The following is a 72,089-nucleotide window of genomic DNA, read 5'->3' on the forward strand; positions in this document are numbered from 1 at the left end:
ATTTGATATGTCATCATAACGTATCGGTATAAGTAATTATGCAAAATTATGCAATCAATAAAAATAATTAAGTATAATTAAAATTATCATTATTAAAACTCGAAGATAAGTAAACTCAAATATAAAATAGATCAATTCTAAATAAATATTATTTAGAATTGATCTATTTTATATTTGAGTTTACTTATCCAATGCTGGCCAATGAAGCCAGCATTGGATTTTATTAATGCAGTAGTCCATCTGTCGAGCCAATGGTAAAACAATGAATTTATAATGTCATTACGTTCAAATCGATAAAATTATGCAATATTATGCAATCAATATTTGTTTAAAAATTAAGATTATTATTATAATTAAAACTCGAAGATTAGTAAACTTAAATATGAAATAGATTAATTCTAATTAAAACTAGAAAACGTTACACTCCTGCCATTGCTGAATACTTTTAATGCTTATAAAAACTTAATAAATATTATTTTATAATACAAAAAATATTTATACATACTTACTTACTTAATGCTGGCCAATGAAACAAGCATTGGATTTCATTCATGCAGTAGCAATGAATTTATTATGTCATCATTACGTTTTACTCGATAAAATTATGCAATATTATGCCATCAATAAAAATAATCTAAATTAAAGCTACTATTATTGAAATTCGAAGATAATTAAACTCAAATATGAAATATATTAATTCTAATTAAAAACTAGAAAACGTTACACTCCTGCCATGGCCGAATACTTTTAATGCTTGTAAAAACATATTTAATAAATATTTTTTATAATAAGTACTTAAGTAAGTAAAAGAATTATTTATACAATCCACTGCTGGCCAATGAGGCCAGCATAGATTTTATTAATGCAGTAGTCCATCTGTCGAGCAAATGGAAAAGCAGATTAATTTATTATGTCATCATTACGTTTTACTCGATAAAATTATGCAATATTGTGAAATCAATAAAAACGCTTTTCATTAAAATTATTAAAAAAAATAAGATAAGTAAACCCAAATATGAAATAGATTATTCTAATTTAAAACTAGAAAATTTTACACTCCTGCCATCTGTGTTCCGATATAGGATTCAACGTTATTAGTGTCAGGTACCGAATTCTGTTAATGCTATTTTATAGCATAAGTATTTAATATTTTCTAGCATATTTAATAAATAAGCTTTTATAATACAAATATTATTTATACATTTAATACAATTAATGCAGCAATTGCTATTAATACAAAAAATCGTGATCATTTGATATTGATTGATTGTTACCAAATAAGTAAGTAAGTAAGTAAGTATATCTTGATTTCTAACTTCTAATTGAAAAAATAGTATTGAATCTTACCTTTGCTGCATCTTCGATTTAAATTCAATAAAAAAATCTTGTAATACTTGCACACCATAAAAAATAAACACGAATGTCCTGCGAATACACATACTTATGTCTTTAATTACACTTTCACTGATAATTATTGAAAATACGCAATTAAATGAAACAAAACACAATTTTAACTTAACTAAGATGAGCAATTTTTTCGGTAAGAATTAGTGACATGCAGCAAAATCCACGTAACAATGTCGCAATAAAAACACATAATATTTTACGAATATGGAAAAGTATTGGTTTGTTAATTTTAGAATCTTTTCAACGAGTAAAACACAATATTATAAAGGTTTGATAAAGATCGCACTGATAAAAGTTTCAAACTGAGAGTGGTAAGGCTGGTGCATAAATTATATACTAAGGCAAGCATTACAGATTATTACATAATTATAAATATTGGTGGTGAAACCAAATTTGCTGAAATTACCACAGAGAATGGGGGAATAACATAAACCTTACTTACCAAAGTGAAGTGACTTTTTTAAATATAATTATCGAATTCGGAATAGGGTATTTTCACCGAGAAAAAATATCGGATTTTACATAACGAATATTTTTTTTAAATTAAGATTATCCTTTTTTTTATATATTTCTGAAAAATCTAAATTTAGGTTCGTCATTTTATTTATTTGGCTATCCGCTTCTGTAGTGTAATGGTTAGCGTGTTCAACTACCGTGCTGGAGGACACGGTTTAAATTCCCAGGGGGGGGTGAAAATAAATATGAATGATTTTACACTGTAATATTTATTAAATATTACCCTGGACTAGTCCCAGAAGCGCAGGAGTGATCACATTTTCCTTCATATGAGTAACGATTAAGATAACACTGCGTGCCCTATGCACCATTAGGTGCGGGTAAGGGTTAGAATAACCTAACCTAACCCTTATCCGCACCCCAATGGTGCATAGGGCACTGCTTAATATAAACGCAGTGTTATCTTGATCGTTAACACATGAAGGAAAGGTGATCAGCCCTCCGTTTCAGGTACCAGTCCAGGGTAATATTGAATAAATATAGGAGTGAAAAAATCACTTATATTTATTAGACCCCCCCTGGGAATCGAACCCGGGACCTCCAGAACGGTAGCCAAGCGTGCTGACCATTACACTACGGAGGTGGAGAGGGTTAGAATAGGATTTATTTATCTTCTTTTTGGTTTAGAATTGTTAGTTTGATATGTCTCCTGTTACTGGCATTTCTGATGCTTTTATATCTCTTAATGGGTGTCTACGGATTTGAGATGCATCATGGATTCTTCAAGCGTTTCATATCCTATTCTTTCTACGTGTGCACGTCAGTTTCTTCTTGACCGAGATGGATCTGTACATTTTCATCTTAAAAACTCCAAGAAGTGTTTAGTTCTGTATGCATTTACTCGTTCTTCAATTTCATTGGAAATAAAAAAGTTGGAAAGAAGAAAATTTACAGTCTTGTCAATTTATCATTTTGTTTTGGGCTGTTATGAAGTTGGTTTTACAAATATTATTATTTAAATATTTCGAAATATCTGCAGCTTTCTTTACGGCCTTAGATTTTAATTTTGCAAAACTCATTTACATTATTTAAGTATACGCCTTAAATGTTAGTTTGTGATGTATTTATTAATTGTTGGATAAATTCATTTGATTTGATTTATCGAAAAACTTTGTTGTGTATCCTTACCAACATATAAGATAATAAATACAGAGGAAGCTCTTATAACGAGTTTAATTCGTCTTACTCGTTAAGCGAAACTCTCGCTATACGAAACATTTTTTTCCCATAGAAATCAGTGTAAAATGCGATAATGCGTTCCATGCCGAAGGAATATTAGTTTGAATACTTTTTTATTAACGTTTGTTCAAATAAAGTTACTTTTAAATTGTTATGGAGTATAATTTCTTGGAATATAATTTAGATTAAAAAAACGTATATATATATATATATATATATATATATATATATATATATATATATATATATATATATATATATATATATATATATATATATATATATATATATCTATATATATATATATATATATATATATATATATATATAAATATATATAGATATATATATATATATATATATATATATATATATATATATATATATATATATATATATATATATATATATATATATATATATATGACGCGACGCTTTACAATTTGGCAAAAATGTGTTACAGCATTACGATTTAATAATTTTGTATTACGAATAGCCACCTCCTTATTAGGACTCCTATTCGTGATACAAATTCTTCCTTCCAAACCGATTCTCTGCTACTTCCTCTTCCTCCATTAATAAGTTCTCCTCCATTATTTCTTGCTATGAAACATAAGCTCTTCTGTGGTCAGCTCTTGACTGTGTGCTTTCACCAGCTCTTCAACATCGTTAGTATCCACCTCGAGTCCTATGATATTGGCAAATGACACAATCGAGCTTCGGAAGTACCGGTTCATAAGTGAATGTCGTGAACTTGCCATTTCTCTGTAACTCGCTTGTTAAGGGAACAACTTTTTCACATATATTTGCTTGTTATGCGAATTACTCTTTATGAGGGGTTCCACTATACTTTATACTGTACGAATCAAATCGATCGGGAAATATTCAGAATTTGGGATTCCGAGAAGAAAATGGGTCGTCCCAGCAGTTTTGTATATATTTCTTCCAAAGTATAAAAAAATATGTACTATGTTTAGAGTACTGTAATTTTTTATTTATTATTATTAGGAAAAAAAGAAAAGACCAAATTGCTCTACATTTGGATAAATAGATAATGCTGAATTTTTCAAATTCCCACGTTGGTAGCACACATTCTCATTTTTGTCAAGTTGGCAGCACTCAGTCTGGCAGTAGCCGCTTGCACTGACAGTTGACAGAAAATATGAAAGGTTGATCTTTTGCGCTATTTTTGTGTATTAAATGACACCAGGAAACGAAACTATGGGGTATGTGCAAGTTTCATAAATTTACCTATTTTTAAAGAATGTCGCAGCCCGCGCAAGCATCCATACAGTCGACTTACGGCCGTGTTGGTTATAATGACTTTATTTTAGGGAGGGGAATGTTGTATTTTTTTAAAAACCAATATGGACAAGTTATTTTGATTCGAGTCTTGTTTTGTAGCGGACGCTATTGTACACGTAAAAGGTGCATGCTACGCTACAATTTTATTCCGAAAATGTAAAGAAATGGCAAATGTAGCGCCGATTGAACGCCTCCAGTGACACCTCTATTTAGTTGGCGTGTGAAATGAAATAGAAAAGTAATTGTTTCCGCTAGACTGATAGTTTGTTTTGATTGAATCGTTTCAGCGAGCATGAGAGAGTTTCATGAATATGCTCGCACGACTTGTAATAAATCTTATTTAACTAATATTCCCTACAATATTAATGGCTTTACCTTGATATATTGCATTTTCTCTCATGTTTTTAACTGATAACATTTTCTAGAAGTAAACATCGATTAATGAATTTGTAGGGTTAATGAAATATTAGAATAACAGATTCTTTAGGTGCTACATTAAACATAATTTGTAATTAGCAGTTAAAATAAATGGTTTTCATTAATTAATCCTGATAGTGGAATAAATAAATAAAAAAAACTTATTTATTGTAACTGCAGACAGTTGGTAGAATTCCGTGTTAAATTGTTGGGTAATATATCCAAAATTAAACAAGGTTTATTGGACTGAATTCTACATTTATTTATGTATATGTTATTACGTGACGCGTTTTGTCTTAGTGTTTGATAATGTCTTAAAAAGACAAAACGCGTCACGTATTAACATATACATAAATAAATTTAGAATTCAATCCAAAAAAACCTTGTTTTTGGATATATTACCCAACAAAAAAAAGCTTTTCATTCTAAACCTTCAATTAAATGTTTGAATGTGTCTTCGCTTTATTTATGTCACTTAATCCAATTTAAAATAAGAATACCATCACATTAGGGATATTTGGTTTGCAGGGAGCAGCCAATCTTCACATGCAAAGCGCATGTGTTCCACATCGACCCCAAGACCAAGCGCTCGTGGATGTCGGCCTCCACCACCGCCGTATCTGTCTCTTTCTTCTATGACTCCTCTCGCTCGCTCTACAGGATCATCAGCGTGGAAGGATCCAAGGTAAGCTCGCTGCCTAATTCTGCGATCTTATTCTTCACATGGTCAGGTCCCCCCGACGTTGCCGATTACTATGGCAAAGTGGTCCTGCGTCTTCCAGAACAACTCCACCCCTCTCATCCCGGTCCAGCCGTGAATGTTGCAAAGTCCCAATGTTTGTTTTCTGCCAGCTCCTGGCATCCTTCTATCTTTCCCATCATCATTCTGTGATAACCATTTTTATTAATATACATAAATACTACAATAATTCCGATGTTAAAATATAAACCATTATAATATTCTCAATATTATTATTATTTTAAGCATTTACACTGTGGTTAGTCATTTTTACTTATTTATTTTGTTACAAAAATGCTAATAATATTAGTATATAACCACTCACCGAGATTTTTATGTCTACTGGTTTCGAGACGTACCCATTAATATGTTTAACCCTAGTGCATGTTTAACCTCGGCTCGTAACGCATGTCTGTGCTGAAAACTTTAGTGCATGTTGGTCTTCGGGTCGACCAAAAATCACATGTGTTAAACATTTTGTGTAGTTTTAAGTGTGTAAATGGTGCTAAGGTGGTGAAGCGTGGTATTGTTTGCATGCTGTAGTAGTGATTGTCCTGACGAAAAGACAGGTACGTCTCGAAACCGGTAGACATAAAAATCTCGGTGTGTGGTTATATAGTAATATTATTAACATTTTTGTAAAAAAATAAATTAGTATAAACTGTTATTTGTTATGTAAAACTCCTAAGCATATGATGGTCCACCGACAATATTGGTACTCGCACACTGCAAGGATTGGTAAAATTACACTCTCCGGATGATGTTCCCACACTGCCCCCGAGCTATTGAACAAAGTAGCATAAATAATATATCGTACAAAGTTAAATCCCTACTTAATTCATAATCTGCAAAACCTATTAGTTTTTTTTACAAAAAAATTAAAATTAAGTTAAATTAAAAAATCTGAAACTAAACTATGTCTAAAATATAAGAAGAATTATTATATTTTCAATATAACAATCAAGACTTTGATTTGAGTCTACTAAGTTGTATATTTTATATAAAAAAAAGTCTTTTAAATATTGATTTGGAGTTTAATTTGTAAAACTATATACAACATTTTGAGTGTGTCCAAATACTTGTTCACAAAATCTGGATTATCTCCAATTACAGGAGTTATTTTCATAAAGTTTATGAAAATAACTCCTGTAATAGGAGATAATCCAGATTTTGTGAACAAGTATTTGGACACACTCAAAATGTTGTAAATAAATTATCTGGTAAAATTATAAGCTTAATAATAAAAATGAAAATGGTATTTTCTGGCGTTTCTCATGTGTGTGATTATAATCCAGGATTCGGATCTCACATACTAATATTAGAGTTTCTGCTTAATAAAAAAGCTTCTTTACATCTCACCAATAGATGTCTCTAGTGAAGTTCTAGTGATTCAAGAACAAAGTTTCTAAATTGGTTCATATATATAGAACTTCCAAGAATTTGAGTAGTGTGGTTGTCAATAATGGGTAGAATTGGTGAATGTTACACGTGTGTAAAGTGATCACTCAAACCAGCCTATGACGGTCGTAAGCCCCGTAAATGCCCAGACTTCCATATTCTTCTTCATCTTTGATGAGATGTCAAAAAATAATATGTAAAACTATAGTTTAAATATTACAATCAAATGCTGATTTGAGTCTAAGTTGTATATATACGATTGGATCCGATGCCAGACATAGGTCTGTGACGTGGTAGAGCGAATTGCTCGGCTGAAGTGGAAATGGGCCGGTCACATAGCCAGAATGAGCGACGACAGATGGAGGAAACGCGTTTTGGTGTGGAGACCGAGGAACCAGAGGCCTCAAGGACGTCCACCGATGAGATGGGTGGACGACATCAGGAAGTTTGCTGGAAGACAGTGGATGGGGACGGCGCAGGATCGGAAGGAGTGGAGGCGGAAGGGGGAGGCCTATGTCCAGCAGTGGACCTCAACGGGCTGATATAATGATGATGTATATTTTATTTAAAAAAATAAAATCAGCTCAAATCAGCGTTTGATTGTAATATTTAAACTATAGTTTTACAAATTAAACTCCAAATCAATATTTAAAAGACTTTTTTTTAGGCCTTCAATCATTTACAAGTAATTTTATAAATCACTTGTAAACAAAAAAGACTCATACTAAATATTTTCATAATATGAATGAATAAGTCAAAGAATTTTGATAAAAAAAATGGTTCCCAACAATGGAACCCCATACATTGAAAACTAGTTTGAATTACAAATTTGATTAAAAATCAATGTTCAAATATATGATTTTGGAATTTATTACAATGGTTTGTTGTGTGCTGTATAAGTAATGTTTACAATATACACCAGTTGGTTTGTTTGCTTTTGATAAAACCAGGTCACAAGTTTTCTGCGTTTTGTTTATTCAACACTTCAAAACATGTCTTATCTTATCATCCTTCTTACTGTTCTTCTTCGAGAATTTCAATCTTTCTTTCATCTTTTTCAATTCCAAAATATTTAAAAAAAATTCTTTACATATATATATATTTTTTGATACACTGGTGTGTTATTTAATAAGACGTTAATTTTGACATATATAACATATAAATATGAAAGCGATGACCCTCCCTTCCCGGTGTTGTGTACCTTGTACACATTGCTTCTAATAACCAAAATATCTCTATAAATAAAATAAATACAAGGCTAAGATTTTAGGTATTCTTCTGTAGCATATTTACGCATTGATTTAAAAAATAATATTATTAATAATTAGAATTTATCGTGTACATCAGAGGTATTTTGTGAATATCGGAAACAAATTTGCGTATAAACAGCGCGTAAAGAGTGTGCGGGAACCGCAACACTATATTCGCATCTCACTCTTGCAACTTGCACTGTGCACGCGTGAGTAGCTCAAAGCTCAATGTTCTATGGCTAGCTAGCGGGTTAGCGGCAGTAGCTCTTGAGCTTTCGACAAGAGTGGACCTATGCTTGTTCCGTGAGCGTTGCGAGATGGTTTTTTAATGTTTTCAGATAACAAATCTAAATTATTATAATTTTTGACATAATTTATAATTAATTAAGGGGATAAGCTATGAATATCCACATTTTTCCGATTTAAATCGCTAATTTTTTATTGTGTAGTGACTACCCAACACCGGGACGCGTGTTTTATTTTAGAACGGGAAGGGAAAGGTTAAAAAAAAAATGACAAAGTTTTTTTTTGTATTCACTAGATGAGTGTCAAAAGTTATTCCATAAAATGATTTAGATTGTGTTTTGGATGAGAGAATCTTTTACTTAATCAAATATTATTACAAGTTTAGTAAGTTCTCAGTAATGAATTTATGAGCAGATGTACCAATGGCCTACTTGTGTATTTGTTTCTTAACTGTCATTTGAAGATTGATGAACCCCAATTTCCTTACCGCTGTATTCAATTTGTTTTACAATGAAATAATGATTTTGGCGTGTTTCTAATTTAGGATCCATTCAATACTAAAAACTCAAATTCTTAGTTTCAAAATGAACGAATAGTATTATAAAACACTTATTTTTGAGATTTCAATTTTTCCTTTTGAATATTATGAAAGTAGTATCTCTAGACGCCTAATACGCATGTTGCCTTGTACCATTTTCATTATCACCAGCTCACATGTGAACTACTCTCTTAATTGTTAGGAATTAACATGAGGTTAAATGCTTGACTAATGTAGTTAATTAACTAAAGTGGATTTAATTTCTTATTTGGAAAAAGGGCAATTTGAAGATTGTAAAATAATCTCAAATGTATATTCTGCGAATTAAAATGTATGCTAATTACATAGTATAACTTTAATGGAATCTACAAAATTGAGATTTGTGAACATCTGTTTTTGTAATGTTTAGAAACCCTTCTAAAAAATATTAATGACTTGATTTGAATTTCTTCTTATTATAATTTAATGACATTTCACTCTTTCGATTTTATTCCTATAGGGATCAATATAAAAATATATTTTTTACTCTAATATTTATTAAATATCACCCTGGACTGATGCCTGAACCACAAAATGATCATCTTGCCTTCATGTAATTAACAATCAATATTTACTGCCTCTGTACCATGCCGTTTCCTGTACACGCAGTTTTATTTTAGCAATTCATCTTAATTTTATAATATTATAATTTATCTCATGTACCTTTGGGACCTTATATTAATTAAGATTTAATAGATTATCGAAGTGCTTCGCAATCCTTTATCTTCCACAATACAAGGTTTTTTCAGGTCACCACAAAGGTTGACTTTGCATCGTAATGATATTTTTTCCTTCATAATTTGTTTTTTTTATTCGCCACGAAAAATTCTATGGCACACGCAACATTATCTCACTGAGCGCAGCAATAGCAGAGCACCGAATTAAACTGTTGAGCCAAATTAATTATTCATTGTTTTTCATTATAAGCCCTCTGACCTCCACTGCAGGATATAGGCCTCTTCCCCTTCTTTCCATTTCCTCCGGTTGGTTGCTGCGTGCTACCAGTTTTTACCCCCCATAGCGACTATGTCGTCAGACCATCTCTTCTTATCATAGAATTATCTTAGAATTGTTGGTTTGCTAGCCAAATGAATTATTGTGTGATAACTATTTATTCCAGGCGGTGATAAACAGTACGATAACTCCCAACATGACGTTCACCAAGACGTCGCAGAAGTTTGGGCAGTGGTCGGACGTGAGGGCTAACACAGTGTACGGACTCGGATTCTCTTCTGAGGCTGAATTGGGCAAGGTAAGCCTTCGGTTTGTACGCTCGTGAACTCGTGGACCAGTTCACCCACGATATGTTATATTGTCGAGATTAGACTTAGGAATTTGTATGTGTAAACCTCCAAAATAAACATTTCCTCCTTCTTTGAACGCTACTCCGAGACGACCAACTTTGTTGTATTCGTACAGTCTTGTACGGGACCAAGATGCGTTGCACACCCAATTTGATCCTCTACTCTGTTATTCTATTTTCAAACACAATACACTCTACCTGAAAATAGCCGGGAACAAATATTTATGTTCATCATAACAGTATACGTGCATCAAAGTACATACGAGGCGTTGGGAGCCAGAGCAGCTTAAGCCACATTTTGTTTGACAATATTTATGACTTTCTTTTTATAATAAAAGATAAATATTTGTGTTTTTATTATTTGCAAAAATACTTCAATTTCATACTATTTCTGTGAACCTAAAAGGCTCATTCTCAGAAACTCTGACTCAAGAGTCCGTGACGCTAACCACGGGATCACAACCTTACACGCAAAGTATGTATGACGGATGTGCCTGCACGCATCCGTGCAGGCACATATATTCGCATGTATGCACCCATGCACACACAGCCACTTAAAAAAAATTAATTTTATTAATATAATTTGCACCTACACTGGTAACTTATTTATGTATAATACATACATATATATATATATATATATATATATATATATATATATATATATATATATATATATATATATATATATATATATGTATATATATATATATATATGTATATATATATATATATATGTATATATATATATATATATATATATATATATATATATATATATATATATATATATATATATATATATATATATTTTTTTTTTTTTTTTTTTTTTTTCTTCCTCCATAGGGTAGTGGTCAGCGCATTAAGCTACTGTGCTGGAGGTCCCGGGTTCGATTCCCATGGGGGGGGGGTGAAAATACAAATTAGTGATTTACACACTAATTATTATTTAATTTTTTAATATTAGCCCGGACTGGTTACTGAAGCGCAGGAGTGATCACCTTGCCTTCATGTAAGTAACGATCAATATAACAGTGCGTGAATACGATGCAGTGCTCTATGCACCATTGGATGCGGATATGGGTTGGAGATATATATTTTTATCACTTGGCATTATTAGAAAGTTACTGCATACGACAAGCCAGCGTTATATTACATCTTGACATATTGCGGCTAGTATACATATTTTCCCCTGTAATCTTCATAAATAAAAAGTCTTCTTTCTCCCCTTTTCAGTTCATCGAGAAGTTCCAGGAGGTGAAGGAAGCGATCCAGCAGTCGGGCATGGGGGCGGGCGGCGGGGGCAAGGGGGGCGCGGGGGGGACGCACAACAACGGCTCGTGCGCCGTCACGCCCGTGACCAGCGCCACGGCCAGCCCGCTCTCGCACCGCGCCTCGGGCGACGAGCACCTGCTGGAGCCGCCCAACGGGAACACGCAGGTAGCTGAGCACTCGAGAGCTTGTATTCGGAAGAATGCATCCATGCATCCATCACGGTTCATTGTTTATTTAGTAAACCCTCCAATGAAAATGATGAGATGACACTCGTATACATTTTAGACTAGTATACTGATCCGAAGAAAGGAACCGAATCGTCTGGAAATATTAAGTTTATTTTGCATAGTAAATACCACTATTTTTTAAAATCTACTGTGAAACATTTTTCCATGTATTCCGCATCTTTTCAAACACGAAAGTGATGCTGAATGCATCGAAACACGTGTCACAATAGATTTAAAGAAATATTGGTATTTACTAAGTAAAACATAAATTAAAAATGGATTGATTTTTACCGCAAAGTGACTGCCGAATCGATGAATGAAAATATTTAGTTACAACGAAGAATGCGAGAGTGTTCACATCTCGTTACATAGCCAGCCTTAACAGAAGGCTTTTGCTGGAGGATGAGATTTTACCAATTCATCATAATTGGTGTTTTTATGCAGGTTGCGGTGGCATGGCACTGATCCCTAGTAAAAATAACAATAAAAGTCCACCCAATCCAGGTTAAAGGCTGTGTTTAAGTAGGACCCTATTAACACCTTATTTGGTCTCTCTATCTTGTAGCGTCCTGTTGTTTGCTTTTCCCATTACTACTAGAAACTAATAAAATAGCATTTGTATATTTTTGATTTTCAGCATTTCTACCAGAAGGAAGAATTTGATATTTTTTTGTCACCACACGGAACGCGGATTAGTTAGACATGCGTAGGCGGTGACATATTGAGAGGTGTTTGTGTTGACAGATGGGGAAGTCGGGAGGAGACGGGGAGGAGGGGGGGGCGACTTTGCAGAGGGCACATTCCATTAGCTCCCAGCAGGTAACCCGCAGAGCTACCGCATACCGTGTACCTAGCCCCTGCACATACCCGTATGTGTGGCGTGTGACCTGTGTGGCATATGTGATCAGCGTGGAACGCGACATGTGTGACACGAGTGACCATTGTATGACATTCGGCTTGTGTGACACGTGTGACTATTGTGACACATGTGGCACATATAGCCAGTGTGAAACATGTTACTTGTGTGATACATTCGATCTATTGTACATATTATGTGATATGTGAAATATCCCACCACACGCGGTTTACCCGTACACGAGGCATGCCCACCGTCCACCTGACCTGTATCACTATTGGAATTACCGTACCCCGTACTGTATCACTACCCCGTTATCCACTACCCCTGCATAATTTTGTTCACAATTTCTCCCCCAGTCAGTCTTTTTTTTCTCTCTTAGTTTAACAAAGCATCTTTGCTTTCCACAATATTTATATATGTTCTCTATTGGTGTTATTTTAGTAAAATTTATAATATTATTGTACCTGCATTTTGCATTGCATTGGAATTATATATACATATACATATGCACATATCGCTCACTCCTTTCAAGAACGTCATAAATCAAAAATTTTTATTGTGCTGTTCAGGAGAACGTTTTTAAAGTTTAAAAATGTAATACAATGTATTAAAAATAAATGTCAAGCCACTTATTGAACTTTTTACTGTGCAACAAATCTTTATAGGCAAAACCTGAAGGTTTTTTCTTTATTTGAAAAATATTTAGTATTTTAAAAAAAATAATTGAACAATACCTTTTCTTCAAAATGCAAAATCAACACTTTCTGTCCTGTAGCAGGTAAATATTAAGTTTAAAAAATGCCGCTTTTCCTGGGATATAGTGCATTTTCTGGGCATTCCGAAAATTGACAATTTTTGATTTATGACGTTCTTGAATGGAGTGAGTGATATGTAACTTATATTAAGGGGCATCTCAAGGTATTATGTTCATAAATGTTTGTTTCGTCATAAACATTTTACTTTCTAATGATAAATGTATTCATAAATTAAATCCAATAAATGTTATAAAAATCTGAAATACAAAGTTAAAAACCTCATAGCATCTAAATAGTCCTAAGAACCTCAAAAGACTTGTACGAGTATATATAGACTTATGTATTTAGCAGTGTCCATGTTACGCAAAGCTACTGCAAATAGCTGTAACATTATTTAACCCTGAGGTCCGTCACTCGCTTCATTTGTATCCTATCATATATATTTCACTCCTTTATCCAATAATCAGAGGGCAACGCAGGACTGATCACCTTGCCTTCGTGTAATTAATGATCAAATGAACACTGAAAAGAACTGATGTAGTACCCTATGCACCATCTGGGTCCAGATAAAGGTCAAAGGAATCAAACCCATCAATTTTCTTATTGATATAAGCAATATGGAAGACTTAACTCTTCATATCGTTTTTTGACATCTCATCAAAGATGAAGAAGAATATGGAAGTCTGGGCATATACGGGGCTGACGACGGTCATAGGCTGGTTTAAGTGATCACTTTACAGACGTGTAACATTCACCAATTCTACCCATTATTGACTACCACACTACTCAAATTCTTGGAAGTTCTATATATATGAACTAATTTTGAATCATTGTTCTTGAATCACTAGAACTTCACTAGACATCTATTGGTGGGATGAAGAGAAGCTTTTTATTTAGCAGAAACTCTTTGAAAAGTGTGTGAGGTAAATAATATGTAAAATAACTCCTATAGATAATCCAGATTTGTGAACAAGTATTTGGACACACTCAAAATATTGTACTCAACTCTTCTTCTAAAAAATTATATAGATTTTTTTTAAAAGAAGGGTTAAGGTCCCGACAGTTGTGGGCTCTGGTGGGTACAGTAGATGAATATATCGTTCATTGGTAAAAAGTTTATTATAAACGAAATATCTATAGAAACACCTTGTTGCGATGCTCTCAAAGGTAAACACAATTCACAAATATATTTTTTTCCTCAATTTGTTATATTTTCCCTTAACTAAATACATTTATTCCTACCTACTTTGCACGATGTACTATATAATAAGTGTACCCGTATTATAATTTTTTTCAGTAACTTATTCCAATTCTCCCCTTGCATTTTATCAGCACCATTTTATTACGTAGCAATTTGGTCGACATATATAAATCCAGGATTCACCTTTTACCCAAAAACTTGATAATTGATTACTCCTTTATTGTTTTGTAATGAAATAATTTAGTTCCGCTGTGTCATGATTTCCCGAATGCTATGTTTATTTTCTTTATATCAAATATCCTTTAAATACATAATAACGTGGTATTTTTTTCAGATTTTGACGGTATGTTTCTTTGTCGCAATGAAATTTTTCTATATGTACTTAATTATATATGCAGACATTTTCGTTTTGTCTTCAGCTTTCCTGGTAGAACATCATATGTGTCAATTTGAACAAAATATTCGAAGCGAACATGTTTTATATATTATAATTAAAAACGTAAGTTAGTTATTGTCCGCATTTCAAAATAAGTCACCAAAGTATATTTTTGACACATGCTCCGGATGTCGGTATTTCTTACTCGGTCTCGCAATGTGTTTCCGGTTATGGATCGGAGAGTCTTCATCTCGGAGGTTCAATGTCGAGATTTTGTTCTGGAAGTATCTGCTCTTGCCTCAATCCTGTAAGTGGCTATTGGTCGAACACATGTTTTGTATATTTTGCTAGAATTCTTGATTATTTAAAATCGTTTATAATGGAAATGTAACATTTTGGTGCGGGCCTCCACATCTGTTACATAGTAAATAAGTACAGTTAACACCCCTACAACGTACATTCATAATGGTGAGGACTGACCTGACTCATTTCCTCATAATGTAACACGTTACGATGCGAGCATTAGTATAGTCAGTACAGCGAGCCGAGGGCTTCATCCGAAGTCGGATGCTCGCTGCGAATGTAACTGTTACTGCCAACGGTACTGGAACACTTGTGATGAGGATGACGGAAACGCGCAAATGAAGACAATAATACAAAATTAAAATAACAAAGCGACACCAATATATCGAAAATTATAACACTTATTAGGGCGAGAAGAACAAAGCGACACCAGTAGAAAAGGAGCGAGCGCGACGTATACACGTTTTAATATTAATCTCATCTGAGGACCCCAATATTGGTCCTCTACCCCTTATATACGAATTTAAAGGCGTTGCATGTGGTGCGGACAATATTGTTAACATTTAAAGCTTAATGAACTGTGTCTCTTTGTTCTTCTCAAATACATTTATGCCTTACATGATCTTAATTTTTATACATTAATATTATATTATCAAAATATCATTAAAAAAATACACAATTTTTTATGGCACATGCAAAATTACATAAGTTTCAATATTCTTAAAGATTTCTTAAAGATAAGACAGTGTCCATTCGTTGCCTAGGCCAAGTTGTGTTATCAATATTGAAATTGGGTGGAATATAAAATAATAAACCTTCGAATAAACCCATTTGGAAGAAACAGTTACGTTACGACGAAATGCTCCGGTCAGTCCCCACCTTAAGGTTTTCCCCGTATAACGTTTGCAGCAGCTTCTCCTGTATTGTAATTGAGAATGAAATAAAAACACTAGGATTTTTTAACTACTTTTTGAATAATAACCCAAAGGCAGGGCGGTTAAGGAATGGAAGTCAGGTTTTCTCCTGTCTAGAAGCTCGTCTCACACGATGCCATCTGTTGCAGTCGGAGTCGCCGGTGCATAGCGTGAAGCGCGGCGGCGGGGGGGGCGCGGGCGGCGTGGCGGGCGGCGGCGTGGGGCCGGCGGCCGGAGCCGCGGGCGGCGGGCGCGCGGCGCTGCCCTCGGAGGGCGGCGGGGAGGGCGGCGCGGGGGCGGACCTCATGCACCCGCTCAAGTACGAGAACGACCGCCTCAAGCTCGCCCTGGCGCAAAGGTAACACTTTTTTCGCAAGTGATCATAAATAACCTTTAAGGGTGCTATGTTTAAAATCCTTCTAGGGACTTTTTGAATGTTATTCTATAGTTGTTTAAAGCACCCACTAACCTACTTATTATGCGTTTAAAAAAAAAGTGCATAAGTATAATACTTTTGGGACATTTTATAGATTTTATTGAATGTTTTTTCGCAGATACTTTGTGTCACATTTTATGAACTTTACAAAATTAAACAACTTTGTTTTAACCACTTTATTATTAGTAAACTTTAACCTACCGATGATGGCAAGGTTCTTGTCGAAACCGGTAGGTTAAAGTGTACTAATAATAAAAAAGTTTAATTTATTATTAGATTAAAACCAATATTTTTAGCTTTTCCACTTTTTTATTTGACCAGCGACCGGGTTTCGTCGTTACCGACATCATCAGACTGGTCATCATCAGAATGTCGGTAATGACGAAACCCGGTCGCTGGTCAAATAAAAAAGTGGAAAAGCTAAAAATATTGGTTTTAATCTAATAATAAATTAACAATGCAATTCCATCACGAAGTGTCAGTGGATAATATAAATCTATTAATAAAAAAGTGGTTAAAACAAAGTTGTTTAATTTTATAAAGTTCATTTTATAGATGTTTAAAAAAACCGTTAGAGCACCTATGTAGAAATTACATTTTGACATCTCAACACAGATGAAGAAGAATATGAATAGGGTATTTAAAGGGCTCATGACCTGTCATAGGCTGGTTAAGTGATCGCTTTACACTCATGCGACATTCACCAATTCTACCCATGATTGGTGACCACATAGATGCTTATTGTGAACTTATATGTACTGTGTCACGAGATTGATCAATAGATCTATGAATTTGAAGAAATTGACTACTGTGGTTGTCAATCATTGGTGAATGTTGCATGTGTGTAAAGTGATCACTTAACCAGCTTATGGACAGGTCATACATACGCCCTGTAGATACCGAGACTTCCATATTCTTCTTCATCTGTGTTGAGATATCAAAATGTAAAAATAATTCCTTAGTTTAAAAAATCCAGATTTGTAAACAAGGATTTGGACACACTTAAAATGTTGGCCTAGAAATTGATTAATTTACAATTATCAATAGGTGAAAACGTTTATTACTTCTCATTACATCTTTTGTTTTTAAAACCTGAAAGGCTAAAAATAATTGCAAAAACGTAATACATGAGGCCTTTTTAAAGCTTTTTTTTAACTGTTAATCAAAATGGATCTTTGTCAGATGGGAGGAATATCTAATTTAACTTACTCTACGTATAAAGGATTGTATTAGACTCGTTTTGTGTTTATAACAGCCGATATAATTCATATTTTCATTAATCATTTTCTTTTAGAAAATTCGCCTTCAAAAAAACGTCATTTTCGTAAGTTGGCAATGAATGACGTCACAGAAACGATGGAGTCATTTTATTATTGGTAACATTGCTGAATTATTGTCGGCTCTATGTGTTGATGTCTATGGTCCACCCTCCCCCCCCCCTCCTCTCATATTAGTATAACACAAATGATAGTGAAGTGGTAAACAAACAATCCACACTACTATTACAGCTCTATAAACCGCAGACAATAAACCATATGACGTCATAAAAAGTTCGATGACGGAAATTTGATGACGTATTCGAACGCACGTTTTTCGTTGATTTCGATAATAATGTTAACGATAGTCTTGTGATTTTTCATATTAATTTATTAGCCAATAATCCAACATCCTGACAAAGACGTATTAACAAATTAAACCTGCTTCAAAATCTCTGTACCTTTTGTCACATGACTCGTGGGAAAAATTTGCACCGTCCATGTGAATGCAGGTATCTAATATTTTCAAGTGACAATGTATCGATGTAATTTTTCTACTTTAAAATTTAAAGCGATACATAGTTGTAAATTACCGGTTTGATATAAATACATGCAGATTGGCGCGTGTCACTAGAGACCAGATTAGCGTGAGCGTGTTGCGGCGGGCGCGTACACGCCGCACGGGGATGTGGTCGGTGCGTTCATCCGACTATCGAACGTTTAGCCTCATCGAATTACTTTCCTTCTGTCGCGTAACGGATCAATAACTAATCGTATTATAATATAATACAGGCTGTGCTGTGTTACGTGTGCTTAGCCATTTATCAATAATTACTATAAATTAAAATAACAAATTTATGAATTAGTACACATTTTTATTGTTTTCTTTTTAAAATATATTTTTTAAGTATAAATACACATATCGTGTAACAGTTAGCGTGTTTAGCTACCGCGCTGGAGGACGCGGGCTCGAAAATAAATACTATCGATTTTACACTCTAATATTTATTTAATATTACCCTGAACTGGTCCCTGAAGCGCAGGAGTGATCACCTTGCCTTCATATATGTAACGATCAAGATAACACTGCGTCAATACGATGTAGTGCCCTATGCACCATTGGGTGCGGATAAGGGTTAGAAGAAATAAATATACATGATGTTTTATCTTTTTCTTTTCCTCATAAATATCATAAGCTTACGAATAAAAATTAAGATCCTTTTTTTCCCTAATCAAATTTTAATATCAAACTATGTATGGTTTTTTATTCAAAATTATTAATATTTACACTATGAAGATATATAAAAAATTAAATATGGGATTTTAATAATAATATCTAACAATAAACGCGACACTGTGAAATGTTTTATATAAAAAAACTATGTAAAATAAAAAATACAAAACTTACCAATACTATATACGAGTATATTGAAGTAAAACAGTAAAAATCGGTCAAAAATCGATTCGAGTCTCGGATGTTTTTAAAAATTTTTTTTTTCAAACGTTCCTAATTTCATCCAAAATTCATTCAAACTTGACCAAGAATTTAAAATATATATATATATATATATATATATATATATATATATATATATATATATATATATATATATATATATATATATATATATATATATATATATATATATATATATATATATATATATATATATATATATATATATATATATATATATATATATATATATCGTAGCGATATGTTAATGAAATAATTATAAGTTAGATTTAAGTTTTGTACTGACATTTCTTGATGGAACCGCATTTCATAATATAAAATGAATTTTATTTCACCAGCAGCCGGGTTTCCTCGTAACCAACACTAGTCTGATGATGTCGGTTACGACGAAACCTGATTACTGGTCAAATAAAAAAAAAACATATGGAAAAAAAAACTACTTACATAGTTGTTATTTTATTCTATAATTATTAGTTGTATTTGTATAGTTTAAAACACGTTTTTGTCTGATCACCCTGTATATAAAAAGAAAACCATGGTCACGTAACACAAGCGGTTCGGTATACTCGTATTATGGTGATATTGTTTTGATTTCTTACATAGATATAATGTAATTAAATGATTTCTTGTATTGCGTCGAGGAGAAAATTTGTATAAATTAAGCTGTCATTAATGTTTATTGGTTCGGATGAATTACACCGCTCTTTATTCAACGAGAATGGAAAACAACTAATTATTGCGGTGTCCGTCATTTGGGACTTCTCGACAAATTACGGTGCTATTACTACTAACTCATTTTCATCTGGTAAACTTCGCAGCTGTCAAAACCTAATGTCATTTGCAGTCAACTAAAAAAAATAATTTAATTAATTATAAATATATAATTTCAGTCCAGGAAATAATCGTCGGGTGTATATGAGGAGAGGCGAAGAATGTTTGCAAAGACTGAGTAGTGTGGCGTTCTATTCGCTCTGTATATATATATATATATATATATATATATATATATATATATATATATATATATATATATATATATATATATATATATATATATATATATATATATATAATTTAATTAATGTGAAATATTGGTAAATGGAGAGATTCTGGAACAGGTAGATGATTTCGTGTATTTGGGTAGTATGTTTTCTAGGGATGGAAAGATTGATAAAGATATAGAAAGGAGAGTGAATGCTGGGAACAAAGTTAATGGTGCACTGAAATCAGTTATAGCAAATAAAAACCTATCAGCGGAAGCTAAACTGGCAGTGCACAACGGAGTCCTGGTCCCAACTCTAATGTATGGAAGTGAAACATGGAGTTGGCAAAAGAAGGATGAAAGTGGACTGAATGCAGTCGAAATGCGATCTCTCAGAAGAATGTGTAACAAAACGATGTATGATAGATGTGCGAATAGTGAAATAAGGAAGGAATGCAAAGCTGAGATAAGCATTATCGATAAAATTAAGAAAGGTGTGTTGAGATGGTTTGGACATGTAGAACGAATGAGTGAGGAAAGAACGGTAAAACAAATTTATGAGGCGAATGTTAGCGGGAAAAGAAGCAGAGGAAGACCGAGAAAAACATGGCACGATCAGGTATGCCAAATACTTGAAAGTGGTCAGGTTAGGAGTCGTAACAATCGGCGGGTATGTATGAGGAGATGCATGAACGTGGAAGAGGCGAAGAATGTTTGCAAGGACAGAGTGGTGTGGCGCTCTATTCTCTCTGCCTACCCCTGCGGGGAAGCGGCGTGATGGTTAGTTAGTTAGTTAGTTTTATATATATATATATATATATATATATATATATATATATATATATATATATATATATATATATATATATATATATATATATATATATATATTTATATATATATATATACATATATATGTATATATATATATATATATATATATATATATATATATATATATATATATATATATATATATATATATATATATATATATATATATATATATATATATTATTTCATTCTAATATTTATTTAATATTACCCTGGGCTGGTACTTGAAGCGGAGGGCTGATCACCTTTCCTTCATGTGTTAACGATCAAGATAACACTGCGTTTATATGATGCAGTGCCCTATGCACCGTTGGGGTGCGGATAAGGGTTTGAAGAAAAAGAAGAAGAAAAAAGGTGATGTTATAAGGTGAAGGCGGGTAAATAAAATTTGCAGAATTCAAAAAAATATATTTATTATATAAAATAAGAAAAATATTTAAGGTCAGAGATCGAATAATACAATACTTAAATACTAAAACAATAATTCTTATAAACATATATAACTTTTATAATACTCCACTTTACAGCAATGGCGGAACTTCTCTGTACTTTCGATTCGAGAAATAAAAAAATAAAAACATTTGGTTTTCTATTCATTTTAAACTTGTGAAAAAAGGTGGGTTTGTTAATGTCCCATCGATGAAAAAATACATATACTTATTAATTTATTAAATGTTGCAATTTTGTAAAGAAAAACGTAACAATCAATAAACATATTAAAACGTCATAAAAAAGGAATAAAGAATCTCATAAAAAGCAGTGTCGGATTGAATTATACTACCAAAATCTCAATGGCAATCGGCTCGAATATATTTTACATTAATTTGTGATTTAAAGACTTTTTATCAGCTGTCAAAAGCGAATTCTGATTGTTATTTCATCGTTATTTTTGTCGAGTTTTTCAGGTCATGTTTTCCTTGTAGAACGAGATCAGCTTAAATCATTCAAATAATATGTGTTTCTTTAAAATGATGACTCAAATTTGAAACTAGTAGCGTGAAGCAATACAACGGTATTTTTCAATTCAATATTCAAAAAATATATTGAATTGACATTAAATACTTAGTAAAATTCCGTAATCTATTAATATTAATTTATATATAAAAAAACGATTTAAGATTCCGCTAAATTGTTATATTTTTGTGACAATTTTTTCGCCTTGCAATAGTATTGTCAAACATCGAAAACAAACCTATTTAGGTTAATTTTTATGTATGCAAGGCGAAACGGCTGTTACTATAAATACAACCAGTAGAATCATAATTATTTTTTTTTACATATAAAATAACATTCGTCAAACTCTAATTTTTATAGTATGTGGTGAAAGGTGTTGTTGATTCTTGCATGTAATTATCTGAAAACGAGATATTACATTATGCGTATGGTATGTGTGTGGGGAAATAACGTGAAAATTAGAAAAATGAATAAAATCGAGTGAATATGTGGTAAAATAAGCGGTTCAGGGGGGTGGTGGGCTAGTAGTGGCCGTAGTGCCCCGCCTCCTGGCCGAAGTCGTTGCTCTGGTACTCGTGCGCGTACTCGCCGCCGCCGCCGTGGTGGGCCGGCTGCTCCTTGGGCGTGCCGATCTTGTGCACGACGGCGTTGAAGCCGTTGTGGTGGTCGGCCTCGTACTCCACCACGCGCTTGGTCCCGTCGGACTCCACCAGCGAGTAGGATCCTAAACGGATTAAATCGACATTAGCATTAGATTGGCGTCAATTTAGACATTTGTAAAGCAGACTTCTAGACAGCTAGGTATAGCCCGTTCAGAATAAATGTATCCCTTATTCTCATGCCTCGGAGTAAAAAGGGTTATTATATTATAACCCCTTTTTCCTTTTCCTTCCTTATTATCATCAATTTGTAATTCATGTTTTTTTTAATGTTCAAGTACTCTGATTGCAAACAGCTATAAGTATATGGTATCAAACGTTTTGATCAATATCACTAGTCTGTTTTTAGTCGGTTAGAAGATATTGTTTTTTTACAAATTAACCCGCCAATGTGCTTATTTCTTTTCTGTACATGAAGTTTAAATAAACCCATGGCACGCGAGACGATTTCGCATGGAACGCGAGTGAAGAGAAAAAATAAAAGAGATTATATTATACAAAAATTACAAAAAGTTTAGACTTACAGACGAAAGTACTTCTGCTTGTATTCCATGAAAAGCTACCAGCTATGAACCCGATATAAAAAATGACATCTAGCACCCAACAACAAAAATCTCAATAATAATGAAGTTTAAAGGTTCTACATTTTTTTGTTAAGTCTATTTCTTTTATCTTGCCGTTAATATTAAAAATGTGAAGTTACACAAAATTTGATGCATTTTTAAGAAACTTTCAAATTTACTAACAATATTGTTTAATGGAATAGTCATTTATGAATACATATTATTACCACTGAATATTATTGGCAAACACTTAAAATACTTTCATTAATTGATTCTGCAGTCACATAGTGGTAATATCTATACATTTTGAATTTATATTTTACTTGTTAAATACCACTATTTCTTAAAATATATTGTGATACGTGTTTCGATGCATTCCGCATCATAATAAATATAAATTAGAAAAAAACTAAAATGAAGAATATTACAACGATTAAAGCCTTCTCCCTATTGTCTATGTTCCCACTGATAAAAAATCAAATAAGGAATAAATTAATAAAATAAAAAACAGCTCTTACTAACTCTTCATACATGAAAGTCCCGAGGACACAACTCCCTATTAGAAAATTGGAGAGAAAGATGTTGGAATTAGAAAACCCCGATGTTAGTGGTTGTTTTGTATAACTCACCCTTGACTTTGTCACCGTCTCTGGTCTCCCAGTGCTCCTTCTGGTCTCCGGTATGGGGGTCCTTCACGGAGTAGTCGAACGAGTACTTGGGGTGGGCCTGAGAACAACCACATCAATGATTATAATATGTACCGTGACGCTTTCCTACCTAACATCACGCAACACCAGAAAAGTGCGAATGCTGCATGTGTCTAGCAATACCTACTTCATTCCCTTGGCTCTCTCCAATCTTGGGTATAACAAGCTACATTTTCTTTATCTTTATAAAATAACTTTATAAGTTAACTAACTTTTTTACACCACTTTTTTAAAAAAAAGTGGTGAAAAAAAGTTTATTAATTTTATAAAGATATTATAAAATGTGCCACAGAGTATCTGCGGAAAACATTCAAGAAAACATTTTCTTTAAATTGTTACTGAATATTTTTTACTTTTTCATAGTACGTGCGTTTTAATGCATGTAATAATCTACAACATTTTGAGTGTATCCAAATACTTGTTGACAAATCTGGATTATCTCCAATTAGGAGTAATTTTTTACATAATTTTTGACCAAGTTCAAACTGATAAAGTTTGTGTTCCGAGTTTAAATATAAAGTATGTAAATAAAAACCAGGATTCGGACCTCACACACAAATGAAAGAGTTTCTGTTCAATAAAAGCTTTCCTCACCCTAACATAGATGTGTCTAGGAACTCACACTGTGTTCCGAGTTTGATCAATGTATCTAGAAGTTTCGACAATTAGAGTAGTGTGGTTGTCAATCACGGGTAGAACTGGTGAATGTTACACGCGTGTTAAGTGATCAATTAAGTCAGCCTATGACGGTCGTAAGCCTTGTAAATTGCCCAGACTTCCATATTCTCCTTCATCTATGTTAAGATGTCAAAATAATGTAAAAAACATCTAAACGTGGCGATAGCGGTTCCCCATTGGTGACCCCCATGTGACGTTTCGTCTGAACTATGCTTAGCCAATTTTCGTCATTCTGACGAACGATGAACCATTTCCAGTAATTTACACTTTCAATGTCACAGGTGTACGGTTTCCAACAAGTTTCTATATTCTTCAAATATGACGTCACAAGTATGTGTGAGATATTCTCCATGTGAAAAGAAAACAGTCGCCGCTTTTGCGAGACTTTTTATTACATAGTATTACAGTTTTCTCTCGATTCGAAATCTCTCTCGATACTGTATAATTTATACCTTACGTTATTTTTTTTATCGAGATGTAAATCTCGAGTTTTTTTCTTTTTTTAGTGCTCGAGATATTTATATGTTGTAAAACTTCAATAAAAAATTTACACCCGTCAGAATTGATTTATAAACATTTTATCGTATTTAAAATTATCTTAAATTGATTCGCACTTGGAAAATAATACGCAACCCGTTTCATTATGTTTGACGAAATAAACATAAATTTGAACAGAAAAAAAAACAGCTTTGATTCCTACGCTTTGTTTTGCTTTTATTCGTTTACGGAAAAAAAATTGAGTCAGCTTTTGTGAAATTGATTTTGATACACCTCATTCCCGACTGATTGTAGATAGAAAAAATCTCCAAAAAGTCGAGCTTACGCAATACCTAATTTATTAATACAAAATTGCAAAATTGACTTCTGCATTTGGTTAGTATTCCGGGGTTAAGTACCTACTTACATGGTACAACATTTTGAGTGTGTCCAAATACTTGTTCACAAAATCTGGAGTATTAATCCAGGATTCAGACCTCACATACTAATAAAAGAGTTTCTGCTCAATAAAAAGCTTCTTTTCATCTCACCAATAGATGTCTCTAGTGAAGTTCTAGTGATTCAAGAATAATGTTTCAACATTGGTTCATATATATAGAACTTCCAAGGATTTGAGTAGTGTGGTCGTCAATAATGGGTAGAATTGGCGAATGTTACACGTGTGTAAAGTGATCAATTAAACCAGCCTATGACGGTTGTCAGTCCCGTAAATGCCCAGACTTAAATATTCTTCTTCATCTTTGATGAGATGTCAAAGAATGATACTTACATGGTAGTCCACCTGGTGTTCCTCCTCGTGTCCCTCGTCGTGGCCGCCCCCGTAGCCGCCCAAGTAGCCCTCCTGGCCGCCGCCGTAGCTCTCGTAGCCGGCCTTGGCCGACACCACCATCAAGGCGAAAAGGACTGCACTCTGAGGAAGGATAATTATCAATTTGGAAACAGATATGATGTGAAAATTATAGTTTATTATGAAAATTATCAATGGATGACGACAAAGGGACGCACGATGGTGGGCAAATCCATAGCATCAAAGTTAAAAATAATGCCGTTTTTAATCGTGGTATTTAAACATATTTTTTTTAAATGTCAACATTTTCATTGATATCTCGACATGGATGAATAAATCTATTGAGATGAAAGATATTGATATACATATATTCTGGGCTTTTTTTCCATGTAACGCGGTGGAACGGCGTTCTGTCACCTTTTTTACGGATATGTTAATTTTTTTAATTTTCAATTTTCAATTAGACGAAATAATGTTTGCGTTTACGTAATTACAATCTTTATTTATAAAATTCGTCAAAATGATTAAATATGATATTGTAATGAATGATATTTGAATATTTTGAAGTAAAAAGCTTGACATGCAGTGAGGTTCGGGACTTTTTTGTTTAAAAAAATCCCTGCATGTATTATATATCTTTCATAAAACCACGATCGTAACACCCCGTGAGATTGGATACGGTGATCTTGGGTGCGGATAGCAGCCAGAATACTTTAATTGTTATAATAAAAACTACATGTTACTATTACGTTATCCGGTCGAGTTTATTTTGCAGTATGACTTTCGTTAGAGAAATTATCATCTCACCGATCAATCATATCACTCTCCATTAAACATTCGCGAAGCTTTCTTCCGTAGTGACAACACCGAGCTCGGATCGCCCATTCCGCGTCCAGCGCAACACGCGTTGCATTGTACACACTTTGTAGTCTCACACATTTACGGTATTTACTATCAGATCTGTTATTGGGTAACGTGCGGCTCGGATCGATCGAGATTTACGGCCGCCGGAGAATGATCGGTACTTCATCACTCTATAAGTCCGTAATGTGCAATTCACTTCCGCGTGTAGAGCTGTGCTCGTTATTCTACTGCGATGCAAATCGCAGCTCCCATTATTTTCGGTATTTGTCCGACCGACAGCCCAATTACCGACTACACATTACACGCAATTACCGATCTTGAGAGAAACACATGTAACATGTACATAACGTTGTTTAGACATCGTGTAATACCATAATTCTTATCGTTTTCTCAATAAAATTTGAAGGAATTTCTCAACATTTGGTATGTTGCCATTGCAATCATCTTTATAACAAAAAAGAATTTATTTCGTTTTTTATTTCTTTCCACATTTTTATATAGTTTAATATCATGATTCTTAGTTATTTTTATTGAGGTTGACAATTTGTTAAATAGACCTTGTGTTAATTAAATTATTAAGTATTTTTATTATTCCTATTTGAAACTGCCGGTGCCTAAGGCATTGTATTTGTTAATGGCTATTGTATTTATTTATAGATTTATATGGTAACACTTAAATAATTGATTGTATAATTTATTTTGACCTTTTTTCTCTCATTTAACCGTTACAAATATTTTTCAAAATGTGACGATCGAAATACATAGAGAAATTTATAAAGTTGATAACATGATGTTGTCTTTTGGATGATAGGGAAAAATACATGTTTTCGAGAATATTTTGAATAAAAATGCGAGAAAAAATATATTCAAGCTTATTTTTTTCTAAAGGAAAATAATATAGATAAATTAAGAAATAATATTCGATTCACTTATCTAATGAATGTAGATAAATTTATCGTTTTCTTAGCCATGTTATATCAAAATCGTGTGATAAATATCGTGCAGCAGAATTAAGTGCATTATAATTTAGTAACAAATAACACACTGCTTTCGCCGATTGGTTAATACTAGTCTCTTCTATTAAAAAAAAACATGCCGAAAAAATATTCGTAAAAATAATCGACTGCGGAGTATGATATATATATTTTTAAGTTTAAAATATCTGACATCCATTATAACTTTAATATTTGTAATCTTAAGAAATCAATCCTTTTTTACTTGCACCGCATCTGCCTGCGACCAGCGGGACTCTGGCATGCTGATCTACAATTTAGAATAAGTAAAAAGGAGCACTTAAACTCTTTACCCCATGGGTATTCGACACCACATGATTTTCCGAAACAATACTGTTATTATTGATTGTATTTTTGCATAACGATTATAAAGTCTAAAAAACAGCATTTAACATTAAACGAAACATGATTTTTTTATCACTTTGAACGTGATACGTGTTAACTATATAAATGTGGAAATTTCTAAAGACAATTTGTACGATTTATCGATTCTCCACAGAGAATTACAATCATTATGTAAGACGATTACAGTCGTTAAACAAAAGTGCGTTAAATTCGCATAAAGCTGAGTATTATAACATATCAGTAGTGGTTTAATTGGTTTCTCGCGATAGTTATGCGTATGCAAAGCGTTCGCGTAAAATGCAGATTTTCCATAGTCCACATGTGGGGTGTACTTTCCGCTTCCACGAGTTGGCACGACTTCCATACATTAGTAGTGATTTCCTTTTCGTGTTATGTATCATTCACTTTCATCTGTATTACAATTCTGGCACGCTATTACCTATTTCTGTACTGTAACATGAACTTACTCGATTGTATAAACATTACGAGTTCAATCACGTTGTTTTTTTTTAAACATTTTTTGCAAGTAAAGAAATGCACCAATCATTTTACGTGTTTTGTTTTCCCATAAACATACGAATATAAAAAAGTGTTATTTTGTACACTCTGGAAATTTTTAATGAATGTAAAGTGTGTGAAATCTAATTGTGAAGACCAAAATAACTAGTCATAACTGGCAACTTTTCCATGTAAAAAAAGTCTTGTTAACTTTCGTTATAAAAAAGTTCGTTCGTTTAAAAACAGGGCTTAAATGCATTGATTTTTCCTTTTTTATATATATTTTTTAAAACGAAAAATAATTATTTTGAATCCTGTTTAAAAATAACCGTAAAAACACAATAGCATCGTATTACATTTTCACGAATTTCCCTAGTTTTAAGGCTTACAAAAAATGACCGCTTACAATAATAATTTCAAAATGAATTCAATGAGTAATTTAACTTGTCCATCTCTGAGACGTTAATCTCAACCAAACTTCCCCGAAAGCTTCTCTTTCGCAATTTTTCTACTACGGTGGTTATTGAGAAAAATCTCTCTCTAATAGACAAACCCTCTGAAACATTTCCATCGTATCATTCTTTTTCTCGATCCCCTCTCTACCTCTCAACTTCTTACCTATTCTCTACCCTAGTTCCTGTGCTTCACTCTTTATATCCCCGAATTGCAACAACGTTATTATGTTCAATTTGTGAAAGAAATATCTGCTTACATCTTTCCAAACAGTTCTAAAAAGATACAAACTAACGATAACAATACTGTTGAAATATATTGCTTGATAACAACCAGACCGCTAATTTTACCTACACTTTGTCAATAAAAATGCATTATAAAAACTGTCCAAAAATAATGATGTGTATTGACGATGAATAATAAATTAATTATTTACGATTACGAGATGAAAACTCATCAATGTAAAGTAACCATTTGTTTTTTTTTATGTTTTTCAAATTATTAAATCCAGAATGAACAACACAATTTGGAAAAAAATATTGCCAAGTCACCATGAGCATGAACAAAATACCAGAGGAAACTAAGATATAAGGGCGGTATTTAGTACAGAATTTGTGATGTTTTTTTTATAAATGGTAATGAATAAATTCTATGAAATGTGATGAACCTTTGAATAATTAAAAAAATATTATGAATAACGTATAAGACAATACCTATATTTACTGTTGGAACATTACAAATATAATAATGTTATTTGTAGAAATGTTTTCGAAAAAAATAAAAGGAAAATTTTCACTCTAGAAACAATTTAGGTTTATATAGTTTTTTTGACAATTGGTGTGGCAATTAAAAATATGTAGTTGTATGAAAATTTCTATAATGATTGTCCAATTATTTTAATTAAATCTTTAACTTCGTAAAATAGAACCGATTTCTCAGTACTGGATACACTAGGCATTTTCGAAGCCAATTCTTAATAAAACTGCATTTTTTAAAATAAATATTATGACGCTTCGGGACATGATTCACTGCCATTCTGAGCACCCCTCGTTCGACATAACGTTGGCTTTTCCGCAATGATAGGAAGTAGTATCGCACTCACTCGGATGGGCTGCATTGTATCGTAGCGTATGCTCCTGAAGATCACCGAACTGTTAGAATACTGACTGTCCACTGGCTAGACACCGACTGATGAGGAGCTCCGGCGCCCCCGCCTTATATACCGCTGCGCTTCCTTTCTCCGAGTGAGCTCGTCGCACTTCGGCGGGTGCGATGCGAGGGTCGTCCCTCGTCCCTCGGCTTCTGGCTCTTCTCTCATACATCGGTCATCATATAGGCTGTCCACTGTGAATTGTGTATGCTAAATCGTACCAGCAATTCCACCCCTTGCAATGCTGGAACGCACCGAGCAAAATGAACCGTTTTGATTGAGTCGCATTGCAATGAGCAAATGCTGAGATGTTCCTGATTGGCCCACGCTATATTATCCCTCCCGTTCCCAACAAAGATTCAAATAAAAACATATTTAATTAGTTAGAAGAAACACAAATCCACTAAATGATCTATAAACCATGTACATAATAAGCAAGGTAAATAGTAAATGCAATTCCCATCTAAAACAACCCGTTTTGATTATCCTTTGATCAAGCGTTTGTATCGTTCTATCTTTAAATGAAGGTTTTATATCCGTATGCACAAACCCCGTTGAAATTTACCTTCAAAATTATTCCATATATAAAAAAAAATTAAGCCAATTTTTACCCCTTGTCTTCTACCCTCTAATATCATAATTTTCTAGTAAATTATTGTCTCTCCGTATTCCATGTATTTCAAATTATTATAAACGCATCCCGTTTCGTTACTATAATAATTTTTCTTTCAATTGATTCATTGCAATTTATGTTTTCGTTCTTCCGAAAGACGTAAATAATTGATAACTCTTAGGTACGTAAATAATTCTTAAGTATTAATTTAACTTTATTCCATTCCTGACCGGTATTAGGAGAAAAAAATGTCATATTATTCTTCATCTTTGATGAGATGTCAAAAAAAATAATATGAAAAATACTCCTATAATTGGAGATAATCCAGATTTGTAAACAAGTATTTGGACACACTCAAAATGTTGTAAAGAAAAAAATATCGTTTTACTCTCTGAAAATGTCGAACCTGTGCGATAACTATTATATGACAGATAAAAGATAGTTTTTGAATGATTTTCATTGTGTTAAATATAATTGTTAATTGCTTTAATGAAATTAGAATACACCGGTTATTTGATTTATTCGACTTGTTAGATTTTCACGGCTTTACGATTTTCACATTTGGTGGATACTGATATCGTTTTCTGTGATGTTACGAGTATGTAGCTTGTATTCGCACGTTTTTGCAGATACTTCAGAAAATGGATGCAAAAGCTAAATGACTTTGTGTAAAAAAGAAATGTATGTTTGTATTTTTTGTTGTTGTAAAAAACTTTTTACAATCGGACTTCAAATTTGTATAATATATAAAAAATGCATTTAAAAAACCTTTTCCAGTTGTTTTTCCCTTATCTGGTGTACTTCCATGTGATTTGAGTATTATTAAATGCGAGGGCGGCGATTAGATTCTTGAAGTTTATTTCTCTTTTCTGCTATTCGGTAGCAATCGCAGGGTAATGTCACCGTGAAAATACAGCCCAATGCATAAAACATAAGTGCATAATAACGACAGTTTACGGTCCAGTCATCTGACGCATCACTCGCCGATGTCTTTATTGCCGCCAGTCGAGAGTTAGTTGTGTATTACGGTGGGTGTTCGCTATTCGTCACAGAAGGCTGTTCAAAATACACAATAAATTCCCATGAATAAAATATGCGATCTAATTATAATTTATTCGTTTCAGACATCCAGATGATTAATTGATAATAATGATTATAAATGACAATATTTTATATCGCTCAAGTAGAATGTTTAGATTTTAGATGGTACAAAATTGTTTGCCGTTCGTTATATAAGAATGTGTATAAATTAAATAAAAATCTTTTTAATTTTTATTAAATTTTAAATTTTATTAGTATGAACAATGTATTGACATGTAAATAAAGAATACAGAATACAAACAAAATTATATTTATTGTCGTCAGACACTCGTCGTGAAATGATGTTACTGTTTGATATCCTCATTGCTGAGGGTCATGACCATCTTCTCTTCTTGTCCTCAAAACATTTTGTGTAGTTTTTTTCACTTCTCCAGAAACACCGGCATCACTCCGACCACCGATGAACTTGTGGCAGCCTTGATTGGTCTGTAAACCATACGTATACACTCAATAGTCATAAGAGTCAAAACATCAAATGAAATATAATTTATTGTACTTGTAACTTAAACTATAAAATATAAAAATCATAATAAAATCAGATCGGATGGAATATATTCATGGCTAGTTGCCCGAATAAAGAAGCGCACGAATGGGGAGATTCCACCCTATGTACGAATATATCGGTAATACAACGACTAGAAAACTTTCTCGGCTTACGCACAAATGGTGGATAAGAGATAATGGTCAATAATTATGTAAATAAAAACGAATTACACCGAAATGCAGATTGTTCACTAAATGGCGCAACTCTCCACCTTTTGGCGTTATTTCGCGCTCAAGCGCTCCACTGTGTAATGTAATACGCCTATAACGTTACGGCTATCTGATCGTATAAATTTGGTCGGTAATTCTTTACCAAACTAATTAAGAGGAAATATGTATAATTAATTGGTTGGCTGTGTTATGTTTGTATAATAATCAAGTGTACAAATTGATGCCTAATAATGCATTACGAAACGTTTTTCGGACTTTGTAAGGCGGTTATTAGATAAGTTTACACTAATATTCCTCTTAGTTGGCTTATCAATTTAGGGCGAACCGTTTGAATGGATTTACCCTTGGCGTACCAAGACATTATTTTTTTAAAAAGAAAATCACCCTCACCAGAAGACACTGGGCAGGGAAAGACTTAAACCCTATATAATTTTAATACCTTTAGAAATAAAATACATAATCGGTTTTAAAAGAAGTGTATTCAAGGAGCTGTTTCCACATTCATTATAGATTATTAATTCATTATTATAATTCGGTAAAATGTAGTAAATTATCCTATTTTTACTTCAAACATACGAAAATCCTATACTGAAAATTGTAATAATCGATGGAACAATGACAAATCAAATGTGTGTGACATACGGGGATAAGTTTTTGACCGTGTTTATCGTTTATCGTGTTTGTATAATCTTCTTCTAACCCTTATCCGCACCCAATGGTGCATAGGGCACTGCATCGTATTGGCGCAGTGTTATTTTGATCATTACTTACATGAAGCGAAGGCGATCACTCCCGCGCTTCAGGTAACAGCCCAGGATAATATTAAATAAATATTAGAATGTAAAATCACTAATATTCATTTTCACCCCCGTCTGAGAATCGAACCCGGAACCTCCAGCGCGGTAGCTAAACGCGCTAACCATTACACAACGTAGGCAGACCATATTAGTATAATAGATCCGTAAATTGGTTATAAAAATATGTGTTCACAACCCAGTTTAAAAGGCTCTTATGAAACGAATCGGCCACTCGAAAAGAAGTTCTCAAATGCAAATATAAATCTTACAATGATTTCTCTGCTGATAAATTGTTATAATTAGTGCAGTTTATTATTATAACTCGACTAATTATTTAACCTGGTTTTGGCCGTGCCCGTACACCATATTTATTTTTCCACTCACCGAGAGAACGATGATGAAATTCGCAAATTATTATGTTGTTATCAGATGCTTCTAGACAATGCTTTACGTATTTTGTTTTGACGACACTCAGAATGGTTGTTTTATCTCGGTAAATTTTAGAATTATTATACTCGTATTGCAATATGCCAATATTGCACCATGAAATGTATGCAACGCTTTCCAGGTAGTCCAAATTACCAGTTTGGATAATTCTAATAGCGATAAATCCAGTTTGAAGCATTTCTGACTGATGGTTGTCATTTGATAGATTAAAAGAATTTATAGTATAAAATAACTATGTAGTATTTTCCGCGTGAATTTTATTTGACCAGCGACCGGGTTTCGTCGTAACTGAGATCATCAGACCAGTCTTATGCGGTTCCATAATAAATGTCAGTACAAAACTTGAATATAATGAAATAATTTTTGCAAATTTTACATTATTTTATTAGTCCTCAAGTTAATTAATTGTTGAAAATCCGTTAGAATTTTTAGCTTTGGCGTCGTGAAATTTGCAGAGTAACTGAGATTACAAGGCTGTTTTCGGTTTAAAATTTTATCTATCTGTTTGCTAAAAACTGTCTTGAGAAATGGTCATTTGATGCAATATTTATATCGATCTCCATTATCGCAGAGTGGATGAGTGATACTTGTAAAACGTAAAACGGCGAGTGCAATTTTTCTATCAAATACGTTTTTCCAAACCCATATTTGCTGTGCGCAAATTTTCCTCGAAAACTTCTTTGTTACATTGAATGGGCCTAAACGTTTTACCACTAAGTTTGTGAAAAACTCATTCGGTCGTTAAGTGGCTACTGGCTGCAATTTATGTGTGATTCGATTCGATTTATTAACTGTGTGAAATTCGTGATATAATATGATGTAGTGTTCTACGCAATGTAAAGTAATGACGGAAAATAATTTTCGTAGGCTTAATCTAATAATAGTGAATTATTAGGAAATGTGGGGGAAGCTCATTACGCAATGGACTACATAATAATAATAACTAGCTGTCGTGATATAACTAACTACTTTTCTATATTATCATCCGTAATGTGCGCACGTTGTGAGGTGACTCGACCGAAATTCACACGTGGCCAATCGGATTTCCAATATTTAGTTCATGTGGGTTTCTCGCTCCAACCGGGCAGAATTGGATACTATCAAAACATGACCAGAGTATCATGATTTCAATATTAATATTATTTATTATAATCGGACACTGGATTATTTACCCTACGGATGAGGTGTCAATTTTAAAGGTGTCTATACACAAGTGTATAAAGTGATTCCTTAAGCCGGCTAAATGCCAGGCCGTAAGCCCTGGGATGCTCAGACTTCCGTCTTCTTGTATAAAAGAGGAAGAATGATAGATGTTTCATTCCAAGTTAAGACACTTTTAAAATATCATAATTTGAATGGGAGGAATTACGCTCCCAGCGACGATCACAAATGCATTTTTTAACTTCAATCCGCTTCATTTCTTATTCTATTTTTTTATTATTTAATATGGTTACATTTTTTTAGTTTCCTTTTTTAAATAATTTAAATTCATTTTCTAAACATTTTTACTTCTAGTTCTAACCAATAAAGAGTCTGAGCTCTTGTGCTTGGAGAGGGACTTACGCTTGTTATTTATGTTTGTTGGTAATACATTTATTATATTATATATTTTTTTGGGTTTTTGCTTTTTCTTTTCTTTATTGTACCTATATTTCTTTACTTTAGCTGTACTTCGTTTGATAGATAAGGATTTTAAAATAAAAACTTTTTTCCCAAACGACAACATGAACATTCAAGTATTCATAGATTCTTGACTAAACGCTGTCATTATATCCACATTTCATATTTTTTAATAGTTGATTGGTAAAATAAAAATACATGCTGTTACTGTGATTTAAAGGATAGATACTCAAAATGTCAAGATTTGCAGATGCAGCCGCTCAACATAATTGTAACTCTTCTTTTTCATCTGAAAGATGTACTTATTGGATAAGCAGAGGCTCGCGCAGCCGAGATATTGCATACAGTTTCACTGTTTTTCAATCCGAGAGTGTGAGAGTAGGTACCGCACTGTAAACAAGTTTCCCCAGTTTTCTCTATTCTTAACATCTCGGTGACATTTTTCTTAAGTAACTCATCTCTGGCATACTAATTCGTAGATTATTGCGTACTCACTCATTTAGACGTACCAAAATAATTGTTTATTTTCTTTTTTAGAAAATAAAATGAATTGGGAATGAATAGTATTACCTATGTTGACCAGGAAGGCCATCCTAACAGACCTCTTGTTTTTTCATGTAAAAATTATAGAGAATAAAATAATAACCATGTAGTTTTTTCAACAAATATTTTATTTGACCAGCAACCGGGTTTTGTCATAACCGACATTATCAGACGAAACCCGGTCGCAGGTCAAATAAAATTCATGTGCAAAAAATGACAGCTATCATTTTATTCTATAATATGCAGTTCCACCAAGAAATGTTACTAAAAAACTTAAATCTTATAAAAATCATAGTTTTCTTAATCGTTGGTCATGAAATTCTCTATATATTTATCAACTTTGGTTATTTTTTATGAAACATGGTACGAAAAATAAACCTTTAACGAAAGGCTTAATATGAGCTTGTCTGTTTATTAATTTGTCAATTATTTTCGCGATAAAATGGGGTAAAGGTTTTTTTTCTTATTATTAAAAAATAATAACAAAACTATAAATGTAAATGAATTTTAAAAAAAAAAAATTTTTTCATCCGCACATAATAAAATCTTGCGCTGATCGTGCTCTCTTATTATTAGGCAACGCCGTTTTTGTTGCGAATGTTGGTTTGTGTAAATCAACCGAAGAAAGTCCACATTTCAATTTCGCGAATGCGATTCCCAACATCTCGTGTGAATTTCGTTGTGTTTAGTGCCATATAAATGATTGTTCCAAGCGCCTGTGGACCGTACATCTCCACAACACACAAGAGACGAGACATTGTATTGTTCTACCTGTCAATTTCTCCGTATTCTTTCTCTTTGGTTTGTGTTCTGAGAGGTCCATTAAGACGAAACTAACACCTAATTGTTTATCAATCGGCGTATGTTATAATTATCGTGCATCATGTATCTACAGAACACTTCAATATATGTATTCTTTTTCTTTTGACATCTCATCAAAGATGAATAAGAATATGGAAGTCTTGGCATTTACGGGGCTGACGACCGTCACAGGCTGGTTTAAGTGATCACTTTACACACGTGTAACATTCACCGATTCTACCCATTATTGACAACCACACTACTCAAATTCTTGGAAGTTATAACCACACTACTCAAACTCTATATATATGAACCAATTTTGAAACATTATTCTTGAATCATTAGAACTTCAGATACATCTATTGGTGAGATGAAAAGAAGCTTTTTATTGAGCAGAAACTCTTTTATTAGTATGTGAGGTCTGAATCCTGGATTAAAATCACATACATGAGAATAATCCAGATTTTGTGAACAAGTATTTGGACACACTCAGAATGTTGTAAATCGTTACAAACATTTTTAATTTGTTGCCGACAGAGGTAAGAGGTCAAAGTAAAATATGGACCAAAGGCAAAATAAAGGAGTGGGTAAATTGATCATGAGTTAATTCTATGAAAATTGTAAAATAGTTTGTATATTTTTTTCTTTCTTTTTTTGTGTGTATATTAGGTTAAAATAGATCAAAAACAATAAAAAACCTATGTAAAAAGAACTCCACCGACAAGACACACAAGGTGGCTTGATGGGTCTTTGCAAAAAAACATGTTAATTGTGTTTATATTTTTTTATAAATGTATACAGTATATGTATTTATATGTGTATATATAGTTAACAAATAAATGTAAAAAAAAATCATAATTAGTGTTTGGTAAAAAAAAATATAATTTGGTTCAACCACTGAAAAAAAAATTCGTAACCCTTTCCAATACATACATCCAATAACATAAATTATTCCGGTGGGGCTATTATATATATGCCTGAAACTTTTTTACATAACTTTAATTTTTCGTACCTACTATAACACTGCGTAAAAAATATTTCGAATTGAATATTTTTGTGATTAATTTCAGGCTTCGAAACTGGTGTCGAAGGTTCGATTCCCGCCAGTTGAAAAATATGTTTAAATATTTATTATTATTTAGTCTCAGTGACTAGCCTCTAAAATTGAGGCTTGTCGGGTTATTTCTTTAAATAAAATCATTTCGATTTTTATCGCAGAAGTATCTCTAAACACATTCATACATTTTACGGGTGACGATAAAAAACTGTTCGTATTTTGCTTTATATAATTTGAAGTGCAATATATCAGAAGATGTAGCCATCTTGTGTTGCCACGTTATGATTTATCACAATTCGAGTTCGGCTGTGAGTATTCTAGCTTTTATTTTTATTTTTGTATTAATTGCAGCAATGCAATAATTTATTTTTTATTTCATTCATGTTTCGTGGTAACATGAATTTATCCATTTTAGCTTTGAAGTTAACTTGGTAAATACCAATAATTATTATATAACACTGTATTGGAATGGCGAAGGAGGTGTCATTCGTTGCTGCAAACCAATCACGAATAATGTGTCACGTGTTTCGATGCACTTAGCATCATTATCATCGGCGTTTGATGATGATGTTGAGTGCGTGAAATACACAACACGTGAACACGCGTGAAATAAAAAATTGTCTTTACGAAATAAGTATAAATTCTCATTATGAAATAATTCGTATTCATTTCATTAATTGATTCGGAAGTCACTTTGTGGTAAAAATCTATTCATTTTTAATTATTCGGTAAATTCTCATCATTTGTTTGAATGCATCGAAACACGTGTCACAGTAGATTTTAAGAAATAGTGGTATTTACTAAGTAAAACATTTATTAAAAATTCGTATTAATATAGAAAAAATGATTTGTTTTTGGTGTAAAGATGCATTTTTCCAAGGTTTTTAGATTAATTTCTTCTAACCAGTCGGAATGTGTTGTCGGTTGTTAGTTTGGTAAGTTCCTCTCGTGGAATTAATTAGTCAATTCATAAATATGATCCTTCAAATCGCATCCGTTAAGTGGAGATACAGAATTTGGGTAATCCGACTTCCTAAGGCGTCTCGGAGCGTGAGCCCAAGGTCATCTGCATTTCTTACAATTGCAATTTATGTAATTGCATTTTTCCTCAATCCAACTTATTCATACCAAGTGGTATGAGTCTGTCATTTATTTCGAACTGGCTTGTTGGGGGATACTGCTATAAAATAATGGTGAATTTGCTCCATTTTGACGGATGATACAACAAAAAAAATATATATATATCGGTCGGCATTATTAAATTAATTACTGTGTAAATTGAATGACACACTCAGGAAAATTACTTAAGGGGCATCACAAGTTACTGTTTTCATCAATATTTCTTTTGCTATTAACTCGCTATTTACGAACGATAATTTTTCACAATTTGATTCACAAGATTACGTAAATTTTAATTGCCTCAAATCAAATTTTACCAACGTATTTCTGAGTAAACTTTTCATTTTCCTTTTCAAAGTTATTTATCGTATATTTACAGTAACAACGCAGAATGCAAAATGACATAAAATAAAAACATAGAATTTTTAATATGAACGAAAATATTACGTTTTAACCCTATTTATATCGGAATCTTCAAATCACATATTACATTATTAATTTTATCTCTGTATTTTTTGTAAGTAGGTTTTATTTTATTTATTAAATTAACGTTTTCATAATTTCAATTTCTTACAACATTCTTTTTTGAGGTACGTTTGCTCGCAATAATCCATCAGCAATCCATTTTTTCCTTTTATTCATAAAAAATCTGTTTAAACTAGAATTAATGAAGTTAACCTATATGCCGTTGATAAGTATAGATTTTGCCTGTATTTTACTTCATCGCTTGTTGCCAAGGCCCCATTTGACTTTTTAATTATTTATTTTCTATATTTCAGTTTTAATCAGCGAATCGTAACCCATAAAATGATATTAAGGTAGTAACTGTTGTTTTCTCTTTTAATTGATTATTACAAAGTAGGCAATATAATTGTCACGTCAATGTGAAAAGTGGCATGTAAAGTGTAGTACAAATGGGTGTCTAGCTAGCCTGTACCTGCTGGCATGTACCTGCTTGTACTTGCTTGTGTGCACCGCGCACAGTCCACTATGTTACACATTACAACGAGCCATAAATCTTCACAAAATTGTAGGAAAATTATTCAAGAACCGTAGAGAAAGTGGAAATATGTATCGCCTGTGTTCAATTATGCAACCGTCCAAATACTATGTGCATATTATTAAATCCGACTGGTCTATGTATATAGAATAGCGAAGGCAGGGTTTCTCAACCTTTTGTACCTAAACGCCCTTTCGACGTCATATCATGGTGAGCTGCAGTCAACTGATCACAATTCACAAGATAACTATCCAGAATCTAGATTCTAGATCCTTGGTATGTTGTAAGGGATTATATGACGCATATGACGAATTGAATGAGCTCAGCGTGAAGGTCACCCCTATATGGGATTTATTTCTTTACTGTTTTTTTTTTGTTATTTCACAATATATTATAATTACAAGTACAAAAAAATTAAATTTATACAAAAAAAGATCTCGCAAAGGCATGGAGTGTGTGTGGGATATGCACTTTATTTTTTATTATAATAAAGGGTACTGGAAAGAATACAATATATATCAGAAATATAAATAGATTAAAAGTGCTAATATAAACTATAAATAAGTATTTGTTTTTTTTTTAACAGAAAACAAAAAATCAGAAAGATGAAAATGAAAAAACTTAACAAATAAGTATGTACCATATAAGTTATAAGTTTAAAAGAAGAAGCTACTTCGTTCTGTTTTTTTTTTTTAAATAAATAATTTCAGCAAAATCGACAAAATTGCAAAACAATCTTTGTGGAATGAATTAAAATGGAGAAAAAGGAGAAAGCAGCGATGGCTAGGGCGTTCGGGGTTACATTGTCGTACTAGCCTGGTAAATTATACATTGCCAATATGTAGGATTCCCTTAAGTAATATGCATGCATAAGTATATCAGTGTTATGACTCTATATTCGTTTATTCCGCATACTCGAGTTCCTGTCGGGAACCACAGTTTCATCCGTACTGGCTTAGCGTCTATGATTGTCGAGTAGAGAAATGGCCAGATCGTGTAGGCATCATTGTGTTGCTATTACATGAAACTAGCGCCTGATCACCTTACTACCGACGTACAAATCGGAACAGATCTGTCCTACTTACCCGCTTTTCTATAATATTACGACTTTTAAAATACTGGCAGGCAGTATATATATGTGGTGAATGTGAGAAGGAAAACAGAACGAGGACGACCGAAAATGACTTGGCACGATCAGATCAATCAGAACCTAAAATCTGGCAGTGTCAAAAGTCTGCGCAATCGGAGGGCATGTATGACTAGATGTATGGATGTGAAGGAAGCGAGGAGTGTATGTCAGGACAGAAGAGTGTGGCGTTCCATCCTCTTTGCCTACCCCTGCGGGGAAACGGCGTGATGGTAGTAGTAGTAGTATTTAAAATACTGGAATAACTTTTCGAGGTGACCGTACACCTCATGAAAAATTACTTTTGCTAAAAAGTGCTTTTTTCAGACTTGCTTGTGAACATCAAATAAGACCGATATATAGATAATGAATTTTCAAGGGAAAAATCTTCTTCTTCTAACCGTCATTAGCACCCACGGAACATTAAGTGATCGTTAATTATACGAAGGCAAGGTCATCAGTCCTGCGCTTCAGGCGCCAGTCCGGGGTGAAATAAAATAATTATAATAGATATTTTATCCCCCCGGGAATCAAATCGCGGGACCTCCATTATGGAAGCCAAGCGCGCTAACCACTTAACTACGAAGGCTGACATGCATGTTAGCAGTGTTCAATTTAGGCAAGGTACTACTAGTACGGGGGGTATGCAATCTCAATGTTTTCATCGGAATGTCCATGAAATTGAAACATATTGTATGCATATGTGTCGGGTTGTGATCCCGTGGTTAGTGTCGCGGACTCTCAAGTCAGAGTTTCTCGGTTCGAACCCTTCTACCGCAATTAGATAGCTATTTCTAATAATGGGCCGCTTAAGCTCATAGGAAAAGTATGAAATTTAAATATTTGTGTAAATAATAAAAACACAAATATATTTACATATATATTTTAAAAAGGCATTAACTCGACAGTGTAATAGTCTAAATCTTGAATATTGTTTGTATAAATAATATATAACATAATAAATAACACTGTAACTAAAACAATTACGCGAAATTATTTTAGTGCATTAAAAATACGATGATAATTAAAATAATGCAATAGTTTAGAATTTAGCCATGTTAATTGCTAAGAACTACGATACAGAGTGAGTAGACTACAAGGACGTTGAGAGGCAGGAATGGATAACATCGGAACAGGAAACCAGATAGAGCAGGAGGTGGACACATTTCCGGAACCATGAAAAACACTTAATTTATTTTGAAAACAAATCTTAGTTACACTTAAATATAAAAATCTTCTACTTAATTTGTTGAATTATTTGCGGATATCAGTTCCACTAAGGTATGAAGATTTAGTAATTTCTATATTTACAATTTACGTAGAATACTCCATTTTACATTCGCGGATATGTCGGGAATTATCGTAACTAATTGCAAAATGTAAAATGTTATTATTCACTTACAGTACAGAATGGCGAACATGCACACTTGGTGCTTGCACGATTTTATTGTTGTTTCGGTACCCGTTTAGCGTAGGTTTCGATGTATGTAAATACTAAGTACTTCATAGAACACCTTCCTGAAAATAAAATAAAAATTACCATGTAGTGTAAAGGAATTTGTGGACACGATAAATCCCATAGTTTTTATAGACTAATCGGCCCCATTGCCAATTTTTCCGACTACTCGGCAACCAGTCACCGATTCGTCGGCTCCATAGTTTAAAATAAAACAATAATTCACATTAAAATAAAACTAGAACTTTATTTTTAACTAATTTTATTTTTGGTTCTTTCCTCCAACCGGTTTCGAAAACCTTGTCATCTTTCGGGATGGACATGTTATAAAGTTTTATAAAATGCGCCACAAAGTACCTACAAAAAAACATTCAAGAAAAAAGCACATTATGTTATTACCTCGCAATCGCTTTTCACAAGAGACAATAAAATGTCCTTTTATAATTTTAATAATTAAAACTATGTAACTTTCGTAGAAACGTAAGTAGTTTTTATGGTTGTCCTTGTAAAATACGATTTCTTTTTTCTTCACAAATATTCCCATTAAAAAAAAACCTTTAAAAATAGTCGGCTATGCTGATTACTTGGCCGATTAGTCGTTTGAAAATTGTCCGATTTGTCGGTAGTCCTTAGTTTTTATGAATTCTGAACCGTCTGGGAAAAAGTCGTAATCCTGTATTATTTGGTCGTAGAGAACGAAGCGAAATGCTAGGTACTTAGAGTAAGTAAAGATTCTCCTGTATAATTGGTTTTATACCCCAAGTCATCCATTTTTATGAAGAAATTAGTACCGTACGAGTGTGCTTAAAGAAATCTTGTCATAATTTCTTGATTTCGTTGGGCCTCATCATGAATATTTACTCCGAAATAATAATATTAAATCCGAATAAAGTGGAAATCACAAAGTTAGTGCTTCAAATATAAATTATATTAACTCCTTGTTTTTAATTAATAACCCGCGATGCTTCATAAAATGAAGAAAGGGACAAAAAAGAACAAATTGTATGATTAATATGTACATATAGTACCATGAAACGGGACACACTCGCATTGTATTCAACCCTAGACTAAATTAACGCCGATCTTACGGCTAGTGTGCGAACATTTTTAATTATTCTGTTAATTGGATCCTAAAATTGGCGGTTGTTACAGGCGTGTCTTGCGATGTTATTGTGATTATATAGGAAAGGTTCGCATGATCCCGCTAGCCTGACACGTGTGTGCATTAGTAGCCAGTGCGCCAGTGTGCGTGTCACGTCACGATGGCAGCCGTGCTCGGCGTTCTGCCGATGATAGCGATAATGTATTCGAGTTCGCCAACACTGAAAGTTACTTTTTTCAGTCAACAGTTTTCACACTTACTTAGTCTCGCACTCACGCTATTATAATGGTGGTCTTTCACGCACTCGCCTCGTAATTATAACACAAATCATTTTCTTATTTTTTAACCCTCATTCATCGTAACATTCACATGCCCACCAGGCGCGGTTCGTCCATACATGCTGTGGATGCTCGCATCCCTAGCATTTGCGTCCGAATAACACATTTAAGATATTTTGTATCTGTACTTATTGAGTTATGGAGCTTAATGGATTTATGGAGATAATTTTAGACTGTACTAATTGTATCTTGTCCGTGGGCTAGCGTCTAGGTGTGCATATTTGATGTCTAGCATCCCTTCTACAAAATGTCACCGACCGCCACTGATGCACACCATGACACCACAACTGATAACCGAAGGGCAGGGCTTACAACCGTAGAACCTTTTTTCTATTTTTTTTAATGTGGGAATTGCATTTATTATTTACCTTGCTTATTATGTACAAGGTTTATAGATCTTTAAGTGGAGTTTTATTTCCTCTAACTTAAATCAAATGTTTTATTTTAATCTATGTTGGGAATAGGAGGAATAATCTAGTGTGGGCCAATCGGGAACTTGTCAGCATTTGCTCATTGCTGGGAGGAAACCACGCACTCCTCAGGAGAAGGCGGACTGTTGACTGTCATCAGCAGACCTTCCGTTCCACTAGAAGAGGGTTCGGCATTTTGTTTCCTAGCTTGGTTTATGGTACCAATGTCCTTCGCTATTTTTATCATGACCTTAGGACCTTGTCTTTACGTAATAAACAACCAATAATAAACTGCGTAGATACGTCGTAATGCCCTATGTATTATTGGGTGCGGAGGATTAGGAAAAGAACATGTACGAGTCCCTTGCGAATATGTGTATATTTTGCAATCAGTTATCATCTGAAAAGATTAATTACGTATACATATGTTATGTCGTCTGTGTTAGTAAACATAGTAATCTTATTAAATTTATGTCTTTGTTAATGGCCACATATTTTGTTGTTGTTTTTCTTCTCACACGATGTGCGAGTGTAAAATCATGACTGTCTATTTTTTTCCATACGATTTAATTACAATTATGCGAAATGCTAAAATATCACAACGAACAAACAAATATATGTAATTTAACCGTTTCATTGTACATTGCGATTAAAATGCAATCATTTTTCGCGATCGAATTTTAATATGCAACAATTTTTCGTTTTATCAATTTGTATCTTACAATTCCGCTCTACTTTAGTGCTCTCGATACTAACAATGTAATGCAATAAAAATAAACATAAGAGTTATGTGATTACGAACACATTTACGGCAATAATTTTTGGGAATTGTCCGTCCTCCGTTCGCGGTGGCGTTATGTGGAAGTAGTGGTAATATGTACAGCTTACGGAAGTCTGCTTCTTGCTCAACTCGCGTTAAGATGGGAGTCCATCACTATACCTTCAAAGCGCACACTATATAATTTCTTAGTGAGTACACAATGAATATTCAATTTATTAGGTGTTATCTACCAATAAACTAATTTTAAGTTTTGTATTGACATTGTGGATCTGCATTTTATATAATAAAATAACAACTATGAAGAATGTAGTTTTTTTCACACGAATTTTATTTGACCAGCGACCGGGTTTCTTCGTAGCCGACATCATCAGTATATCGACTACACAATTGTTATTTTATTTCAATACACTAGTGATAGTTGACAATGCAGATATGTTTCGTAAACATGAATATTTGTGTAGAATTACACAGCGCACTTTAGCATATATCTCGTAAAATAACAGCTCTTTTTATTTTTAATCGTTTAGGATGCAGTGAGTGTGAAGGTTCTATGTTACTAATAATCTCTGTACCTCTTGTTCTGGCCCCTATATTTACTTGATTTGAACATATTAGTGATGTACAAATATGGATATGCAACCCCGAGTGTCCTAGATATTACGGATATTATCCGATCCCTTCTCCATTTCCTTTTGCACGTAGCAGTAATATTCTTCATCCTGAGCTCATTTACTTGCAAATTTGTTCCACTCCTCAGCGCAGGACTGATCACTCTGCAGTCATAAAATTAAGGCTGAGATCTCAAACGTTCAAATTCAGAACGCGAATGGCCGCACTATGGGCCGGTTTTTTTTAGAATTGGATTTTGATTTACCTTGCATTGCGTTAAAAAATTCTAGTAGCAAATGCGTGATGAAGACAACCCTCTTAAAATAATATTAAAACTATTAATTTATTGGTATTGACTTGTCTCTGCTCTGGATTTTATTTTTCACTTACTTCCTTTACTTTACAGTCGCGAGATCGTTTCACTTCATTCAATTACAAATTATTATTACATCACAACATAATACACGTTTATATTCTGTGCACTGGGTGATAAAAAACTATGAGCAGTGTCACTTTGTTAGTATATTTTGTGAATATTAGTTAGTTATTATTGACTGTTTTCTAAATAGTATAATAATAATAAAACCCTTATCCGCACCCCAATGGTGCATAGGGCACTGCGTCATATAAACGCAGTGTTATCTTCATCGTTTACACATGAAGGAAAGGTGATCAGCCCTCCGCTTCAGGTACCAACCAGTCCAGGGTAATATGAATAAATATTACAGTGAAAAAATCACTCATATTTATTTTACCCCCCCCTGGGAATCGAACCCGGATCCTCCAGAATGGTAGCCGAGCGTGCTGACCATTACGCTACGGAGGCGGACAAAATAGTATACTCTATACAATATACATGCATACAATAGTACGATATAATCTGCGCATAAACCTACACTCTCTTCTTCTTCTTCTTCTTTTTGATGGCTTTTCACCCTTCTTGGGTGAACCTACACTCTCTCTCTTAGTACTTAATGCTATTCTTCACAAGCTCGATGCATCAAAATATATTGTTGAGAATTTTATGCATCTTTCTGATTACGGTCTATATACTCGAGTGTAAATACTTTCCATTCCTCGCCATGGGAATGAATCACGTCTCCGCTTCATCTCTGATAACCTTCGAGATACGTCTGAAACATTGCCATCTATCCTTAGAACCCCAACTGTTCATCATATCATTCTTCATTAAATCCTCACCTTCTCTTCTCCCAACTCCATACATATTCCTATGTTTTTATCAATTTACAGTACCCACCATCAATTTACAATATTGTAATTATTTAATAATTCACCTCCAGCTCCTAATAAGTTCTCAATTATGTTAAAAACACTATCTGCACGCCTATTTCAACAGTTGTGTAAGGTACAAAACTCGGCCACTATTAATTACTAGTCTGATTTTGGTTGGTTACAAGATATTGCTTCGTAGCAATGTACATACGTTATGTACAAGAAGTTAAATAAATACAATGGAACCTCTCATAACGAGCATAATTCGTTCAAAAATCTTACTCGTTAAGCGAACGTTTTTTTTTGTTTTTACTGGCGCGCAAGTTCCGGCTCACAGGATAATGTCGTGAAAAAGGGACTTGCCCTTTCTCTGTAACTCGTTATGCAAAATGTCGCTCGTTAAGGGAGCAGCTTTTTCACATTTTCTTGCTCGTTAAGCGAATTACTCGTTACGAGAGGTTCCACTGTATGTCCATGTTTTGTTATCCGTTTTTGGTGCATATAAATTAATGTAAGTAAATTAAGATTTGTTTTGTATCTACGCGATATATTTGCTGGTGGTGAAATTAACACTTATGCTACGTATTTTTTGGATATAGGATACATTTGTTATGTTTCGATTCGATTTTTAAGAAAGTGAATACGATGTAAACAATAGTGCAATAAATCGCCACTCGCGATTTGATTGGTCGCGCGTTTATTGCTAATTTCCAACAATGGGTGTGTTACATGCTCATTGCGAGGCGATCGGATGTGTTGAGAGTGGCCAGCCTTAGGAAATGATCTCGTTTCGTAACGTAGATAACACTTTTCTTACATTCTTATTGTTTTGGTAATAAACATGCATCGGATCCAACGGCCGGTTATCTCTAACCGCCGACTGCCGGTTCAGCGTGCACATTTTGCACGGACTGACCGGCCCGAGGAGGTTAACTAGACGATGAACGGATTAGGCGTACACGGTACGCAGTACGCAACAGTTTGTATCAGATTATCGAGAGTGATTTTCATTTCCCATATGATTAATAACATTAAACTGGTTGCACGCTGAACGTGCGCGCGCATTATCTTGTGTATAAATCTGCTCCAAATGTAGGATTTACCGCGATTCGCAACAAGCTCAGAGCAGAGTTTCACCAACTTTAAATTCAAGACTCGTCCAGGGTTCATTGTGTAGTGGTTGGGGCGTTTCGCTAACGTGCTGGAGGTCCCGCGTCCATTCCCAGGGAGTTCTAAAAAGGAAAAGGGCTTTGTATATAATTAACGATCAGTTGAACATTGCGTCCATCTGGTGTAGTACCTTGTGCACCTCTGTGCGGATACAGGAGCCGGGAGTAGAAGAATACTTTCATATAAAATATTTTTTTAATTACCTAACGTCCATGTGACTCAGAAATCCAGCTGCGGTTTATGCAACACCGCTTATCATGGCCCGGGTTACGCGTGTTTTTATTCTCGATTTGATTATGCCTGTATTTACAAAACCTTTTAAATGTACATTAGTTAAAGTCGTAAGATCAGTTATCAATAAAACACAGAGTAAAAAATAATGGTAATAATAAAATATATTATATAATCAACTCGGTATTTTGCACTTTATTTTCTTCTTCTCACCCTTATCCAGACCCAATGGTGCATAGGACACTGCATTGCATCGGAGTGGTGTTATATTGATCGTTACACGAAGGAAGGGTGATCTTCCCGCTCTTCAGTCCAGGATGATGTTTTTATCAAATATTAGAATAAAAAAAACACATCATCGGGAATCGAAACCACTACGCACTCTCAGTTAATTAAAAAATTTCTTGACAATTATTTTTCAAAATCGTAATTATTGCCAAGTGAACAGATAGAAAACCGTCGGTATGGTGTATGGGTGTATGGGTGTATGGGTGTATGGGTGTATGGGTGTATGGTGTATGGGTGTATGGGTGTATGGTGTATGGTGTACGGTGGGCATTATGTAAGAGCGATGAGTCAACGTGAAGATTGCGGTGCGCGGTGCGCGGTGCGCGGTGGCTGTAGCGAGCGTATCCAGAGCAGCATATTAGCGAGACCAACGAAGCGTCCTATTTCTTTATTCTTTCCATTGGTAAATCGTTCCGCCATAGTGCTGACCCATTTGTGACAACTTCGCTAGACCTAGATCTACTTCTTTACGAAATCTCACCAAATCTCACGAAAACATGACGAACAAAAATAATGACCACTCTTCCGAATTCGAAGATTACTCTTTTGAAGCTCCAAATTCGCGTATCAATATTATTTTTATAATTCATCCTAGAATCTTCATTATAAATGTTGAATAAACGAAAATTAAAAATGTTTTACTTATATTGTATTAACAAATCAATTGGGAACACTCATTAAATAATGTTCATTTATAATTGTGACCGCAGTCTCCATTAAAGAGGTTTGTCTGCAAGTAGGGAAGAAAAGATGGAGAGTGAATTTTCAAAAAAATATGAAACACTCAGGGGCGTGCCTTCCATATGGGCAGAAAAGCAGTGCCTATCCTAACTCACCCGCTTGGCATATCGCTCACTCCTTTCAACAACGTCATAAATCAAAAATCGTCAATTTTCAGCTGTGCATGTTTTCGGAATGCCCAGAAAATGTACTATATCCCAGCAATATAGGCATATTTTAAACTTAATATTTACCCGCTACAGGGCAGAGAGTGTTGTTTTTACATTTTGAAGAAAAGGTATTTTTTAATTATTTTTTTAAATATACTGAATATTTATCAAATGGAGAATAAACATTCAGGTTTTACATGAAAATATCCGCTGCACTGTAAAAAGGTCAATAAGTGGCTTGATATTTATTTTTAATAGATTGTATTATATTTTTAAACTTTTAAAACGTTCTCCTGAAAAATCCTGAAAAAGTTTTTTTTATTTACGACGTTCTTGAAAGGAGTGAGCGATATAGGCAGGAAAGCAGTGCCTATCCTAACTTACCCGCTTGACATATAAAAACGCAACCATTACCTCCCCTACCTTACTAAGTAGTACCAGCTCACCTTAATACCTACCTCTACTACCTACCCTAATTAATTCTCTGTGCACGCCACTGACTCAAATAAATACATGTATTTTTGAATTTCTTAAAAAAATCCTTTTGGTAGCTAAATAATTCATTGAGGTATCCTAACCTAACCTATTCTGTAGTGTTTCACGATAAAGCTGAATTTCGTGAAAGGAATACTGTTAAAACACATTTATTTTTTATTTTATTATTTCTTTAGTTAGCCTAAATTACATTTTATAAAATATTTTTTACACTTAATTTACTACATCTACATATATATATTTACATTTCCTTACAGTACACAAAACATTTATTTTTAAATTCTTTCAGACTCTTTTCATTCTTTATACATTCAGGCATCTCATCATACATTTTCAAACCCTTATGCATTAAACAATTTTGCGACTCTTTTTTTTTTCATAAATGGCAGTCTTATTTTATCCTTTTTTCTAGTTAAATGTTCTTAACAATTTTTGTTTAAAACTATTTTATCCTTAAAATATTTTGGTAATTTAACGTTAAAAAAAAATTATGTATAAATATCGGCATATTAAATTTTAATCTCTTTTATAGGTAACCAGTTTAGTTCTTCTCTCATTTTTTCTACATTATTATATTTATTTTTCTTAAGAACTATTCTCATCCCTTCATTTTGTATAATTTCTAATTTATTTAAATTTCCTTCATTCGCTAAATATAATATTGTTGAGCAGTAATCTATGTACATGTGGAATAATGATAGTTTCATAAATAAGTTCCGCAGTATCTTTATTTAATTTATTCCTCAATCTACTAAGGAAAAATATTTTTTTTGATATTTTTTTTATAAACTTGTTCAAAATTTGCATTCGAGAAATATTTGGAATATTTCAATGGTTCGCAAAGAAAAATATATATTTTATTTTCTTAAATCTGATTTTAATTTAGTTCTTGCGTGATTTGTTACAGTTCTGCCAACGCCAAGAAGTGGGAAGTGGAGCTGGCCACGCTGAAGAGCAACAACCTGCGCCTGACGAGCGCACTGCAGGAGTCCACGGCCAACGTGGAGGAGTGGAAGCGGCAGCTGCACAGCTACAAGGAGGAGAACGCGCGCGTCAAGGCGCACTACCTCGAGAACACCAAAGGTGACGAGTCCTCGTACCATAGTAATCATCTCAAGCGTTCAAACCAGAATCCGCTCAGGGCTGGACGTGTGTTCATGCTCAATTTAAAATATAAACATATTTATATATGTTGAATTTTTGTTTGTTTTTAAGAATTTATACTGAATTTAAAAAAATATGTTTTATTTTTGTATTTCTTTCTTTTCAATAACAATTTTTTTTCAAAACCATTTCAATTTTTTTTTTAAATACGAAAAAGGTGTTTTAAGAAAAAAACAATCACATCATATTGCTCACTCCTTTCAAGAGCGTCATAAATCAAAAAACTTGATTATTCAGGAGAACGTTTTTAAAGTTTAAGAATATAATACAATGTAAATAAATATCAAGCCACTTATTGAACTTTTTACTGTGCAACAGACTTTTTTTTGGTAAAACCTGTAGGTTGTTTCGTCATTTGAAAAATATTTAGTATATTTAAAAAAATTATTAAACCATACCTTTTCTTCAAAATGCAAAAATAACGCTTTCTCCACTGTAGCGGGTAAATATTAAGTTAAAAATATGCCTCTTTTGCTGGGATACAGTATATTTTATGGGCATTCCGAAAACATGCACAACTGAAAATTGACGATTTTTTATTTATGACGTTCTTGAAAGGAGTGAGCGATATGTTACCTGGGTTTAGAGAAAATTAAGTTGCGATTTCACGAATATTAGGCCTAAATAAAACCCTTTATTAATACAAATGGATACAAGTAATAAATCTTTTTTATGCTATTCCTAAGTTTACATATTATCTCAAACATAACGGGAATGGAGAAGAGCAAGGAGTGTTCCAATAATTTTCATTATTTAGCATTACAGCATTGTTAGTCTGGGCGTCACCCCTAGACTAGTCACCCCAGACGACGATGTAATGCGGTATGACATATGACATAGCAACCCAGAAAAATACTGTCATCGACTTTTAGACATTCAAATGTTTAATAAATTGTTTTGTACAGGCGGTGGAGACATAGGGGATGAATTGAGAAAGGAAATATCCCTCCTGAGACTGAGAGTGAGTGACCTGGAAGCTGAACTTGCCACCAAGAATGAAGACCTCATTGTGAGTTTTTATTACTAAATCTTTCTGCCATGATTTGCTTCCATCTAGATTATCAATGTTTAAACCCTTTGACAAAAATAATTAATAAAAAAAATCTCATACCAAAACCAAAATGTGGATGTCCTGTCAAAGATGAACCGAATTGTAGGCATTGTGCCGAAAAGAGAAAAATCTCCGTGACAATATGAATTTTCTGATGCCTTTCTGATTTGTTTATTTTTTTCAATCCCTAAGCTACATCGATACTTGCAATAACCGAGAAATTAATGGTGTCCTATCACTGACCAATGTCAAAAAATGGTTGATTATTTAATTTTATTTATAGATTTGGCATTTGATTTGTAGAACTCCATTTTAATTTTTGTATTAAACGTTAAATGAAACACTGATTTTTTGAGTCTACTAAATTGTATTTTATTGTTAAAAAACACATAAAAATCAATTTTGTGACAATTGTTTCGCCTAGTTATGATATTTTCAAACGATGTCCTAGTTATGGCATTCGTTTGAAAATGCCAAAACTAGGTGAAACAATTCGGCTGCCCAAACTCAAAACACAGTAAAAGATATTTTTTTTGTAGTATGTTTTATTGCATTTTTGGACTAAGTAGATTCTACTTTGTTCAAAAATGCAAAAAAAACGTACTCCATAAAAAATGTCCTTTACTGTGTTTTAAGTTTGGACAGCCGAATTGTCACAATATATATTTTTTTTAAATAATAAAATACAACTTTGACTAAAAAATTAATGTTTGATGTAACAATTAATACATAAATGCTTATTTCACCTTAAAAAAGTAAAAACTTGTGATAACTTGGTTCAAATGTGTTTCCAGAAGGAGAATGCGGAGCTGTCCTCGCAGTTGAAGAAGGCGCAGAGCCAGCTCAACCTTTCCATTGCGGCTCACGACGACCAGAAGCAAGTTCTCCTCACACTCAACTCGCAGTTGTCCAAACAACTGCACGAATTGGTAACCATTCATCTTTACTATTCTTTTTATTTTTATCATGAGATTACCTTCTAATTTCACTATTACGATTCATACATTAGGTTATTTTCAATATAATCCCACTCACCCAATTTTGTTTGACGACCTCCCTCGCCCTCAAGCCCTCTAACAAAATCCACGATTGGCACTTTTCAAATCATTCATAATTTTCCCTCATAATATTTCAAACAAAAATACCATAAAATAAAATAAAAACACTAACAAAGTCCTGGTTCCAACCCTAATTGTATGGAAGTGAAACATGGAGTTGGCAAAAGAAGAATGAAAGTAGACTGAATGCAGTCGAAATGCGATCTCTCAGAAGAATGTGCGACAAAACGATGTATGATAGATGTTTGAATAGTGAAATAAGGAAGGAATGCAAAGCTGAGACAAGCATTATCAATAAAATTAAGAAAGGTGTGTTGAGATGGTTTGGACATGTAGAACGAATGAGTGAGGAAAGAACGGTAAAACAAATTTATGAGGCGAATGTAATTGGAAAAAGGAGCAGAGGAAGACCGAGAAAAACTTGGTACGATCAAGTATGCCAAATACTTGAAAGTGGTCAGGTTAGGAGTCTAAATAATCGGCAGGTATGTATGAGGAGATGCATGAACGTGGAAGAGGCGAAGAATGTTTGCAAGGACAGAGTGGTGTGGCGTTCTATTCTCTCTGCCTAAAGCGGCGTGATGGTTAGTTAGTTAGTCACACCATAAAATTTACAAACTTTGTATCTTGTTCACTTCCCTAATGTAGTGGTCAGCGTGTTTGGCTACCATGCTGAGGTCCCGGGTGCAATTCCCTGGGGAGTAAATAAAAATATATATTGATATGAAGCTCAGAACTGATCACCTTGTTTTCATGTAATTAACAATCAAGATAACACTGAGTCGATCCAATGCAGTGCTTTATGTACCATTATGTACGGACAAGGGTTAGAAGGAGAAGAAGAGAAGCTTGCATAAGTTAGAGACCACTAAATCCCATTTATTCTCCTAAAATCTGATCTCTTCTTCTTCAAACCCTTATCCGCACCTGGTGGTGTACAGGGCACTGCATCATATAAACGCAATGTTATCTTGATCAATGATATACGAAGAAGAGGTGATCAGCCCTCTGCTTTAGGTACCAGTCCAGTTCAGGTATTGAATAAATATTAGAGTGAAATAATCACTTTTATTTCATTTGACCCCCCTGGGAATTGAACCCGGGACCTTCAGTATGGTAGCCGAGCGTGCTGACCATTACACTGCGGAGGCAGACAAAATGTATTAATCACATCAACTTATTCTGGATTTTCTGTAGTGCTTCGCGTGACTCGTTTTAATCGTTTGTCTTTGCCTTCCAGACCAGTATCCACCACGAGATATCCACCGCCTTGCAGACATGAGACCGAGCCCCGCCCCCGCCCGTCTACGCCACCGTCAACAAGTCCCACCACAACAGCAGCAGCAACATCACGGCCAGCAACCGCAACCTCCCCCTGCTGCTCAACTCCTCCTTCCGCTCCTCGCTCACCGCGCGCAAGAAGTCCGTGACCATCGAGGACACCAACAAGAAGGACCCGCTCTACGTGACGGGCAAAATCAAAAAGTAAATCTTTCAAATGTCAATTTCAAAACAGACGTGTGGGCAAAAGACGGAAGGAAGTAGGTCACCCACAATTTTGATGGGGTGACTTTCGTATCTCTTAGAAAATAATCTCGTTCGATTGCAGACAGTACTCGACATATATGTTTGTAAAATATCTTTGTGACATTTCGATAGCTGGAAAGCGGAAAGGACTTTGTCCACAACTATTGTTTAATGGATTATTTTTTTGTTTGAAGTGATAATTACATATTTAAAAATAATTCAGTATTGTTGTGAATCTGAATGAAATTTCTAACTCTATAATAGGGTAAATGACAAATGTAAGATTGTGTTTACTTTTGAGTAATATATCTTCAAGATTTATTTTGGTAATGTACTCTCGGCTTTCCAGTGTGAATTTGTCTTATGGAAGCAATAATGTTTCTGAAATGTCGAAAAAAAGACTCTTGTATCGTAAAACCAAATAGGGTTCAATTAACTCCGGGCGTTATATCTACAATCGCATTAAATGGTATTAATTTGCCTTTTACTTCCATTTTGATCTGATAGTGTCTAACAAGTCCATTGCATTTGACACACTTCTGCCAATTGTATGTAAAAATCTTAGTGTATTATTAATATTTACATTTTATGTAAAGCTATGTGTAAAAATCCTTAAGTTGAATTATTTCCACCCTCAACTGGTATCTGTTTTGTCACACCCCCTGTTACATCAGTGCTGTTTCAATGAAACAAATCTGATTGAAAGCATGTGAAATAAGTTCATGTAAAACAAAACTTTGTTTTGTACAAACTATTTCAGTCATCTCTTGGTATTTGCATAAGTGTTACATTTCTAAGAAGAAAAAGGAGCACTTAGAATCCAAAAGTTAAGGTCGATATTAATTTTCACCTTTACAAGGTCACTATCTTGAAAATGATAGTAAATTAATTTAAAAAAAAATTTATTGAAAGTTTCAATGCATTACATTACTTTTTTTTCAATTAATAAAATAGTAGATATCTTTTTCAATACTTAAAGTGAGACCTGGGCTACCATCCTGATTGTGATGAGTTTTACATTCAATCTGACAAAATTGTACGCAAAACCACATTATTCAATAATAAATCTGCAAATATTGAGGGACTATAGTATGTATTTTTAATTGATAGAATATACATTTTAAAGTAACTTTTTTTTTATTATATCTGGTTCTGTTTAAGTTATGTGGTTATACTGTGCGGTAGCTTAAATTGTGCTTACTACAAAAAGCCGAAAATGTGAAATATTGAATTTCTATATTGTTTAAGAATTTTATTATGATCTGATTTGTTGTTTATATTCCATCGCGGAGGACTGCTAGAGTTTGAGAAAACGTCGAAATGACTTTAGTACTTCCTAATACTAATATGAATGATTAGAAATAATTATTAAAATTATTAATCGGGTAGTGTTTTTCAACATTACATAATTCTTATTAAAAATATCTTTAAAAAAATTACATATGAATGATTTTTGAGAATTTGAAAAATACATAAAAATAAGTCATTTTCTTTAGTGCGTATACATAATGTATGGAGTTAAAACATCATTTAATCACCGTTTAATTAATACAAGTCAATATATTTTAAAATATTTTTTCCAATGCATTTTTTTATTTTTAAGGTTTATTTTAAGTGATCTGTGATAATTCTACTGCATTTGATAGGGAGGTTTTTTGTTGTTGCATTCTTCATTACTTTATTACTCTACTGATCCCTTTTTATATCATCTCTTGTCCATAATTTTTATTTTTCTATCCTGAGGTATGATCTATATGTATGTGATTTTATTTTATTTTTATGAATGGTTTGTATGTAATGCTCGGAATGGCTATATCAAACAATTATATATACTCTGACAATCTAAGATAAAAAAATGTTTGATTTTATTAACACTTTTTGGATATTTGTTAAGTACCTTTAACACAGTTGTTCGGTGTGATTTATAATGAATACGTACCAGTTATAAGTATGTTTCCAACAAATTTCATCTGAAAGGGCATCGCGATGTAGTGTATTTTGACACACATGTCTTTATTTACAAATGACATCCTTCTGAAAACAGAATTTTAATTAACTGTACCAAAAATTTGATTATCGTGATTCAAACTTCTACAACGAATCTATAATTTCAAACTTTGAAAATAAGTATTATTTTTCATAGCATGTAGTAAATTTACGATATTTAATTAATGGTATAGTTTTTTTTAAATCTAATTTTAAGTTCATAAGTAAAGAGTACAATAATATATGTACTGAAAAACTATAATGCGATGCCCTTCACCGACATCCTTATACTGATTTCTTAATTTTCTATTAGTGATTTCTTCATCTATTTGAAGATAGATTAAAACGACACTTCTCTTTGTAACTTTTCTCAACCAGTAACAAAAATATGCTATTCATATGTGATGTTTCATATTGTTCAACCTTATTTAGTTTAGTTATTTGTTTTGCACTTGTTATGTATAAAAATAACCGAGAATTGAATGGGAAATAGTGAGTACATAATATATTACCGACTACTATAATATTAAGTACGGAATATTTAATATATTATAAACGTATTTGACGATTGTCTCTGCGGCAACGGCTGGAGAGATTGCGTGAGGCGGGGGCGGGGGCGGGGGCGGGGAGAGTAGGAACACTTCCCGTAGTTAGGATTAGTGCTATAATATAATTTAAGTTGTGTTCTAGGACTTCCACTGCATCGCCAGAACGATGTTAGTATAAAGTTTAAAGCCAAATATTTAATGGACTTCACTTGCGTAAGGTTAATTAATTATTATAACTGTAATTATTGCCATATTTCCATTATTTGCTTCGCACGTATTTCCATCTCAATTAATTTAATACATAGATATTTACGTTTATTCTTATTTAACCTGTACACGATTGCGACAGTCGCTTCTCATATAATAATTTAGAATTTTTAAAAATCATATTATAGTTGATGCTTGTAAAAAAATGTTTTTACTTTTCGAGCTCTATTTTCATTTAAAAGTTTTTAATTTCATATAGGTACATATGAAATTAGTATTTTACTAAATCAAATTCTCAAAGGCAGGTATTTTTTTTTGTAAAGGGTGTTATAACCACATTTTTATTAACCTTGACCTTCAACAATCGCATTAACAAATAATGCGCTTGTTTGACTAATTTTCTGTATTGGTTGGAGTTAATAATGGTTTTTAAAAATATCTTTAAGTTTACAGTAAATTACGTGTAAAAATGCACTGAAATAACATTCTAGCACGGATAGCTGCAAAACCTTTAGAGATTCACGGTTAAAGTGTTGTATCGTTTAAGACAAGTAGATTTTGATATAAAATCTCGTATGCGAAGTAAGTTTAGCCCATATGTATGTACTAAGGGTTACATCGATTTCTCTTGGAGTTTTTTACAAAACTTTGAATTCATTGAAGTCGGCTACAGGGATCTTATATTATGATGGTTGGAGGTAGCGAGAATGGCGTAGAATATTTAGACGTACTCTTGCCGAGTTGAAAATCCATTTTCTCCAATGGAATGATTGGCTCAACGCGGAAATTAAATTAGTTCTCCTATTCATTAGCTAAACATTTTATTGTCGTAATGAAATGTGGCACTTATTCGTACTGTACATAATTACCTTTCATTAACTGCACGCTGTATGTTATCACGTTGATCGCTTACTTGTCGTAATCTGAAGAAGAAAAAACTGTATATAGACTTCCCCAATTTATATGAATTTAACCCACCGTCTTATGTAATAAATCCACCTTCTAATAAAAAATTGTTTAATCATTTAAATAACCTAAATTATGTTTATATTTTGTTATTTGTCAACTTTTATTCCTTGAATTTTTCCAATGTTACATGGATTTGGGATTTTAACGGTAATTCTTTGTAACATTTCTCTAATACATAAATATGTAGTATTTCTGGAATACTCGGTACACGCAATAAAACGAGAATGGTATGTAAATTGGAGAAAAAATTCCAAAAGCTATAAAAATATGTGCAAAATGCGTAGTTCAAGTTTGTATCTATGTTAAGAAAATAAGATGTTTGCCAAATTATAAAATACCAGCCGTTTATTTCAGAAGTATTACATATGCATATTATGTATCTGATCATGAATAAATTTGAAGATGCACAGGGTGTTTTTTCTATCTAATATGTAATTTAAATAATGTTTTGATATAAAATTATTGATAGAAACAACGTAACGTAGGTTACGTTCTAGTAGAATGCTGTTAGCTCGGTAGCTGTTTTGTGTTTTCATTATTAATTTTATCATATAACATAAATACACCGAAACCTCGGGTAACGAACGCCAACGCAATGTCAATGAACAAATCTATTAGATGATAATACCATGTCTTATTTCTATATCATAAAACCCAGGGATGAAAGAAACCTTATCGGGCAGTTTAGTAATATGAAAATCAGATCAGCTTTAATTAAGAATATATGTTTTCATGGAAGAGGAGTCTTATTCCAAACAATATTTGAACACATTTCGATTTCTTTGTTTTATTCTGTTTTTTCTTTCTTTCTAATTGAATCCATATCGGATTACAAATTGCATTTGTATTGTATAGAATTTCCATCATAAAGTAGTCTGTAAAGCTTGCTTTACTGGAGGTCTGGAATAGATTACATTGTTTCTTTTGAGAAGAATTGCTTCATCAACAATTTTGCTGAATGAATTTAGTTTGTAAAATGCGGTCGTGAGGTAATTCTACCGCTTACTATAATTTTATATTATTATTAAATCAAAAAAATCAAAGAATCTCTTTTTGTTATTATTTATAAAAACCATGATTTTTTCTATTTCTGGCGAATAACAGATAAATTGGCGTTGTATTTATGTTAGTGTCAATTATTACTGTAGAAGCATTAAAGTAGTAAATACATGTTTCCTTCTCCGTAATATACACTGCATTGTAATAGTATGCGACTAAACACCACTTTGATCTCTTACTGAAATTATTTTAAACATTATTCTTAATAATTCTATCTTGCACATTATTATTATGTTATTGAAAATAATAAATTGCAATAATTAATTGTTTAAATTAAATTTCTGTTTTACATTCTCTTTTCTGTTGATTACAAAATAAAATAAAGGTGTGTTCCTATTTCCACATTGTTTACATTTTAAAATCATTAACACCAAAATAAAATACCCTAATCCTTGAACAATAAAGTTAAAATTTAAAATCTGTCTTTTTTATTTCAATTATTATTTATTTATACTATTTTTATAAGCCTCCACTTTTTTTTTTATTTCTGATAAAATAAAAATACATAGTAAGAATCTCATATCTTTTGTAAATATTCCTAAGAATGGTTTCTTTTGGCTTTGTGATTTGTGCGCTCAATATTAGATTTTTGATTAAATAAGGCTTGAATTTGATCAGATTATCTATACAGCTAAGTGGGCTTCGTAAGAAAGTGAAATTTTTATTTACTAGTTTATTTCTCCTCTTGTATTGTGAATAAAGTTACGATACCAAATCCAGTGTTTAATTTAAGTAATTTTTAATTAAATGTGAAATCTAATCCGTGGATGTCTTATCTGTATGAAATAATGACTCTCGATTTAATTAAATGTCAAATTGAGTCATATAAAATGAAAGGTAGCAATCTATAAAATTATTATTAATTATTAAGTCATTCAAGGTAAGCGCTTTACTGCAAGTATCACAATTGGATAAATTCTAAGATCTAAGTTAAATTTCTGCTGCAATTACAAAAATTACTTAAAATTTACAGAATACTATCCGCTATTTTTATTTTATTAATTAATTATTGATATTGATATAAACTGTTTGCCATATTGCTAACAGTGAAATAGCATAGATTTATATTATCCACTGACACTTCGTGATGGAATTGCATTTTAAATTTATTATTAGATTAAAACCAATATTTTTAGCTTTTCCACTTTTTTATTTGACCAGCGACCGGTGATGTCGGTAACGACGAAACCCGGTCGCTGGTCAAATAAAAAAGTGGAAAAGCTAAAAATATTGGTTTTAATCTAATAATAAAAAAAGTGAAATAGCAGCTGCTGAAAGCCCTTAATCTTCAATCTTTTGATATAAATTTTTTATAGTGGGATGTTGCTTTAGAGCCTGTTTTCTCGTTTTCATTGTTTGGTGTTTCAGTTGTTTTAAAATATAGAAAATACAAAATTGGAAAATATGACTTTGAAATATATGAAAAACACGGCTGACTGTTATTTTATATGGCTCAATTGTCTTATTGGCTCATCTGTCGATGTGAAGTTTGCGTGTATAAAGTACCTACTATAATAGAACAATAATACTCCTAGATGTTACGTAGAGAATGCTTTATATAAAAGGACCCGTTTGGTGAACTTGAATTTATCACTGTTTAGCAATTAAATGTATACAACAGATTAATACGGATTGTTTATATTTTTTTTTAAACTTTGGTGTCTTTTGTAAAGATGCCTCATTTCTTATTACTAAGTTTCACTATGCGGTTAAACATTTTAACAAATGTTAGTAACATTAGTATATTGTAAAATCCTTTGGTAATTGTTTTGTCTACTGGTTTAAAGGCATTACCTGCATCTCCACACGTTGATGATGAATACCGTCTGAATAGTGTTCCTTCTAAAATTTTAACACTATACAATATATCAACCAGATCCTTACCCTCCTTGCAACCTACCCTCATATTTTTAAAAATCATCCATGTGATAAAAAATGTGTATTCAATAAAGCGATGAAGACAATTCTTTATGTTTAAGGATATTTATAATGATCATCTATCTCTGTGCACTAACTGCAATATTGAATGAATTGCTTGGTGTTTTTTTTAATTTCCATTGGTTGATTCAAGATTACGTCACTTTACACATAACTAGACCATTATTTTATTCAAATTTATGTTAGTATTCCTCTTCTTACCCTTATCTGCACCCAATGGTGCATAGGGCACTGCATCATATAGAACCAGTGTTATCTTGATCATTAAATACATAAAGAAAACGTGATCAGCCTTCCGAATCAGGTAACAGTACAGGATCATATAATAAATATTAGATTTTCACTATTTTTTATTTTGAACCTCATGGGAATCGAACCCGGGACCCGCAGCATGGTAGCCTAGTGACCTAACTACTACACTATGGAGGAGGATTATCACTATGGGGGGATGTTAGTACTAGTGGTATCAAATGTCAAATCACATGCAAAGCAAGCCGTAAATACCAACATAATTTTCGTTATAGTACCTTATTTGATGTAACATTGGATGATCTCCCCCCTTCTCATTCTTTTCTAATCCATCGATCTATGAAGCTGGTAGTATGTGGCCATGTCCACATTTTTTATTGTGAAAGCCGTTGATGTCTTGTCATTGTTGCTTCTAGCAGCGTGGACTGCACATTTGGTGCGGCTGGGGCTGTTGTTTAAATACGAAGTGAGTATCTATAATAAAGATATGGGTATGTCTCCAAACCAGTAGAAAAAAAACAGCGATTGTTCATATTTCTTAACTTTGATATCATATTTGCATTATTTAAATTTGAATTAAATATAAAGTTTATTACACTATTACATAAATTGGTGTACTCCTTTCTTTTAATGTAATTTATAGAATTTTGACGGAGGTTTTTTAATTAATTTCTGGGAAAAAAGTTTATAAATTTATTATTCACATAATAGAATGGTTTATTTTAGCTAACTGTTTTTACTTTGTTTTAAAAGGTCAGGTTTAGTTTTCTGGAATGTTGGATCTTTTTTTTTTAAATTACAAACTTTTTAATATTACTTTTTAAGAGAGTATGGTCTCGGGGATTTTGAGATAGTTAAAAGAAAATATTTAGTTTTTTTTCTTTCTTAATAATGATTGAGAAGAAAAAAAAAACAGTATTTTCAGTATTAACAGTATTGTACTTTGTATTTTTCCTGGAATTGATTAAAATATTTCTGAATTTATTAAATTTAAATTTTTATTATTAGACCCATGTAGAGAATTTAAAGGCCTGAATTACTGAACAATCTCCGTAACACAGACATATCCGGGATATTCCTTTACTAGTGCTAGAGGGGCATCGGAGGTTACTCCAGTTCAGTCCTGCCCGTAAAGTACAATACACCACGGTAACGTATAGTACGATACAGTAAAGTTTAAAACACCACAGTAAAGTACCGTACGATACAGTACAGTACAGTACGATACAGTAAAGTAGAGTATGATACAGTAAAGTACAGTACGATACAGTTAAGTACAATACACCACAGTAAAGTACCGTACGATACAGTAAAGTATAGTACGATACAGTAAGGTACAGTACAATACAGTAAAGTACAGTACACTACAGTAAAGTACAGTACGACACAGTAAAGTATAGTATGATACAGTAAGGTACAGTACGATACAGTAAGGTACAGTACGATACAGTAAAGTACAGTACGGGTAACAGTGAGCTGTGCACAAAGTACAGAGTGAGTCGCTGTACGGATCCTATTGAGTAATATTATGTATTAATGTACTGACATTGTGTTGATTATAAGAGTAACTCATTTCTAATAAATACACCGGGTATAAGTTTTATTATCCATGTGTTTTAATTAATACCCTATCCCTGTTTTTTTTACTTTTAGAAAGAAAAAAAATCACATATTATTCTAGATTCTAAACAAAAGTGGTAAGGTTTTGCTGCCAAGGCTGGAGAGATAAGAATGTAATCCAAAAAAAAAATGTAAAGTTAAAATTCTCGATGAAAAATATTATTAACTATTTATTCATTTATGAAATGTTACACCCGATAGTCTCTATGGATACCATTTTCAAATGTATTTAAAATTTAAGGTGCATTTTTATGTTTCTAGTGATGTTACTATGCATGAAATATCATGTTTTCATCTATAATTTTCTACTATTACTACTACTACTACTACCATCACGCCGTTTCCCACAGGGATAGGCAGAATGGATGGAACGCCACACTCTTCTGTCCTGACATGCACTCCTCGCCTCCTTCACATCCATACATCTAGTTATAATTTTCTATTTTAAAAATAAGGAAATAAGAAACAGGTCATCTTCGGATACCAGTATATGTATGCGAGAAATAGATTGAACCACCTAAAAAAACATATCGCTCACTCCTTTCAAGAACGTCATAAATCAAAAGAACTAAATTTTTCAGGAGAATGTTTTTAAAGTTTAAAAATATAATACAATGTATTAAAAATAAATTACTAGCCACTTATTGATCTTTTTACTGTGCTATAGCACAGTAAGGTCTATAGATATTTTTGGGTAAAACCTGAAGGTTTTTTCTCCATTTGAAAAATATTAAGTTTATTAAAAAAAAATAATTAAACAATACCTTTCCTCCAAAATGCAAAAACAACACTTTCTGCACTGTAGCGGGTAAATATTAAGTTAAAAATATGCCTCTTTTGCTGGGATATAGTACATTTTCTGGGCATTCCAAAAACATGCACAACTGAAAATTGATTTTTTTTTATTTATGACATTCTTGAAAGGAGTGAGCGATATGTGGACATAGAAATATATTATATATGTATATAGGCATTATTATGGACGAATGAATTCATGAAATAGCTCGATTATTCCCTAACTACCCCCTCTGTACTTTGTATGGGATTACTTCTAATATATTTACATATATATACATTACATATATGTGTACAATACATATATATGCAGCATACGAAGTACGTTTTGTCTTCAATCAACATTATTATTTTCAGAGTCTCTCTGCCGTGAAATTGTTCCCCACAATAAAACGTGGAAATGTACTTCTCGGCTACTGTGCCCTGTGATCTAATGGTCTGTAGGTCTATAAAGGAAAATGCGTCTTCCTTCTCTGAAATTACAATACACTCGAAATATTCAGGTATCTAAAAACAGGGGTGGCAAGAAAGAGAGGTTCTTAGTATGTATACCTGAACTTTCAGGAGCTGAATATATTGTTCGTTCAAAAAAACTTTTTAAACGGTAAAGTTTTTTAATAAAATAACCTGCTATTTCTCGATTATATTAATGTTAAATGATCAGTTCTTCGCTCCAGATTTTTGGACATAAGAATTTAATATGTTTGATGGGATGTAAATAAAATAAGGAATTTAGGCTGTAGTACACATGCTGCTATAAGCGATATGAAATGGAGGAGAGATAGCAGGAACCATAGGAGAGGAAAAGAATTGTAAGGGCAACGGCTAGGGCACTCAGGGTTGCATACCAATATTCGCTCTAGCTTTTGTAAGTTGTATTATTTACACTATTTATATTTACGATTTCCTTTTGGATATGTTTTAGTTTTAGTTTAATTAGTTTTCCAAAATAACGTAGGTATATTTTAGTTAAGAGAAAATAAAAAAAGCTTAATAATAAATTATTCTTTTGAAATACATTTTTACATGGCTTGTTAGAACGTTTCCACCCCGGAGTTGAATGTAATATGTACCTAAAAATACAGTGTAAAAAAACGAAGAATTCATTAAATTTCGGCTCAAACTATTGGTAAAATACTAACGATATTTAATGTAGTAACCTGTTATACATTAAATATCGTTAGATTAGATATAAGACAGACGCCGTGGCGTAGTTGGGCTGACGCTCGACTGCGAAACTGGCGCCGCGGGTTCGATTCCCGCCAATTGCAAAATGAATTCAAGTAAGTTTTATTTTCAATTGGTCGGGTGTTTGCGACGTATTTTTCACATTTACCTTCCCTATCCTAACTATCCTACTTGCAGACAAGCCTCTAAAATAGAAGCTTTACGGGTTATTCCTTAAAAAAAAATTCTTCAAATAATAGCAGTGACTATTTACTCTACGTATTTCATTTTTGTAAAAATGATTTCATACTAAAAAAAATCGCAACACAATCGTTGTTTTTATTGAATCAATGGTATAAATAAATAAAGGAGAAATGAATGAATTAATTTACTACGCTTTAAATGCTGGAAATAAAGAAAAATCGTCATGTCATTACCTGGTGTGAGTCGTTACATGTTGAAATAATCTTTTCCAGAATTGTCCTTTAGGGACGCGGTATCACATTTCCCTCGCGCAGCGGGAACGGCAATATGGGAACAATCGGAAAGCGTTTTGTTGTGGTTGTACGCGTATCTAGTGTTACGGACAACGGTTCGACCTTCTACTTGATTCCTATTTTCAACCGGAAGCCGTGTAGCCGTAATAGTTTTTTTTTTGTAAATATCTTATAAAGATCTTCATTTCCTTTTCTTCAAACCCTTATCCGCACATCAATGGTCCATAGGGCACTGCATCTTGTTATCTTGATCGTTTTTAACACACGAAGGAAAGGTGATCAGCCCTCCGCTTCAGGTACCAGTCCAGGGTAATATTGAATAAATATTAGAGTACAGAAATAACTTATATTTAATTTGACCCTCCCCCCTAGGAATCTAACCCGGGACCTCCATAACGGTAGCCGAGCGTGCTGACCATTACACTACGGAGGTGGACAAAAAGATACCACAAAGATACTAATATGAATTTTAATTTGAAAAAAAATATATGCTTGAAAAAAATATGTATTGGCAGACAAGAGACGTCGAATTGTGACTCTTTGTTCTACGCAATCTAGTCAATCTAGGCTCTACAGGTCCAAATTAATGGGTGTATCGGGTTTCGTACCATGAATAAAATTGTTGATTCTTCGAATTTGTATGAATACGTTAAAATTGAACCAAATACTGCTACGCGTAGAGCATATCAAATTCGATATTCCTCCCGAGTGGAAACACCTTATTACATAAATGCTTATTTGTTTAAAAAAGTAAAACGAATACGTTTCATTTTTAAGGCTCATACCGTGTTTTTACATACACACAAGTCTACCATTGATACGTACCCTACGCATTTCAGGGTTTTTAGCATCCCTGAACCAGTACAAGTACAGGGTGGCACGAAACTAATCATCCGATCGGAAAATGTTATAATTTTTGCAAATGCCGTGGTACGTCATTCATATTTGATATTTGTGAACTAGACAGCTGTAGTAAACGAACACATTCAGAGTGGCGCAGAATTGATTATTCAATTTTGTTTTTAAATAACTTATATACTAAATATATAAAGGATTGATGGAAATCTTTATTTGGACCTTAATTTTTTTTGTAAAGTGAAAAAGATGATATCCGTCAAGTGGCTGCCGCCAGTATTGATATATATATATATATATATATATATATATATATATATATATATATATATATATATATATATATATATATATATATATATATATATATATATATATATATATATATATATATATATATATATATATATATATATATATATATATTTATATATATATATCGTTTTTAAAGTTTAAGAATATAATGAAATGTATTAAAAATAAATATCAACCCACATATTGAACTTTTTACTTTGCAACAGATCTTTTTAGATAAAACCTGAAGGTTTTTTCTCCATTTGAAAAATATTTAGTATTTAAAAAATAATAATTAAACAATACCATTTCTTCAAAATGGAAAATCAACACTTTCTGCCCTGTAGCGGGTAAATATTAAGTTAAAAATATGCCGCTTTTGCTGGGATATAGTGCATTTTTTGGGCATTCCGAATACATGAAGAACTGAAAATAGTCTATTTTTGATATATGACGTTGTTGAAAGGAGTGAGCGACATATCAAATGTGATTGACGTACACAACGCCATTTGCAAAAATTACAACATCTTCCGATAGGGTTTAATTTTGTGCCAGCCTGTATATATGTAGGCATGCAGATACATAATACACGCCGCGGGGAGCTATGAGGATACCCCGAGGAGCTTTTACGGTAAAGAGAGAATTTCTCCAAGGGAGACGGAGGCTTCCTGAAAATGGCCGGGTGGAATGATATTCATCTATTTTGCGGTTTTGACAATTAGTAAACGAGAAGAGAAACTTTTTTTTTCAAAAATGTTAATAATATTAGTATAAAACCACTCACCGAGATTTTTATGTCTACCGGTTTCGAGACGTACCCGTCTGTTCGTCAGGGCAATCACTACCACAGCATGCAAACAATACCACGCTTCACCACCATAGCACCATTTACACACTCAAAACTACACAAAATGTCTTCCACATGCGATTTTTGGTCGATCCGAAGACCAACATACACTAAAGGTTTCATTCAGCACAGACATGCGTTACGATTAATAACTATTATTAACATTTTCGTAAAAAAAAAAAAACATTTTGATTAATTATATTATTTAGAGAAATAAAAAGACTTTGTTTTGTGATCCACTCACATTTTTATTAACAACCAACTTGTTTTGGCAAAAACCTGTTGCCCTCTTCAGGGTTTAATTTATGATAATTTATTATAATTTATAAACCCTGAAGAGGGCAACAGGTTGTTGCCGAAACTAGTTGGCTGTTAATAAAAATATGAGTGGATCAAAAAACAAAGTCGTTTTATTTCTCAAAATAATATATCAATATGATCCACAAAGTTAATGCTTTCAATGTTCAAAACTTTGATTAATTATGTTGACTTAACCCTAGAATACTAAACTATCGTAAAAATTACGACGGCGAATTGACGATTCCTGGAATTTCTTTTCGGAATGCGGAAACCTAATTTTTCTAAAAAAAAATAGGTTTCCGCGCCCCCTGCTTCGCAGCGTCTTCATACGTACCCAGATTTTTTTTATTTATTATAACGTGATCTATTAACCACAAAGAATTTTACAATATTTAGAAAAAAAGATATATTAATAATATTTTCCATATGAAAATTATTCAAACGGTAGCACTAAACGAGAAGCATGATGGGAATTACAGATATTTTATGAAATATGTAGATACATATACCAAAAACTATAATGAAATATTCATATTCACGTCTACAATACAATACTCCGTAATATGTTCAACATTCGTAACTTATAACTGGCATACGGGATTACATTATATTTTAACGAAATTTCATCATCCATTATTTTTGAACACGAAAAGGCGATTATGCCTCTTGCTAATATGAAATGTGCGATGTTACGAAAAATGCTTTGGCAGGAGTACCTACGCATATTCAATTTGACGAAATGTGAAATAACTTTCCTTTTGTGTAATACGGTGGAAATGAGAAATTTCATATTATATTTTACATCTTGATTTTACAACGTAAGCCTTTAACCCTTAGTTTTTTTTAGTATTATATACGAGCGAAGTTTAGAATCGTTTGTCCTCAATGGGAATTCCCGTGCCTAGGGCACATTCGACAAAATTTGTGAACGCAATTAATGATTTATTAGTTAATTATGTACTTCCATAAAAATAAAGAATACCAGGATAAAATAAATATGCGAGATCAAAGATGTCATGGGGTGGGAAAGGCAACGAAGAAGATAATTGTATGCGTATGCGAGAAAAATGGAACCATCCAGACTCCTCCACGTTGCACTTCACGGTCAACACCAAGGTAGACGACTCCCGGGCAAACTACCAAATAGATGGATTGACAGCTGGGAATCGACATCGCAGAAGGCTAATCCCTCTTAAAAACAGACTACAAGGTGTAAGACACCAAGAAGAATAAGAAAAGTATTTGTCTTTCATAAGCCGTTCAACCAATACGGACAATGTGGCTGAAGACAGGGTCTTTTTGCTTCTACCTACCACAATTATACATATCTCATTTATTAATATAATAGTTACGTTATGTAATGGTGTTATGGACAATGGAGGCATGTTATAGAGCTTTATTGAGTAAGCTTAGTTCATTCGATCAAATATGGTGTATGTTTGGTTTATTTCTACATTTTCGATCTTATTGTTCTAAATGTATGCTAAGGCAAAATAGTATAAAATCCTAAATAATTAAAATGCGAAACCTTAAGGTAATCATTTGAATATTTCCGACAGCTTTGGAATATCAAGGATAGAATATAACCCCTAGTTTCTTCATTTTGTGGTCCGCAAAGGATCCCTGCCGGTTCGAGTATTTGGATACTGAGGATAATGGTTTTACTTTGATACCTTTATACCTATTTTTAAATGCGCATATTGTAGGGTAAACGTCCAGTTATCGGCCTCATGATAGTTTTTACTGCGGCAATATTACAAATTCCGTATTCTAAGTGCGTATTCATTATTAAAAAAAAAACACTTTCTGTCTTCCGAAAAATTGGACTACATACTGTATGCAGATTTTGTATGGAGGATAATGAAACACCAATCCATGTTCTCTATAACTGTGACGCACCCACTCGCAAACGAAGTCACATCCTTGGAGGACCACTACTAGACTCCGAGAAGGTGAAGCTCTTACCACCAAGACAGGTCGTAAGCTACATGACTCATGTAGGTCCTTGATATTGAGCTTTAATATAGAGGGAGGTCACAATATACCTAATATGGTCGCAGTGACATAAGGGATGTAATATCCCTTGACCTCATAATAAAAAATGAATAAATCTGTCATCGTATTAAAACATACTAAAAATATATGAAGATAAAAATGTAAATATTCGTTTACTTCAAGTCTTAAATTTCCTAAAGTTACTCATCGATTACTTTGAAATTTTGATACAACTATGCATTTCAATACTCGCGTGTTCAAATGCAAATAAAAATGTAAGAAATGACAGGCAAAAAATATTTGTTGTTTGTTGAAAAACAGCTTTTTTTAATTCACCGTTCCACCGTCTGTCAAAACAGCAACATGCGCTATACTAAACATTGCTCATAGCGGATAGCTTGCTTCTTGACAGCGGCTATCACTTTTAATGCATTCGATTGCATTTTCATTTCAAAGATTTTTAATATTTTCATTGCAGCATTGTGAAATTTTACATATTTTCTTCTTTTCTATTTAACCAGATTGAGCACCTCGTGGCCGGTAGAGCTTGTCTCAAATAAAACGTTATCGCTTAAAGGACACGTTTGAGCTTTTACGATAATTTTTGTATATGTGATTTGTTTTTATTAAAATAAATTTTTTGGTTTCATTTCATAATTAAAAAAATCACTTTAATAATAAAACATTCACACTCAAGAAGTTACTTACTATACTTTATTTTTAAAATACGTATTATTTATACTAAACAATTTTTTAGACCATTTCTAATATAAAATTAACAAGAACACATTATGATTATGAACACTTATGGGATTGAGCCAAGAGTAGATACTTCTAGAACAAAATCTCGACTTCGAACCTCCGAGGTGAAGACTCTCCGATCCATAACCGGAAACACATTGCAAGACCGAGTAAGAAATACCGACATCCGGAGCATGTGTAAGACGGAGGATATCGTGAGGTGGGGACGAAAACGAATGCGATACTGGAATGATCATGTAAACAGAATGTCAGATGACAGACTTCCACGTATCGCCCTTCAAGGTAGCCCCGAAGGACGCAGACCCCCAGGCAGGCCTCCAAAAAGGTGGAAAGACAGCTGGGAGTCAACATCCCAAAAGCTACAAGCGGAGGCACAAACAGATCCTTAGGATCTAGAAAAAAAAAGAAGAAGACATTATGATCAAGTATTTCAAATACTTGGGAGTGGTTGGGTCAGGAGTCAAAATAATCGGCAGGTATCTATGAGGAGATGCATGAATGTAGATTAGGCGAAGATTGGTGTGGCGTTCTTTCTCTCTGCCCACCCTTGCGGTGAAGCGGCATGATGGTTGGTTAGTTAGGAATATTACATTTTAGTAAAAAAATGCATTTTAATATTCGTATTGACAAGTATTGGCCCCAGAAAAGATGGGCCGATGACATTGTCCCCGTCGCGGATTGGAAGTGGATTGAGCAAGTCCAGACGTGAGAAGTTTGGAAGAATTTAGAAGAGGCCAACATCCAGCAGTGGAGAGATGGCAGAAAAAATAAAGATCGACCACTAAGTAATATAAATTAAAAACAATCTATTGACAATTAACTAATATGAATTAAAACAATCAAACTAATACAATTTAAA

At 33.1% G+C, this 72,089-nt stretch overlaps 2 protein-coding genes across 2 annotated transcripts; one reads left to right on the plus strand and one right to left on the minus strand.

The window, feature by feature from the left end:
• The first annotated feature begins 4,235 nt into the window (after nucleotides 1-4,235).
• Nucleotides 4,236-60,329, plus strand: LOC148300191 (uncharacterized). The gene is made up of 10 exons (XM_088275128.1): nucleotides 4,236-4,328; nucleotides 5,353-5,509; nucleotides 10,155-10,286; nucleotides 11,574-11,777; nucleotides 12,584-12,658; nucleotides 16,397-16,605; nucleotides 51,250-51,425; nucleotides 52,412-52,515; nucleotides 53,352-53,486; nucleotides 54,856-60,329. The coding sequence occupies exons 1-10, from the start codon at nucleotides 4,303-4,305 to the stop codon at nucleotides 54,895-54,897; spliced, it is 1,260 nt and encodes a 419-aa protein (XP_088131254.1). The 5' UTR covers nucleotides 4,236-4,302; the 3' UTR covers nucleotides 54,898-60,329.
• On the minus strand, nucleotides 21,650-30,428 carry LOC148300192 (cuticle protein 7-like). The gene is made up of 4 exons (XM_088275132.1): nucleotides 30,354-30,428; nucleotides 26,061-26,201; nucleotides 24,038-24,134; nucleotides 21,650-22,910 (listed from the first exon to the last, which is right to left on the minus strand). Exons 1-4 carry the CDS (start codon nucleotides 30,366-30,368, stop codon nucleotides 22,708-22,710), a joined length of 456 nt encoding a protein of 151 aa, XP_088131258.1. The 5' UTR covers nucleotides 30,369-30,428; the 3' UTR covers nucleotides 21,650-22,707.
• Nucleotides 60,330-72,089: the final 11,760 nt, after the last annotated feature.

Source organism: Brachycentrus maculatus, unplaced genomic scaffold (assembly GCF_059751285.1).
Source record: "Brachycentrus maculatus isolate JH-2025_06_01 unplaced genomic scaffold, ASM5975128v1 h1tg000797l, whole genome shotgun sequence".
NCBI lineage: Eukaryota > Metazoa > Arthropoda > Insecta > Trichoptera > Brachycentridae > Brachycentrus > Brachycentrus maculatus.

What these genes read in the sequence shown, in the direction of transcription:
- LOC148300191 (XM_088275128.1), top strand. Translation starts at nt 4,303, where the DNA reads ATGACACCAGGAAACGAAACTATGGG. An exon ending in CTACCTCGAGAACACCAAAG is followed by an intron (nt 51,426 to 52,411) that starts GTGACGAGTCCT and finishes TGTTTTGTACAG; the next exon opens with GCGGTGGAGACATAGGGGAT. An exon ending in CCAAGAATGAAGACCTCATT is followed by an intron (nt 52,516 to 53,351) that starts GTGAGTTTTTAT and finishes ATGTGTTTCCAG; the next exon opens with AAGGAGAATGCGGAGCTGTC.
- LOC148300192 (XM_088275132.1), bottom strand. An exon ending in AACACCAGGTGGACTACCAT is followed by an intron (nt 24,135 to 26,060) that starts GTAAGTATCATT and finishes GGTTGTTCTCAG; the next exon opens with GCCCACCCCAAGTACTCGTT. An exon ending in AGACGGTGACAAAGTCAAGG is followed by an intron (nt 22,911 to 24,037) that starts GTGAGTTATACA and finishes TAATCCGTTTAG; the next exon opens with GATCCTACTCGCTGGTGGAG.